Genomic DNA, 60,948 nt, shown 5'->3' on the forward strand with positions numbered 1-60,948 from the left:
CAAGCGAAAGCTGAATTTGGTCCATTTGATCAATAAATTGAAAACTGTTTCAAACTGAAAGCTAGAAGCTTAAAAAATCAGAACGTTAAATAAATTAGCTAGTCTAAAATTTCCCTGACAAGTTCAGTTATTCAAAATACGTAGTTGAAAAAAATGATTTCTATCAGATTTAATGATTTATATCGATTGCTTTGAAGTGATACCTGATTCAAAATTGATCTGCACGAAAACTGTGTATCGCATTTAAATAGCTCATTTATTCCTAAACTGCACAGAAACTTTTAGCGAATGAAATGTGTAGCAATAAACAATACCAAAAAACTATTCTTCATAGCAAAACTGTTTTATTATAAAAGAAAGTCATACACTATAGTACAAAAATTCTATTTACAGCATAATTTCTGCTTTTAAAGCACGATTCGTGTTTCATAAACATAATTTGAATTCAAAAAAATTAGTTAACGCTGCTTTACAAGATCCCAAATTCTCATTGGAGCACATTAGAGTGACTCATAGCAGTTTCTCTTGCTGCGATATAATTCCCAGAGGTATATTTAGAAAATTTCTCAAAAAAACTGGTGTTGTTTCTAGAACTGCTGCAAAAAAATCAGTTTGAAGAAAAACGCAATTGTTTTCGTTCCGAATAGTAAATTTATTTTCTCAAGAAGCTTCTTACTATATAGCAGAAAGTTTGTTTCACTGATTGAACTAGAGTGCGCATCTCCAATAATGGAATTGTTTGATTTTTCGAAGAAATGGTACGATATCTCTTAAAAAAACACAAAACATTTGAATTCGGACAAGCAACCACTCATGTTTTGGGGTGCAATACGATCAGTTGGACGGCAAATTCGAGTTATTTATCCGAGCAAGCTAAACTTAGTCGATTATTTAGAAGTTTTTGAATAATTACGAAGAAAAAAATGCATTTTCAATTTCTCACTTTTCAACATGATAGTTCTGTTCATAAATCGAAGATTATCGACAATTTTCCCCAGAAAAGGTCTGGAAGTCACTGGAATGGCCAGCATCAGTCCAGATCTAATTACAACTGTGAACTTAGGTGCCATTTTGAAGCAGCGATTATGAAAACGTTTTTTTTTGGGAAAGTTTAGAAGAAAAAGTCACAAAATTGGAGCGAAATTGACGCAGATGTCGTTAGAATACTTAGTGAAACTATACAAACCGTCTGTTAGACCTTTAAAAGCTGAAGGTGTAATGACGCGTCATTAGAAAACAAATTTGAGCTCAAAATGTAGTATTATTTGTTGCTTGTAATGCTTTTTTAAATCTTTAGGTGTACGTAGCTTTTTGGTACCATAGTACATGGACGTTCTTTAATATTGCCTACAAACTACTTTTTGTTTTAGTTTATTAATTTCATCAAATCAATTCTAGCTGTTGAAAAAGTTTCTGGTTTTTTCGTTAAAGCAAAGTAATTCGAAATTTTAAAGTATATTTGGAGTTACCCAAACTGCTACAGAAAGGCTGAAAATTTTATACTTTTTGCAAAACGCTGTCAAATTTCTACTTTACATTCCCATGTTTAACCAGCATGTATTTATCTTATTGATACCTTTAAAGTACCGTTATAGCGATATAAAAACAATGTCGAGAAAACAGTAATAACCGTTAAACTTGGGAAACATCAAGAAATTGTGTGAAAAACGCGTTGGAATAACTCGAGATCAATACAAGACCTGTCGTTTCGTTCTTCTCCGAGAATTATTTCCTGAATTCTAAATGAACAGATCAATGAAATATCTGCGCCATTTAACAAGAGACTTGAAGTTAGACCATTAATCAAAGCCATTAATTTCTCTCCAGTGTGATAATTAATCGAGTTGCAAGTTCAAGGAAAGACTATCGCAGCGCATTCTTTACTTACATGAGAAATTCTTTTGTCCCCCAACCACATTTGCAAATATTTCCAAACTACTGGTGAAGCATATATTATCCGTGAAGCAATACTGAGCGAGTTTTCCCCGCCCACTATTTATGACAATTTTTCAGCCTAATATTATATCCGCTCATCCCAAAAGCGCATGTTTTGTAGAGCAATAAATCTGGCTCAATTGGAATTGATTTTGAGATGAGGGGTAAATTGGGAGAAACAGAGGGGGGCTGCGGAGATATGCTGTCTGATAGACTTCCCCTTCATGCCTCCAGATGAATTACCCCTCCACCACTCCCCCTCCCCTCGAACTGTACCCATCACCCACCCGCTGACTTTGCTCGCTCTAAGTGGTAAAGTGTCTCCTCAGTTAGACAAACAATACCTGGTATCAATTCGACTAATCCGCGGGGGGAGTGGATTCACTTGATTAAGTCAACTGCGCCTCACTGCCTGCTGATGAAGGGAAAGAAAAAGAAAGAAATTTGAGACTCCGAACTTCGTTGGAGTTGTAGTTTAACCTACCAGTTATAAACCAGTTAGTAAATGTCGCCCAAGTTCAATTCACTTATCCCATCTACCCGCCCTGCCCGAAATTCTTGGTTCTATTGATTTGATTAGTTGGCCAGCAGCGATTGCAATGACCTTCCCACATAATAGTCACAAATTTGGTGCTTCCCGGCTCAAACAAATAGTCAATTAGGTGAACGAAAATAGAATGGGTTAACAAGTGTAAATATGATAGTAGAGAAGGCAGCGTAATGTAATCACTTTTACAATGCACGTGTTTGACCAATATCAGGATAGGAGAAAGAGGTCGTTTCCATATGGCTTAACAGTCAAGTACATCATATCGTTAGAGTACCCTAAACTTTGGCTGAATTTTAAAACCCTACGTAAAAACTTAAGTACACCTCTAAGCACCGCTGGGGTGGGGGTATGACAAAATAACCAATGCCAAAATACCCAATGTACCAAAACGCAGAATGCCATGATACCCAACTTTTTACCTTTGATTTTTAGGAGTTATTGTTAATATGACCAATTTAGCGGCGTACTGCATAATTTTAGAAATTGAACTTGGTTTCAACGTCAAAAGATTACACATGAGCATTAATAAAAATCCTCCCAGCTCTGCCACACCTTAAAAAACTTATTGATGAAACCTCAAGTAAAAATTAGACAAATTGTTAACTGCAAATCATCATGATCAAACTTTTGAATCTGAATATCCGTTCCTATTTATCTTTCAATTGTACAAGGAGGAGCCGGAAAGCATGAAAGAAAAGGCCCGATGTACAGTAAAAGCCGCCAATGCTTGACAAACCAAGCAAATCAGTATGCATTGTAGTTTTTTACTCCCTCCTAACTTTGATGGCAATTGTTTTTGATAGGCACCTAGACCGATCAAAGAACATGATAAAAACATCTGAAGAGAATCTTTTAACGCTCTAGTAAACTTGTTCAGTTCCTATCAATAAAACAAAGTCCTGCCCACGAAAAGCTCAATCATTTTTAATTGATTCAACCAACTGAACTACACCATCGTACCAAAACAGCTGCGTGCACCTGGAGATTTTTTTTGAAAATCGTCAAATCGGCAAATAAAGCAACAATTTAATGCTAATTCAACTATCTAAATTTTGTTTTAATTTTCTTAGACGGTTTATGTGGTTTTTATATAAGTATATGGAGATGTTTTTGTCAATTGCACCGGAAATTTCCAAAATTTTCTGAATTTCTGCAAAAAAATTATGTTTTCAAAACCCTCGCTTCAAAATTGTCCATATTTTTTTCTGTATTCGGAGCACAAGCTGGGAATTTCAGGGCCCCCACTTATTTTCTATTACTTTTGGCTCATGTCCAGGTTTCTTATGTCGCAAATTCGTCTTAGTTTGCCTCTAGAAGGAAAAATTATGGTTCACCCTGATGCTCTCCACAGAAGTTTTTGCATATTTCAACTTGTTGGGATTTTCAACGTCTATTTATTGAGTTTTAATTTTTCATTAACAACTAGCACTTCGTGCTTAACGACTTGGCAAGCACTAAATGAACAAAGCTGTTTAACTATTTTTTCTGTCTGTGCGAAGAAACGAAAATGACATTGCTTTTACAACTTCAAAATAACAATCCTTCTGTTATTCCTAATGAGCAGAAATGATGCTTGAAATAGAAAATGGTGCTGTTGCATGATACCATAGATAAACCGGAAAAGGCAAAAAAGGTTGACAACAGTAAACTCGTTAAAATCAATGAGCTATTTACGAGCAATAAAGAGCATCAAATATCTGACAATTTTAAGCAGTTCTATTAAATTACCTTCCCTGACAATATTTTTAATGACCGTTTGGGACACTGAAATGACAAAAAATTTCATAAATAATACGCAGACGACAAAAAAAATTAGTAGCTACCAGAGGGTAAACAAAATGAGTTACCAGGCATTTTATTGAAAAATAATAGAAAATTAATATATGTCAATGCTGCACATGTCTATACAGCATTTGATGCCCTGGCAAGAGTTTATTTTCAAAAACAACAAGAAATATTACGATGTTATCACATTTTTTTTTATTTTTCCATAATCGCAATTTCCGCGAGTATGTTTCATAAGAGTGCAATATTGATCAATTTAATTGTTTAATTAAAGTTAATGATTCCGATGGTTTTTATTTCACAGATTTCTCATGGACGGTACTGATATTTTTCATCCTGCCAATTTGCCAGGTGATTTTGATTTTCAAGAAATGATGAAATGAAGTTGATTGTTGTCTCTAATTTTGCCGAGTACTAATTTTTGACGCTTCGTTTTTAGTTTTTTAATGACAATGACAGCACTGAGTTCTATCCGTGGCTTCTAAAAATAGTTTTTCTATCCGAAACGATTGTTGCTTTTTGCAATATTTTTTTTATTCTAATGCTTCTGTTATCAACAAGAAATCGAATTAGAATAGAGTGGTGAAATTGGCCAAGTGAAACACAATAAAAGGACAGAAAAAGTGAACAGTTCTGAGTACTGACCTGACAGTTTTCACATCACTTTGAAACTTGGAGTGAGAAAACAGATTTCGATTTCTCAAGGGCGATGTGCACTCTTTTTGCACGCTTTGTCCCGATAAAATCTCGATAAATAATGTTGCGATTGATTTTCAAAATCTTTATTTTCTTGGTAATTAGAAGCCTTATTTTTGCGTCCTCTCAATGAGACGTCTTCTCAATAAAATATCGAGCTTTCTGTATGACTGCTATGAGCTAACAGTTCAATCGTGTGAAACATATATGTTTCTGATCATATATGGTTCATATAAGGGAAAAATTTACGGTTTCATCTTATGGATATTGAAGATGACAACCTCTAATTTTAAGGTGAAAAGATGTCGACCACACTCTCCGATATCGTTAGATCGTGTCCGGATTGATTTTAATGTTATTTACATGAATTTGAAATTAAGATTTGAAGTCGAAATTCAATTTCCGCTTTTGGCGTTGCAGTTATTGTTCCGACCCTCTTGAGGGGGGAGGAACTATATACTCAAATGGGGTTTTTTTTGTTCCGTGAATTTTCGCCGATCGATATATTCATCGTAGAGAGTTGAGACTGGTATCATTAGAAAGCTCGTCCAGCGTAGAATATGGAATCAAAAAGATTTTTTAATTTTCGTTTTCTATAGGGAGTTATCGAGGTTTAAACTTCTGAGAAAAGTAGAGTGAATTCACGTTGTTTTTATTCACATTTTCCGGAATTTTTGCCTAAATTTTCGTCAGTTTTGCTAAAATTTGCTATAATTTTTAAGAATAGTGTCGTTTATTTTATTTTTGAAGATGAACAAGCATTGTTGATTGTTTTAATTTAATTTTTTTGGTCAAAAAATCTGGAAAAACATTTCAAAATTTAGCCTTTTTCATCAAAAACAGCACGAAATAAGTTACTTTAGTCCACCTTGATTAAATTTGCCGACAGTACACCCCCAAACCACACTCATACAATCTTTGTAGACTCAGGGGAGGCTATTTCTACTTCAGAGTCCGCTGGGAGTGCTCTGTAGTCAAAACTTTGCCTTTTTTGCTAACTTTAATCGTTGATTCTCAAAAATGCAGAATTTATTTTGAGTTTTCAACTAACAAATTATCTATATCTACAACATTCAAAAAATCAATTGTTCCTAACGGACAAAAAGCATTAGCAGGGATAGTTTTGGGCCATTCTTGGACTGTTACAATCCAAAAAAATCGGGTTGTAATCAGTCGGTTTTTTTTTAAAAAAAGACCTTTTTTTTAATAATAAAGAACAAAACATATCAAATCAAAGCTCAGGAAAGATAGGTCCAACCAATTCGCTCACTAAGCAGCTAGAAGCTAATGCATTTAGCTTTTTACTTTAAAGTTTATGGTCGTTTCTTTTTTTAAAAAATAATTGACTTTTCAATTAATAATGGCTTAACTTTTCCTCTATTTTTTTCTTAAATCGTTCAACTTCCAGCTTAGTTTCAGCAAATAAAGAATGCTTCTTCTTTCTACTGATTTAACATTTATTCTCGGTTGCAGTTTTAAGCCTGAAGTTATTGTTTTCTGGCTTTGATACTACAAGATTTCAGATTTTTGTTTGTTTTGATATTTGCCAGTTTTTCACGTTTTCTAATTTTGTCACATTATCACAGTTCTCATGTCACATTATTAGCGTTCAGAATAAGGCACATATTAAAATCGTGAAAGAGATGCATCATCGTTTTAACGGCCTCGACGCCTCTTTCTTGAAGAAATCAATTGAATTTTTCAAATTTTGTCTAACTGTCATTTATACTTGGTCGTTTCGGTCGTATGAAATTTCCTGTATAGTGATAGCTTTCATTGGCTTTTCATGGAAAAATAGAAGAACCGATATTCTGATATTAGTAGATAGCTGATGGCTTTCATGACTTTGAAAACAATCGTTTTCCAAAATTAAAAAAAAAAACTTTTCAATTTCGCAATTTTGTTCTTTTTATGTTTCTTTTTGTTACCTAATCTCGTTAGTTAATTACAGGTCAAATATGACATTATGGGTGTCAAGGGAATAAAAGGGATTGGTGTCCCAAAATCTTTTTTTTAAAGAATTCGTTATGACCTTACTGGCTTCGACACCGGTTTTTCACAAAAAAAAGTAAATTAATTTGATTTGTCATATTTGACGTTCTTTTTGTAGATGCAAGAAATATTCTGGATAATTGCAGGTTTCGAGGGCTTCTTTTTCATGAATAAACGACCCTATTTAAATAGCTCTTTGTAATTAATGCCTTTCATTACATTGAATATAATTTTGTTTCGCAAAAAAAAATTAAAAGTATTACTTTAGCACTTCCCTTTTTTGTCTACTTGTTACTTAGTCTTACTAATGAATGGCCACGTAATACATTATAACTGTTTGAAGAAGGCGCAATCGAATATATTTTGAGGGCCAAAATATGGCTTGACGGTTTTGACAGCGTTTTCTGGCAAGTATCAATTGAAATTTTGTTTGTTTTTTGTTGTTCTTTTTAGCCGCTTTAAAAAATGAATAAGGACAGGTCCTAATGCCCTTCTAAAGAAACAGTGGTAATCGTAAATTTGCGGTAATATTAATTGATTCATAATGGTATTTATTACTTTGTAGTTAACTGTTTCAAAAAATAAGTTAATTTTTTTACTTTACTGTTTTTGTTCTTTTTTGTATAATTGTTACCAAACCTTTTTATGGACTAAGCGATGCAATTTCAGAAGGAAACTAAAACAGCTGAAAGCAATGCAGACGTGCCCTTGAATGCTATTTTCTGCTCTTGACAATTTTTGGCAGAAACTATCAACTATCGTGTCATTAATCATCAGGATCATAAGACCATCCAAATATTATGGAAAATTTAATTATGGAGAATAATTAAATTCTAAGAAATTATGATTTCCAACATTAAAATAAAGTTACTATTTCAGCCGCTTTAAAAAATGAATAAGGACAGGTCCTAATGCCCTTCTATAGAAACAGTGGTAAATTTGTGGTAATATTAATTGATTCATAATGGTATTTATTACTTTGTAGTTAAATGTTTCAAAAAAATAAGTTAATTTTTTTACTTTACTGTTTTTGTTCTTTTTTGTATAATTTTTACCAAACCTTTTATGGACTGGTCGCATATGTTTTCTGGTGATTTATAAGTTATTTTTGTTTAGTTTTAGGTTTATCTGACGGTATGTTGACTTTTTAATTAAATTTAGTTTTTAAGAGGGTCATAAATTTTTTGATGTAATTAATGTTTGTTGTTGTTTGATTTTGTTGTTCGTCTTGACTCGCTTTCTTAATATTGCCATATTACAGCAATCTAATGCATCAATTTTTACTCCACTGAGTTATTTGCTTTGGAGGCTATCTTATCGTTCATACAGAATTTTTTGAAAAAGACTTGGACTTTTTTGGGATTCGCAAAAATTATTTTTTGGGTTTTTCTATCTGTTCCTCATTTGGTAGACAATTATGCCAACATTGTGGATGGGCGGGGTCGGAACCTTATGTGCCATCGCACATTACCGAGCCGCCTTGTTTGTGTTTTACTGTCAATTGTCTTAACTAAGTATGAAGCCTTCAAACTAGCTGTACGAAGCCTTCAAATCTTCATACAGCTACCATATCACCAGAACATGTTAGAGTCCTTTGGGGTCTCACGATATGCTGCGGTGATGGCTAACACTCATATCAGCAATTCGTACTCATAACGAAAAATTGAGAAAACAAAGTTTTCAAAGCATTAATTTTTATGAAATCCTGTTAGTTATGCAGGATCGGAACTCATGATTCTTATGGGGATTATTTACTATATTCATGAAATCTGTTAATTTCTTGTATCACTTGAAACGGTGAAATTTTAAGTTTTTGCACTCACAGATCTAACAGTAACATTTTACCGTAGCAATGTTGCGTTTAATAATTCTGTTTATGTATGTTTTGACCAAAATGTGGTGATCAAGATGAATTTCAAACAATTTTGACGCACTGGTTTCAGTATTATCTCCGCTAAAAAAATCTAAAAAGTAAAGATGACTTAGACAGGAACATAGCTGAGTGAATACAACACAAGCCACTCTACGTTTTTCTTATTGCCTTTGAAAGTATCAACATTTGCCTCTTCAGTAACAGACTAAGATCTTCAAAGTAAGATTAACATTTGCTGAGCACTCTAAAATTGAGAGGTAAATCTGCATATCCGAAGCGATACAATTTCAGAAGGAAACTAAAACAGCTGAAAGCAATGCAGACGGGCCCTTGAATGCTATTTTCTGCTCTTGACAATTTCTGGCAGAAACTATCAACTATCGTGTCATTAATCATCAGGATCATAAGATCATCCAGATATTATGGAAAATTTAATTATGGAGAATAATTAAATTCTAAGAAATTATGATTTCAAACATTAAAATAAAGTTACTATTACAAAACAAAAAAGACCTTCCTATAAAATCGACACAGTTGATATTATTCAATTTGCAAGCTCACATTTTCTGATTTACACAAAAGCAATTGCAAAATTTAAAACCGAAATTTAAGGAATTTCTTCAAATTGCGAGTTTTGTTAACATAGCAAAACCACATAAATCTACGTTGGCTTAGTTGAAGAAACCTGTTATTACCTAAGAAAAGAAAATGTAGAACTTTGCCACTAAACACAAAGAGCGGAGCGGACAGTTTTAAAGCGCTTTTCTTTTTATCGGAAACAGTCACAGATATCTTGAATATTTTCATGGCCGTAACTCAGTCAACCAGCAGTTTTAGCACCTGTTAATGAGAAAAGAAACAAATGATAATTGTTTGTCAGATAATTTTTCAAAGGTAGCGAGGTGACAAAAAGCGCTCTTACTGTAATGAAGTGGCTCTATGTACTAGGGACAAGACAAAAGTTATTAAGACTCTGAATCAAAATTATTCTCCAAAGCAAAAATCCAAAAATAATCATTGGCATCAAAGATTTACTTTCCAAAAACGCTGGGCTTTGGAATTGTTGCACAGAGGTAAATTTTTTTTTCATTTGGACAGTTAGATTTGAAGAGATGAATTATGATTCTCATGATGTCCAATATCGAGTTTAAACATGTAAAATGCAGAAAAACGAATTTCCGGGGCGGAGTTTTTAGATTTTTGCTGCTAAGTTAATTTACAGGAATTCTTCTTATAATAACTTCTCGAATTATCTTGAGTTGAAAAATTTTTCTTTCAATTTATTTTTCAAAAAATGACCACAGAGAGTGAAAATGATTTTGCATTTTTACGTGTGAGCATTTCAAGTTTTCAGCTGAAATAGCTAAGCATGTACAAGAAAAATCAATTTGCGGACCAATTTTCGTGTTTTCTTCTTACGACTCGAAGAGGAGTCATAGTTATCTATTTCTACTTGAAGCACCGTTATGTTTTTGTTCTTTTTATATAGAAATGAACAGACAAACAACCAAGTTCTGTGAATGAGTAAAACTAGAAAAAGTTGCTTAGGTGAACATATTCGAAAAGCGGAGAAAAGATAGAATCGTTAATTTGGAGCTTTCTCAATTTTTTCCCAGATTTTGTGGCCATTTTGCGATTGCATTTTTTCCTAATTCAATTGAAGCAACAGGCTTCCAGGAATCTTCTATTGCCAATAGAAGTTTTTGAGTGGAAAACCGTTTTTTCTATAACATTGGACCAAGAAATAAGAAACTTGGTACGATTTTTCTCCATTTCTTAGTTGTTTCTTTTTTTTAAAAAAAAAGTTAGATATATCTGAGCTAATTATAGCTTGCAAAAGAATTGTGAGAACTCTCACAGCCTCTAATGAACGAAACAAAAAACTGTTGTTTGTGTGTGCTTGAACCAAATATAACGTAATTGCACGTTCGTATTTTGCAGGTAAATTTACTGTTTGGCCTATTTTTTTGTTATTTGACTTAGATTGCAATTTCAATGTCTTGACGCGTTTTACAAGTACATAGTCGTATTGGATTACACTAGTTTTCTCCTCGACTGGCTTTAACATTTCTCTTGGCTATCTTTGTCTAATCGGTCGAGTTGTTTTTAAACAGTATGTAAAAGTCACGCTTCTTGTTGAACAAAATGGAAGAGCCGAGAGAAATGAGCGGTGGTTGTCTTCATACCAATTTTCGAAAGATAAGAGATAAAGCTGTGAATGAGAAATTTAGCTCTAAACCAGCTAAATTTTATTACATCAAGCTATTTAAAAACAATTTGGAAGCTTTAAAACTTATTTTTTGTAGCCCATCATTTTACATTTGGAAGCGTTTTTGACCATCGACACAAATTTTTAGACTTCGATGTAACTTTGATTGTTGGATATGTTTTCGTCATTTTTTCTGTTTTTATATCTTTTCTAAATTTGTTTCTTTTATTTGGGACATTATTATAAAGAATCCAGTTTTTTTAGTTACATTGGCATCCTTTATTTATTCGATATCAATTATAAATTTTTGTGGAAAAAAATCACATTTTGACAATGTTTGGCTGATTTTGTTGAATACTTTTTACCTATTTTTACAGTAGCTATTTGAGTTCAAATATATCCTCTTTGTTTGTTTAGAAGTGTAATATGAGCTCAGTTACTTCAGTGGACATTTGGAAGTTTGATAGGCCAGTTTTCAGTAAAATAATTGAAGTTTTAATCTTTTTTGCTTTTTGATGAGCATGGGTGTTTTTGTTGTTTAGTGGGTTGTTCTGATGGTCCATGATTAAACAGAAGCTCTACATTTGCTCTAGAAAAAAATTTGTGAAGCCGGTTGTTGAGAAGAACTTTCAGGAAATAGTTTTCAGATTACGTTCTTCACTTTTCAATTTCTAATCTTTCAGTTTTTCTATAATAATTGATTCATGAAAAATGACTTTCTCTTTTTTTGGTGAGCAACGTTTTTCTGGGGGCGAAGTGAATTTTTACTTCGAAACGATCCGCGTTTTCCGGCTATATTTTGAGTTCAAAGTACACAAAAATACTAACCATTATGAACTAAAAAGACTTCGAAATACAAAGTGCGGCTGATTAGAGAACACAATTTTTCCACGAGATGTCGGCTGATCTTTGAAATAAAAAGCAGCATGTGCGTGCCGTTAACACAAAAATCGGAAAATGCCGCACTAAAAGTAAGAAATTTGTACCATCTGTCTTCCCATCATCACGAAGAGAGCTTGCACGGTTGCAAAAAAATCGGTGGTCGTTTTCTAATTGCAGCTCGGATAGAAATGATTCTCGCTCTCGAAAAATCCTGAATTTATTGCACTTTAAAACTGAAACCTTGCTCGTCGGTTACATGGAAGGTAGAAACATGTAAATTTTAACAACGTAAAACCAAATGTTTGTACAATTAATCTTGCCTCACATTCCTTCTGTTTTGAAAGTACATATTTCGAGATCAATGCCGTGAAACATTTTGCCAAAGGACAAATAGTTTTGTATTTCAATTTCAGGAGGGAACGAAAACATATGTAATGAATAATTATAGAAGCAGCTAAGATCACAACCCTATTTTGCAACCTTTACTCCTTAAATAAATATAAAAATCGAATCAAGGAGTAAAGGTTGCAAAATAGGGTTTTGATCTTGTGTACTGACTAACAAATTAGCCTTCTCAACTGACAAACAAGATTGGGAGCAACATTCTTTATGTTTACAAGCTTTAAATCCCCGCAAAAAGTGCGTGTTCAGCAATTCTAGGATGAAACAACTAGGTTGGACCCGTTACATGTCATCTCTGCGTCTGTAATAAAATATAAATTTTGTTAACTGTTCGTTAATTAATAACTTCGGTTCCGGATTTTCTCTTTCTCTGTAGGTTAAAAAAAATGCGTATATTTACGATTCCAAGCATTCTTCTTGTAGATGGTACATTTGCAAACCTTCTCATTGGGTCTATAAAACCATAAAATTGTACCTCATTTTATTAGGTGATCCAAATGAAACAGAGGCAATTTCGTGAAAAATTATGACCTAATTATAGTGTTGATTGCATTTAAATTGAAAAATTTAATAGTCACTTCGATCGCTATTTGGTTGCCTATACTAAAATTGGCAATTCATACCTTGATGTGTCTTAGTCACAGATTGAATTCATGGTACAAAGACGGATATGAATAGTTTTATTCTTCCCAAGGGACGCCAAACAGCCAGCATTTTTTCTTCATTCAATTTTACATTTTAGAACTGTTTCCAGCCATTTATTATTTGGAGGATTAGTCTCAAAAGGCAAACACGGTTGGTGGAAAGCCGGGCGGAATTTCAGCATTGAAAAGTGAGTGAGAGCGAAAGCGCAGCAGACTAATTTAGTATAAACAAAAGAAGTTTAGGAAATGAATTGAATCGCCTTGAAAGTATGAGGGGCAGCCTAGCGGTTAGAGAGATGAAAAGGTGGCTTCAAAGCCAATAGAAGCAACCCCGTAGAAGCGGCCCTTTTCACAGGCGAGGCGGCTGTGCGCTGATCAAAAGTATTAATCTGATTACCTGTTAAACAATTTGCAATTAATAAGAGCCCTCTGTCCACAAACGCACACAATGAGTGTTCATTTCAAAACAGATCTCTCTAAGGCCGTTCTAATCAAACACAGTTGCTCTCTTCCTATCAATTCAACCGTATCTATCCTATCCTCTGACTAAAATAACCATCATCTCAACCAAATTCTCTCTTGGCAATCCCCCTCTTTTTCATCATCCTAATCACGCTATAGGTCGTTCCACGCGCACTTAATCTTCCCATTTTTCCCATCACAAAACCTGCAGCTGAAAAATTATATTGAGAAGCTATCGAAGATATGAAAACATTAAACAAATCCCTTACAGTATATAAGAATAAAAAGTCCTTTGAAGCAAATAAAGAGCAATTATACCATGATAGGAAACAAGTTACAGCACAATATTTGGGGCCGGTGTCACCGAAACATGAACATGTAAAATGACAAGCAAGATAGAAATAACGAGTCATCTAGAATATTCCTGGTACAGTACCAGAACGATGCCTTGTGCTTAGTTTGCCAGAAGTTGATATTCCAAGAGACTAGGTAGTAGGGAATAAGGAAGGAGAGGGTCACTATGGATAGTAGTTTGGAGGGGTGACCCGAGAGGTAGAAGGCGGCCGCTGCTCCCAAGAATAGACCAAGTACAGTACTGAACACATCGCCGTGTTCTAAACAAAACAGCTAAAATTATTTTATCGAGCAAATGGGTAGAAAAATAGAACTCAATGCCCGTTAATCAGTCCTAACTCAAATTAAGTCTCTACACACTTGAAAATCTGACCAATAAATTAGTAGTCCAATTTTTGAAACAAGGTGGAGAAGACGAGAAGCTGCTCTACAATTAATATCGGATCAATTCAATATTTTTTGGGAGATATGAAATCAGTTAAATTATATATTACTTAGAAATATGTATACGTCAGCCCAATATATTTCGGCGAAAAGCCAAGCCATAATTTTAAATGCACGACGTAAATCTTTATTGGAGCTTTTCGCTGCACAAAAAGAAAACAATCAACGTCAAAACAGTTCCATGCAAAATAGTCCCACCCAGCCATCTGGTTACGCGCCAACGCATCAATTAACAAACACAATCTGTAAGTTATGTACCTGATCAGAAATCTATTTTGATGGCGCTTTTGGCGACAGAAGTCCTCTGATTATATTTTTATAAGGCACAGATGACTTCAATCAATAGTAGAGAAGTAAAAACACGATTGATTCAGACAAAACGGATTTTAAGAGAGATCCAAAAATACATTCAGAGATGAAAAATAAAAAATCACAAAGTCAGAAGAACTGGAATACTATAACAAAGTAGAAAATTTGTTTAAAAAACAATCAATAAATTGTAAAGTGGTCTAACCTTTTCCGAAGAGATGCAATAAACCACTCCTCATGGTGGGATCATTGAAGACAAGGAATGTTAAGGCCACCAGGTATATTCCATGGCAGGAGACGGCTACGTGTCTGACAGTGGGATGGATACTCCGTCTTTGAGGATAGTTTGCATAGCCAGACGAAAGTAAGAGAAAGGAGGCAAACTGCAACATGAGCCGACTACTGTAGTGCACCTAGAGCATCAAAAGCTCAAATTTTCTCTTAAGAACATTATGCTAGTTGCAACAATCGGCTGCATTTTTTAATAATCTTCATATCCAGACCCTAGGTTTACTGCTAATGCTTGACATCAAAAAGTTCTAGACAGCAGCCATAATTCCCATTACAGATGTTTACAAAAATGGAACTCAAGTTCAACTTGGATTGTTGTCTAGTTCAAATTACTGAAACTTCAAAGGGATCGAAGTCTGCATCTCTAATCAAAGTCCGCACTTTTCTCCCCGCCAATTGGAGTTCAGCAGCTTCAAATCATGACACGCAAAATGCTCAAGCAGAAATTCTGCATATAAAAGGCGCACACGACGACAATAATTCCTTCCTTCATTCGAGAGCAATTTACAAGAATGCGCATTCTACCTTCTGCCATTCTGGAGGGTTAGCCGATACTGAGAAGAAAAAGTAGTTTGCAAGTGGTTGCTCAACTGCCAGAATGAGGGAGAACAGACGGGGTTTGTACTGGAATATCAGGAACGTCGTGCATGTGATCACCACTCCTAGATGGACGTACACCACGCCATTGGACACATCGTAATTGTTCCTGAAAGCAAAAAAGACTTGACAGTAATAGCTCATCACCATAGATCGATAAGGGATGTCAGGAGACATCTTTTTGACAAGTCTCTCCATGCAAATACATAATTGTAATTGACTTACTTACAAACTTTACGTTGACTGTTCTGTTATATGTATTTGGAAAAATTCATCATTATAGATCTCTTAGAATATTGTACTTTAGTTACGGTCACTGTAGTTGTACCCATACGAAACAAAGTTTAATCGATCCAAAATTTCCTTAAGAAAACGGCATCATATTTATGCGAGACTGGGATATTTTTCGTCAGACCAACTAGGAAAATTTTCAAAACGTCCTAGGAAAGAATGGATGGTATCGTATTAAATCTCTTGAAAGGCAGAGATTAACGTTAACTATGTATCTTTTCCAGCCATTTGAAAATCTAGTTTTCAGATTTTTTCTGGAATTCCTGATAGTCTCCTGTAGAATTTATGTGCGCATATTAGCGTCTTTGTGAATGACACATTCAAAACTAGCGTTTCCTCCATTTTATTCAATGTTTACCCACAATTATCGGCAACATTCATAACAACTTGTACATTATTTTTGCAATAAATCAAATTTGTGCTCATGTTTCATTAATATACATTCTATTCAGATCTCAATGTCACCATCTCAAGTCACCATGTGCATTTCTTTTGTATATCTTTTCTCATTCCCCTTAAGTTGTCTCACTATTCTGCATATTATGTCCTTTGATGTTTCACTAATGTCAGAATTTATTCATGTATGAGTTGACTTGACGCCCCCCGAAATGACTGACTACCCTTTTAGGGGAGGCGCTTTCTTTTAATTGACGTTTTTGTTTTTTCATTAAATAATTCCCCTTTACCTCATGCATTATTCAGCTCCTCTGTTCATTATCATCATTATGTTAAATAAAACCTAAATGAAACGCTATTGTTACTGCTAGTAAAAAGCCAGTTTTCTAATCACTATAATTATCTTCAAATCCATAACATAAGACTTTCTAAGAATTCTTTTCAGCTCTTTCGTTCGTTAAATATACCACTATACTTTGAAAGCTATTTCTTTTCATAATACTCATTCACGAGTAAACAATAACTATAAAATGTAGATTTAATGATTCCGCTCAATCAAAGGGGCGCCAAACAATATACAAAGACGAAAAATTAGTCACAGGAAAGAATCGCGTCATCTAATTTAGGTACAAAATCGGTTCTACTCACCTTTTATCTTCAGAATACTCTGCCAAAAACATGAGCAGCGACAGAGCATAGAGGAAAGGATATCGGGTAAGGTAAAGCCAGGGTAAATATACACGTAGCTTCACACATGCCCCCCGCAGGCGCTCCATCAGCGATGCCATATTGCTACACTATTTTGTCCTAATAGTCAAATTGAAATCAAGATATCAGCAAACACAATGACGTCATCTGACATCTAAAATTACAATCTTAACTTATCTTCTAAACTAAAAGTTGACTCTAAACACAACTAAATAATTAGCAGTTAACGAGTCAAACAGCACACTGATCTTTCAAAAGCTACAAACTCGAAATCAAACGTAAGTTGTAGTGTTGTAAAATTACTACAGATGATGAGAGCGCAATTGATGATTTCGAACCTTAGCCAACGAATGAAAACAACTCGCTTAACAGTCAAGTATGCTTAAATAAAATGAACAGAACCAAATCATTCATAAAAAGATATATACGCCACAATAGAAGGCCAATAAGAACTTATTGTTATTGTTGAATAAGCGATAAGACTACAAGAAAGACAAAAAAACATTGTCAAAACATAACAGACTAAACGTCGGAAGAATTGCTCTCGAACGACCTGAGGGAGCTCTAATCAATTGCAGCCTGCTTCAGTCGGGGTGGGGGGGGGGCGAAAAGGGACTAAGAAGTTCAATAGCGGGCTTCAAATAACCACATTAAGTGTTAATATATACCACTATTAAGATTTAAAGTGAAAAATGGCACCAGTTTCGGCGCATTTTTCATTTGCCTTTGAGTATTAAATTGCCGCCAACTGAATTCAGCTGCTTGAAATTGTGATTGAGAGGAAATTTTAGATCACGCAAAACGCAAAAAGTCAAGGGCGTAAAAGTCCCTCGAAAAGTCAAAATTGTCAAGCAAAATTTTGCATAAAAATACACGTTTACAATAATAGCTTCTCTACGAGAGCAATTAAAAATCAACATCTATTTTTTTGAAAAGAAGATGAAACTCAAAGTCATAGAAAGAATTGACTGTGAACTGAAACAATTAAATCAGTTAAAATAATTCATAATAGCAGCCTGCCCCTAATGCGATGAACGATAAGACAACAAAAAGTAAAATAAATACTATCAAAACCACAAAATCGTGACAATATTTTGAAAACAAAGAGTGTCAATTTCATGACAATCACAAGCCCTAAACTTAAACACCAAATTAGGGATATTTAAGCCTCAATAAAACCAAGAATACTGTCATTAATGATATTAGCTGAAATAACAAAAAAGGCAAAATCAAATTTTCAGTAATATTTTATGATAACAAATAGTGAGAAAGTAGAAAAAGCATTAGCTGCCCGTCAATGAGATCAATCCTTTGCAAATAGGCCCAATTAGAACACCAACTTCTCATTCCACTTTAAAGGTACTTGAGAAAAAACACGCTTCAGACCTACTCACTTTTTCGAATGCTATTCCAATGTGATTAAAATCAACTCTTATTTGACCACTCTATTTTGACTCGAAAAAAAAATGGGAAGCGATCTTAAAAAAGAGCACACCGATACAGTTCAAATACTTTGGATTGTTAAGAAACTTACAATAACCTCATAAATTTCGGCGAAAAATTAAGAGAGTATCAATTGTAAACTTCCTATCAAAATTTTCAATTTGAATTTAAGCAAACTCCCAAAAATGATTTAACGCAAAAATGCGTCAAAAAAAATTTCCATAGCATCTAAACTCCAAAAAAACACGCATTGGGAACAAAAGAATCCTATTATAGCCTTATTAGAACGAAGCGCTGACCTCAATGTCAAGCAAGCGACGTTTTAATCGCAAAGAGTAACAAGATCAGACTTCATTAAAATTCAAATAAGGAAAAAACAGACGTGAATTAGCGAAATTAGTCCTCCTAGATTTTACGAATATATGCGGTTGTAAAAAAGACGGCCTATTTGGCTGAAAGGGCGTAATATTTTATGATAACAAATAGTGAGAAAGTAGAAAAAGCAATCCAATATCCAACAGAACAGGAAGGATATTGGATTAAAAAGAAAGTCAACTAAAACTACTCCAAATTAGGCCATAAAAACTTAATAACACGCGCCTTTCCACTAACTGAACTACCTATTGGATACAATCAATTCAATATAAAATTTGTGAAAACTTTAATTTTTAGGTGCCATTTTGCTATCGATGTTCTATAATGAGCCCTTATGATACAGGAGCGAACAATAAATCACTATCAACGGAGAATAGAGAAATCTCAAAGGACCTTAATATTTGTGCTTAATGACGAGAACGAGGTAAGCCATTAATCATCAAAAATTAATCCGAATCAATTAAAAATAAATTAACAAGACATGACTCAAAAAGGGGGTTCAGAGAAACCTTAAAAACCTTAACATTTGCGCTCAAAACCAATCCGAGTGAAAAGTCACCCATGATCAAAATCCAATCAAATCATTTCGAGATTTACTGAGCCAGAAAGTAAATCACATGACTTCACGCACATGAAAACAATAAAAGAGTAGCGACAGAGCGGTATAAAATTGGACCATTGGAGGCTTTCAAGCAAAAAATGAGTTTGAGACAATGAAGCCAAAAAATAGAACGGCAGGTCCTGAGTTACAATTCAAAAGAGTTTCAATCACTGAGCAAAAAACTAGACGCAAAAACACTCGCGATGGCTTTGGAAAACCATTTAGAAAAACCCTAAAAAATTTAAACGTAATAATAATGGAAGCCAAACTTCGCATGTGAACAATTAACCACCATTGACAAATTTTTGTTCGAACATCATCTTATCACTTAAGTTAAATATAAAAGAAAACAACTAAAGCCCCAAAACGACTCACTATTTCATTTCACTTCATTGCTCTTTGAGGTCAAAAACTGTTGAAGAGAATCGAACCAATGCAAAATCTTTGTTTGAACACCATCTTCTCACTTTACTTAAATATAAAAGAAAACAAATTACGCCGTAAAAGCACTCACTTTTTAATTTTACTTCCTGTTTCTAAAATGTGAAAAACTGCTAACGGACCAAATTTCCGCATAATTCAAATGAGAAATCTCTTTTCTATCGTATCATTTACTTTTTAATTAATCTTATCCAAAAGAAATACAATCGAAACTCATATCAAATTAAAGACTATTTTAAACTTTCAACAATTGCAAAAAATCGATAATAAATACAAAATTTTCTAATAGCTAATGCAAAACAATTCAACTCAATAGAAAAGGATAATTCAAATAATAAAAATGAAGAGTAATTTGAGGACTAAAATCCAGTTAGACACAAATAACGATTTAAAATCTACAAAAACTTTTTAAAACCATAAAACAGCTTTGAGGTAAAGCAAGAAGATCAATTTTTGCTTTAAAAGGTGAGAAAAAAATCCTTGCCTAGCAATACAAACAATGAAAACCAATTGAACTTAACTTCGCGAGTGACATTTCTAATTTGAGATGCACACAAACACAATTGTCGATCAATCAATTGTGTTTAGTGCTTCACCACTTCAGTCACAATACTCTTAATCGGATCAGAAAAGAAAAGCACGATCAACTAATTTCAGGCGAATTGCTCTCAAACTATTGGCTGGCTTTGGTAGTAGCCAGCTGGTGCTTAGTGATGCTAGCATGGGGGAGTCAAGCGATGGGGGGGGGGGTTAGAGTTGGGAAGGCTGGACGAGGAGGAAGGTGGACAGGGGAGTGCTGGGAAGCGGGGGGATGACTGAGACGGTTAAACTTAAAAGAATAAGAACCACTCTTCACACCATTAAATTGTCTCCTCAAAACATTTTTGGAGAATCGCATACTTAGAGACTACTAAGGCGTAAGGCTCTTAGAAAGCTACTAAGCCTCCTTAATTCCATCCTGGCTTTACCTAATTATCCCGTTTTTGAGGACACAAAGTTAAAAAAAAAGTCAGACGAAAAATTGGTCTAGCGAAAAGCGCATAAAAAAGACCACAGGAATAATATAATTGTTAGAAACTTCGTTTGAGACCAATTATACAACTCAATACAATTCAGTTTTTTGTAAGTAACGCAATATAGCTAGGCTCAGCTTAGAGATTCGCAGCTATAAACATAACCGACTAAACGTAGGAAGAATTGCTCTCGAACGACTAGTGGGAGCTCTAATCAATTGCAGCCTGCTTCAGTCGGGGGGGAGGGGAGCCTAAATGAGACTGAGAAGTTCAATAGTGGGCTTCAAATAGCCACATTAGAGGTTAAAATATACCACTATTGAGATTTAAAGTAAAAACTGGCAAAGTAAAAACTGGCACCATTTTCGGCGCTTTTTTATTTGACTTTTAGTATTAAATTGCCGCCAATTGAACTCAGCTGCTTGAAATTGTGATTGAGAAAGAATTTTAGATAACGCGAAACGCAAAAAGTCAAGGGCGTAAAAGTCACTCGAAAAGTCAAAATTGTCAAGCAAAACTTTTGCATAAAAAAGACACACACGTTTACAATAGTTGCTATGAACTTCGTTCAAGAGCAATTCAAAATGTCTCCAGGTTTTCTCAATAAAACAATTTTATGCCACAGCCTCATTATGGAGCCGTTGTAGCAGCCATTCAATATTGTTATTGACAGAAAATCCGAATAAGCATATAATAAAAAATTTTCTGAGCTAACACAACGGCTATATCAGCCGGTTCCAATTTTCCTTCATTTAGACTGTGCTGCCATAATTCTGAGAATCAGAAGTAACAGCAAAACTCAATTAAATCATAGGGGTAGCCATTTGCCCCTCATCGCTCGCTTTCGCTAAATATATGATAAAAATGTATTTAGAGAAATTAGCTTTCGTTCTTTTCCTCGTCTGACTACGTCAGAACTCAAAAGATAAGCGCAAAAAAATAAATTGAATTTAATTCTCAATTTTTAACAAAAAAGCGATTTTATACCACTTTGGTTGCAATTTTTAACGATTTTAAAAATTGATTGGCGCGCAGCATGAATCAAATATCATACATAACTATACATACATAAATAGCTATCAATCGTAGCTTAGTTTAATTTACAAAAACGACAATTGGTATCAACTTTCAGAACACTGCTGCACTATGCTATCTTAATGTCGAACACTATATTGCTCTTCTAAATTTTCGAACCTTGGCCATGCTGTTTTATTTCATAACTTCAACGTGATCATGTGCACAATCAAAAGCGTTCACAATTGGTTCCTCGGCAGAAGGATAGGGCGAAGCAAACTCCGATGCTTTCAACGTGAACAAGTCCAGCATAAATGGGGTATGTTCACAATTTAAGAAGCCATCCAATGATTCCACATGCTCACAGACTTCAGCAAATACATTGAGATTTTGGTCTTTCCCGGCACTAATTTGGAACAACTGCTTGGTTGACGTAGTTAAGTTATGACCTGCAATAGCACCGAATACTTCTCTGAAGTCAATTTGATTGGCTAACAGCACCAGACTACACAACCAATTACACAGACAATCTTGCAGCTCAGCTTGATGTTTGTACTCGTCAAAATTACTCAGGGTCTCACTATTGACTAAAGCGGTTACAGCCACGTCGATGCACCTCATGTATAAGGGCTCAAACTGAATGCGAGCTTTCATCGACTGGAAAGCTGTGACAGCATTTATTTTGACCTTGAAATTGGGACACGTATCTATTGAGGTAATCAATGACTCCTGGAGAGTTTTGATGTGCTTATCTTTTAACCGCTCAATAAGAAGTGAATTTTGAAGCACCAATCCTGCAGCGTAACATGCATTCCATCGCACTTTAGCTAAACACGGTCCACTGACTAAACTATTGAGGGCATCGAATGCTGAATTGAGAAATCGGTCAAAGCCCGGATGATTGTCAAGCAGTTCTTCATTGACACAGTATAAGATACTTCCGATTCCTCTAACTGCATTATACTTGCACCGGTCTTGGTCCTGACTGCTTCTGATGCAAGCCTGCAGACATTCACAGAACACTTTAGGAGTGAGTTCCAAAAGGAAATTCGGATCTGTATCTGACAGGGAAATGAAATTGTCTGACAAATTCGCAAGTGTCCACGAGGCTCTCGATCTCACATACCTAAAGCGCATTTATCAATTTTAGGCTCTTTACCGTCTGCGACCCCCCGTACGCTATGTGCTCCCCAAGTTACAGAGCAAGTTTCATTACACGATAAATCATTGTAAAAATTTGGCACGTGCGTCTGGGGGTGTAAATGATATGCACCCACTAAGCTGAGAGGGGGGGAACAAACGGAAAAAATCCGATTTTCACTTCCAGGAGCAACTAACCGGTTGTGGGTATACAAGCACTTAAAGACGTCACTGAAAACGATGAAAATAATTTGAAGGAAGTCAAGAATGACTTCCGATAATTTCCGATTTTTGATTTAAAAGTTGCAGTTCGAGTTCAGAATGTCACAGCCATTAAGCTATGATTGCGGGAACATAATGCTATATAAACAGACTGATTTGTAACAAATCTTGCCACCAATTGAAACATTGATTAATACTTCTCTCTCTCACATCAATACACAGCTTATCAGGTTACTGTGCCCAGCTAAACGCACAGCTGCACACACAAAAATTTTTCTGCAAGGCGGCCAAACAAAAATAGAGACAAAACAGCAAAGGGACAAGACACTGCCAAAGAGACAAGAAAGGGCCAAAGAGACGAAAAGCCAGAAAGAGAGAGCAAAGGAGAGTCCCGAAAAAGAGTAGCTAGCAAGGATCAACAGGGTGAAGTTCCAGGCCCTAGTTTTGAAGGAGTCTGTTTGAGTGCCGGCAAAGTGCCAAACCAAGATTGAAAACATTAATTGTTCTAAATTTGTAAAAAGTTACTTTCCTAAAAGGTAGCTTATTGGTTGTGACGCGCGTGCATTTCCGGATACCGTTCGGACATTTTTTTTGAAAAAGCGCAACCTAATCTAAGACCGTTCAATTTTTGAAAAAGCGCTGATTTGCTGAACAACGTTCAGATTTTGATTTTAAAACATTGTAATAAACCTGTAGAGCAGCGCAAAACATAAACTCTAGAAATATGGTTGAACTTGATTGAAAAATGATATAACTTTGGAGAAATAATCATGCTAATAAGGGGCGATACATGTAGAGACTGCCCTTGAGTCTTTGAAGTTATCGCAACCTGGGTTCCGCTAAGGATAACACCCGACCTAGAGGATCCTTTTACAGTTGAACCATGTAAGGACGTGGCCTGGCCGTTTCTGAGTGACCAGTAATGACATAGACAAGAGGGTAGTGTGTGCATGTAGGACCTTTTTGTTTGCCGACCTTTTAATCCTAGTTCTCCAAACAGTTGGTTTTTGTATGAAAGTAACGAGTGAAAAAATTTTGAATTGATAAATTGATTAGAGACTAATTATTGCTTTGAATTGATAGACTGGTTAGACAAGAGATGAGTGATAAGAACGAACGTGTCCAATTCAGTGGGAAAGAGCAAGATTTTTTGTACTTTTCTGAGCAATTTGAAGCTCGCATTTTTGTCCTTAAGTTGTACAAGGTACTTGATGGTAGTAGCACTTTTGAAGATTATGTCCCTTCTACACGCCCTAACGCTTCACGAGCCGAAAAAGACGCAGCTGTAGATAAAGGGAGAGAAATTTTTAAAGAAAAACAAATGCAAATATGGTATGAGCTTGTTTCGGCGCTGGACAAACAGTCAGTTCTTTATCTTAGGCCATATAAAGGAGAAGTGGCTCAAGCATGGGATGTGTTAACTAAGAGATTCCGTAGCTTTGAGAGACCTAGATTACAAAAGTTAGTGAGCGAACTCACTAGCCTTGTTAAAAGAGACGACGAAAGTCTAATCGAGTATATAACAAGAGCAGAGGAACTACAATTTAACCTTAACCAAGTCAACCAGGGTTTGAGTGAAAAAATGTTCACATCAATTCTACTGAAAGGTCTGCCGAACGAAATTGATAATTTTGTCACACTTATTAAGTACGGTAGTGAGGATAAGTCACTTGATGAGTTGAAGCGAGATCTGATCAACTTCGACACTGAGCGAAATATAGAGAGTGATAGGAAATTCGCAAGTGAAAGTGTCTTCCTAACAAAGCAGAAGAGGTGCCATAACTGTAACAAGTTTGGACATATTGCAAGGTTCTGTCGCTCAAATAATAACCGGAAGCCTCATAAGCCACAGCCTAATACCAGCAAAGTAATTCAATGCTACAATTGCAACAAGTTTGGACACATAGCTACAGAGCGTACGAATAAAAAGTTTGAGTCATGCCAGGCGAAGCGTTAGAAATGAGAAACAGAATTTAGCAAAAGATGAAGAATACTTCAGTTCCTTTTTATGCCCAGTTGATGATGAGGGAGTAGGACTAGTGCTAGATTCGGGGGAAAACAAGTCACATGATAAACAACAAGGAAAAGTTTATCGATATCGATGATAGTTTCTCGGGCAAAGTACTGAACGCAAACAAAACAGAGTCTGAGATTTGTGGCCGAGGTACAGTTGCATTTTTAGTTAAGGATAGTAATCAGGTTAACAGAAAAATTATCTTAGAGAACGCCTTGTTTATACCTGAAAACTCACACAGTCTAGTGTCAATTAGTAAAACTTAGAGAAGCAGGAGCTGAAGTTTTGATAGGACCAGAACTAAGCATAATCGACAAAAGCGGTCTCGAGTACCCATTTAGGCAGGAGAAAAATTTGTTCATTTGAGACTTTAGTGAGATTGATAAAACTTGCAAGGAAATTGCTTACTGTCCAGTAGCTTAAAAATGTGGCACAAAAGATTGGGTCATAACAATTTTACGGACCTTAGCAAACTAGTTGAACACGTTGAAGGAATGCGTATCAGCGATAGTTCGGTAGATGTATGTGAGATTTGTGAGTTGAATAAGGCTAAGAAACAACCAATAGCAAAAGATTGCACAACAAGAGCACAAGCAGTGTTGGACATTGTGCACACAGACATCTTAGGGCCTATTACCCCCCGAGGCTGTAGATGGCCACAAGTACGCGATAGGATTTGTTGAAAGCTTCAGTAGATATTGTAGGGTTTACTTTATGAAGTCAGGGGACGAGACTCTAGAGAAATTTCAACAATTTTGTGCAGATGTAGGCCAACCTTTAACTTTAGTATCAGACGGTGCAAAAGAGTACATATCTAACTACTTTAAAAAGTTTGCCCGGCTAAAAGGAATCAGGCTTGAGAATTCTGCGGCATACACGCCACAAGAAAATGGTAAAATTGAAAAACTTTGGGACGTCACTGTTGGAACTGCTAGATGTTTAGGAGATCAGGCTTCTTTAGAGAAAAAGTATTGGACTTATTCGCTCAACATGGCGTTCTATTTGAAAAATTTTTGCTATCATTCGGCAATAAAGAAAACCCGTCATGAAGCCATGTATGGTGAGAAACCAAATCTTAGTTTCATGAAAGTGTTCGGTTGTGTTGCTTACCCTTTCATAGAGAAACAGTTCAGAAACAAAATAGACAGAAAAGCGAAAAAGGGAATTTTCTTAGGTCATGCACTCGATAGTAGATCTTTTCTGATAGGAATAGAAAACGATCGCGGTGAGCTTAAGGTTCAGAAAACAAGGAAAGCAAGGTTCGACGAGAACAACTATTACTTCGGAGTGAAAGAACAGGCAAATCTAGAACATGAGGTAACTAAAGAGATGAGTGAAATAGTTTTTTTAAGTGAAATTTTTGATCAAAATTTGTTACCTAAAAACGCAAAAGAGGCGCTCAAGAATTAAAACTGGAGGAAGGCAATGCAGGACGAATATAACTCACTGAACGAAAATAAAGTTTGGGATCTAGTTCAGAATAATGGAGCAAAAGTAGTGAGTAGTAGATGGCATTTTGGAGTTAAATATGGTCCGACGGGGGAGATAAGTAGGTTCAAAGCAAGGTTCGTGGCCAAAGGTTACAGTCAAGTTTTAGGTAACGATTTTCATGAGACATACTCACCAACAACTAGGTTGTCAACAATTCATTTAATTGTGAGCTTGTCTGTTCAAAAATGGTCGAAAAAAAGACAAATGGATATAAAAACTGCATATCTTAATGCACCTATAGCTGAAGAAATTTACATGAAACAACCAGAAGGTTTTGAGCAATTAGACAACAAAGGAAAACCTCTTATTTGTTTAATGAAGAAAAGTCTTTACGGTCTTAAGCAGTCAGGAAGGAATTGGTATCAGACATTTAGGAACTTTTTGGCAGCTAAAGGTTTTGAATCTTCGGTTCATGATAATTGTTTGTTCATAAAGAAAAGGGAAAGACAACTTCAAGGCGCAGTGTTTTTTGGTAGATGATATAATAAGCTGTGAATTTCAGGAAAACTTCTCGTCTTGGTTCGAGAGTGAGCTGTCTAAGAATTTCAAAATAAGTGATTGTAGGGATCTTTGTTGGTTTCTTGGAATGAAAATTGTAAAAAAGGAAAATTCCATTGAAATCAACCAAGAACAGTATATTGAAAAGCTGTTAGAGAGATTTGGACTAGAAAGTTGCAAATTAGTAGAGAAACCCCTTGCAGAAATAAAACACAAGAGAAGACTGCCCTCAGGAGGGGAGTGAAGAACAAGAGCGCATGAAAAATTTGGATTTTAGAAATTTAGTGGGTTGCTTGAATTATTTAGCTTGCTCAAGTAGACCAGACATTGCTTTTGCAGCAAATTTCTTAAGTTCTTTTGTTGAGAATCCAGGGGAAAAGCACTGGAAAGCCGGAAAAAGAGTTTTGAGATACCTCAAAGGTTCTAAGTCAAAGAGTTTAGTTTTTAGGAGGGGAGACAAGTTAACCTTAGAGTGTTACGCCGATGCCGATTGGGCGGGAAATTTAGACCATAGGAAAAGCACTTCAGGATATTGTTTCAATCTTAGTAGTAGCTCAGCCGTTGTCAGTTGGTCAACAAAGGTTCAAAGATGTGTTGCTACATCAACGGCAGAAGCCGAAATGAATTCCTTAGTAGAGGCAACAAAGGAGGCCATTCAATTGAGAGATCTGCTTCAGGATTTAAGCGTTGAGGTACAAAAACCTATTGAGATTTTCGTTGACAACCAGGCATGCATAGCGCTCAGCAAGCAGTCCACTCACTATGGAAAAACAAAACACTTTGCACTTAAACTTCATTTCATATGGGAGCTTGTAGAAAGGGGAGAGCTAGAATTGAAATACTTGCAAACTAACCTGATGATTGCAGATGTCCTCACCAAGGGGTTAGGGAAAAAACACGCTAGGTTTTGCGCGGCTCTCTTAGGTGACACCCAACCCGAAAGGAGGGGTGAAGGAAGTCAAGAATGACTTCCGATAATTTCCGATTTTTGATTTAAAAGTTACAGTTCGAGTTGAGAATGTCACAACCATTAAGCTATGATTGAGGGAACATAATGCTATATAAACCGACTGATTTGTAACAAATCTTGCCGCCAATTGAAACATTGATTAATACTTCTCTCTCTCACATCAATACACAGCTTATCACAACTCATGTAGTTTAAACATAACTATATCATAACTATATCAGAAGGATTACACGCAAACGACTGACGCCGGATTATCTTGCAGCCTGCTTAAGCGGGTCGGGGTGGTACCGGGTTAGTATGTACAAAAGGGCTTCAGATTACGGTTCTAGTGCCCATATAGGCCGCTAGTAAGATTTCAGCTTGATCATGATTTGACATGAACTGCCACCACTAGAGTTCAACAAACTAATTGTGGAATCTTTTCCGTTTGTGCCCCACAAGCTTAGTGGGTGCAAATTATTTGCAATAATACGTGAAGTCAGCAAAGAAATAGAGGAAAGCAAGAAGAAGACTGACAATAAATTAGAAAAAATCAAATTGATTTAAGCAACAATGTCCCTAATAAAAGAGAACATATAAAACGCAATAAATAAAGAAAATTTGATATCCGAAAATTCTCGACTACCAGAACCGTTCTCATACCCTCTCTCCTCATCTCAGACAAATATTTTGCAAAAAAAATGCAAAAAACAAAGCAAATACAATGCAAAAAACTACGCTTTTGGTTAAATTTTAAATTTTTTGAGAAACCAATAGCACTAAAAAACCAACCAATAGCAATCAAAAACCTAAAACAGGGCAACTAACACTTCTTTCATTTCCAATTAGCAGACGTTAAACTCGGGAAACTAACAGATTAACTCTAAACAACCATTATTGTCTACCGAAAGAAAATTTAATCACCATTTACGAAATACAAACCTTTATAGTTGAACATAAACCGACTAGCCTCGGAAAAATTGCTCCTGAATGACAGGTGGCGCAATTTAATTCAGCTGCTGTAGCCTAGATAAAATTTTCTTTATGAGTGCCAAAACATCAGCCGAAGGTAGGAGTCGAAAGCCGACATACTGAGACCCATTCCGTCACCTCGACGGCGGTATTAACCAGTCGTCTATCAGGGCCTTGTCATCTACTCTTTTAACAATCGGTTTTGTTCGAACAACAAACTTCATTTGGAAAGAGAGCAATTGAAACCGCTCAAAAATCAAGAAAAGCGTAAAAAAAGTCTCTTGAGAATTCAAAGATTATTCAAGAAGAAATGCGCAAAACGGGCGAGCAAAAAATTTGCATTAAAAAACACACGTGTACAATAAGTGCTTCTCATTCGAGAGGAATAAATAAAAAACAACCGATAAAAGTCGAGCTAATTGATCTCAAATGACTGGCAAGCGGTTGTCTTAGTCACCACCCAGCTGTGGCTTAGAGGCAGGCTTTAGCGTAGCTGAGGGGGTAGGATGGAGCGGGGGTCGATATTGCGGGTCAACTGGTGGAATGAGTTGGAGGGTGAGGAAGCGGGGAGTGAAGTTGGGAGGTGAACTGGGGGGAGGGCCTGAACAACGGAGGGGGACCACCCTTAATACCATTAAATGTCTCCAAAACAGTTTCGCTGAATCACAGAGACTAGTAAACATTACTTAGAGACTAGTAAACATTAAGGTGCAAAGAGAAATTTAATGCTATCCGGGTTTTACCTGTTTATCCCAGCTTTGAGGACCAAAGTCAAATGGTCAGATAAAAAAGCAATTAAACATTTTCTACAAAAAAAAACTTATCACAAAACGTGGGGAAAAAAAGACCCATACTGTTGAAAGCTTCATGTTGCTTAAATTTGGCATGAGCAACAAAATTAAATCTAAATTGGAATTAAACACATCATTTAAATGAACAAAGCATAAATGAACATAAATAATTTCAAGCAGAGGCAACTATATAATGTTCAAAAGAAAAATTGTACCACCACTCAAAGCACTTGGGCATTACCAGTTTTCCCCCTTTTCCCCCTTTCAGAGATGGAAGTTATCTCAAAATATCATAGCACTAGTTTTCGTCACAAGCTTGGATAGTATTAAAACATCAGTATAAATAAAAGAATTGAGTCGGATTGCTTCTCCAATGAACTGATATGGTGCTGATTTCTTCATATTTGCAACAATATATAGATAGCAAGATCTAAGTAGATTAACTGACAATGGTCACTTTTGAATGGTATGCCACTATAACGCCTCATTAGAAATCCAAAATCTTGCATTAAAGAGACAAAATCACCCCACAAAAAACGAGAAAAACGGGCAAATAAAAAACATTTGTTTTATTAAAACAAACAGGGTCGAAGAAATAAGATCAAATTCGTTAGAACGTTTGATATGAACCTAACCAGTTACCACTAATTATAAAGCTAGTAGAACCTGTCATTAATTAGACTAAGAAACCAGGCGAACAGAAATAACTAAGTAACAAAGAGAAAAAAAGATAGAAAAAACGCTGAAAATTTGGAAGTAAGTTGCGACACCGTAGTCAAATTTATTGATTTCAATTAAAATTAATAATAAAAAATGAATCACGTACCATTAAATAGCCAATGGGGCCTTCATTAATGCGACTAGAAAGGACAGCAAAAAACAAAATTCTATTTATCTAAGAGTGTTTATCCAAGACAAAAAACCATTAACAGCTCTTTGATCAATTTCCTGCATCAAAAATCATGCAATAAAAGTGATTAACAATAACCTAGAATAATACAAGACAACTAAAATTAATTTCAAGCCAAATATCATTAGAAAAATACAGCGAAAATTCTTCAGAAAAATGAAATTGAAAATAGATATCAAATTGCGGCACGTGAAAACAAAGTACGTTTCAAATACTCAAAATCTGTTCAAACACCAATTTCATACTCTGCATTAACGTAGTTTCAAAAATTTCACGCCTTAAACTAATTGCTCTTTCTCGCCCTCTGAAACTCCAGTGTGACTAGGTCGTAACTTTTGACTTCTCATTGACAAAAAAAAAACAGTTTTACCCGGTCTTTGAAAATTATCCAAATGATTCCGGAAACGACTCGGAGAGTCGTCTCGGTCAAAAAAGCTCTCCTTTCAATTAACTGGTACCGACTTGAGCGACTAAAAACGCTAAGAAAAAAGCTTAAAAAATTAGCCCAAAAAACCAACAAATAAAAAAAATTCAACTAGTTTTTTTAAAAAGTACCAGAATACATAACAACACAAATTTTTTCAGTGCAGCTTTGAATATCAAACTGCTCACACAGAATTAGGTAAGCCATTTCAGGATCACAACCATTCCAAATTCTGATCGGCAACAAAACAAAACAAAATGTACCAATTTTACGTCATTTTTCTCAAAACTAAGTTTTACCTCATTTTTCATAATGGCGTCAGTAACTTCACGATTTTCGAAAACAGAGATTTGTAAGAAAATGAGAAAAATTAGTCCAAATTCTGAAGTTTGTGTCAAATATTTTTGTACCAAAAAAACTGGTATTAATATGTAGAAAACAAGGCCAGAAACATAAGGCTTAAGTTCAGTTATGAATAACTTCAATAAAACCATATAATGAGCCAAAATGCAAACATAGCTGGTAGAATCCCAGAAAAAGCCGCAATAGCTTCGTAGATCTGCAGTCTAAAAAAAACAGTAAAAAAGACAGACCAAAAAAATTCGTCTTTTCATTGAAGGCTCATACGTTATATTTTGATTAAAAAATGTGTATAAGTTTTTGCTGCCTCCATTAGCTCCTCCCAAATAACCTTCATTTAGAGTGATACACAACCATTTGACCTTAGCTCTTTGAATTAAAGCAAATAAAATTCAATTTCAAAGTGAGGAAGTCATTTTTGAGAGTGAGGTAAGTCATGAGTGACCAAAAATTTAATCACGCGAATAAACAACTCGCTCCACTAAGAGCAAAAAATGACGTCACGCAAGAACAAATGCACAAAAAGCAGATTTGAAGTGGTTGTGACGTCATATGGTCGTAACAAAAATCTTGACGAAATAAAAAACATAGCAGGACAAGTCCTGACGTACAATTCAAAGAATTTTCATTGACTATATATCAAACTAGACCTAAAACGGACTAAGCGTGAATTGGAAAAACAGTTTCCACAAAAGATTTAAAAAATTAAAAAAAAACGAAAATCAATGTCAAAAAGCCGCATGTGAACAAAAAACTACAAGCGAGAAAAAGAAATTGGGTTCAAACAAAAAAAACTAGGCCTAGAATGAACTATGAATAGATTGGGAAAACCATTTAGAAAAAAAATCCAATCCAAAAACATAGCTGGCAGATTGCCAGAAAATAGCCGCAATTGATTCGTAGATCGGCAGTCTAAAAAAACAGTAAAAAAGACAGACCAAAAAATTTCGTCTTTTCATTGAAGGCTGATCTGTTATATTTTGGTTAAAAATCTGTATAATTTATTGCTGCCTCTATTAGCTGATCTCGAATAACCTTCATTTAGAGTGACACACACCCATCTGACCTTATCTCTTTGAATTAAAGTAAATAAAAATCAATTTCAAATTGAGGAAGTCATTTTTGAGAGTGAGGTAAGTCAAGTGTGACCAAAAATTTAATCACGCGCATGAACAAAAAAACTCGCTCCACTAAGAGCGAAAAATGACGTCACACATGCAATTCAGTTAAAATTGCATGAACGAATGAACAAAAAGTGGCTGTGACGTCAAATGGTCGTAACAAAAATCATGACGATGAAATAAAAAAAACCAAGAGAAGGCCAATAATAGCCTCAGCTATCGCTGTGCGGCTATTAAAAAATCAAAAAACAGTGAAAATGAAATTGCCGCATGTGAACAAAAAAAAACTAGCGAGAAAGCGAATTTTTGTTCAAACACAGTTTTCTCACTCTGCTTTATAATTAGAGCAAAAAAAATTTCACGCCGCAAAACCACTCGCCTTTTCGCTCCATTTCCTGTTTCGGCTCGACCAAAATCACTACTCCAATTTGACTTCGAAAATCATGAAAATGGGTAAACAGATCTTAAAAAACCTTGCCAGAAGAATTCCGGAAACGACTCGAAGGAGAAAATTGCCCAAACTTATGACTAAACAACTAGAACAACTATTGTGAACCCCGAAACTCCACAAATGCCATAAAATTAACGAAGAATACAAATGGCATTCAACGAAGAATACAAATGGCATTTAACGAAGAATACAAATGGCATTCAAAAACAAATTGAACAAAAAACTAGAAAAACTTAATGACTTTTTTTAAATAGTACAAGGAAACATAAAGCCGAAAAAAGTTCCTTTGCAATTAGAGCAATGCAAGCTCGCAAAACAATGGTCAAGTCGTAATAGGCTAAGAAACTTGCCTAAGATCAAAAAAAGAAAAACGAGCGTGGTTATTTTGCTCATACCTTCTTATGAAACAGAGCGAGAAGTGCCGGTGTCAAAAAAATTTCGAATTTGATCACCGAAACAACTTTTTCAAAATTTATTTAGGTCCCTGAACTTCAGATTTCGTTTCTCGCTCAGTCCATAGAAAAGCAAGTTATTCATGGCCAAATAAATTAATCACTCCATTAAGCAAAAACTAACAGCTAAAGGGTATCGGCAATGACGTCACTCACATAAAAGCAGTTAAGAGCGGCATGCAAATTACTGCTTCGGGGTTTGCGGCGCACAAAATGGGCATCATACGACGAATCAAAATTAAAAACCACAACAACCTCTATCAGAGCCTGCGGCTATAAACAGACTAAAACTACCCAAAAAATTTGCTACAACCGCTCTGAAAATACAATAAATTTGTAAATTTATAAGAGGTCATCATTGCATTATAAAACTACTTATATTGACTTATAAAACTACTTAATTCGAGTGTGCAAAAATCTATACTTCAAATCAATGGATGACCAGGATTGTGGCAATATATCGTCCCAGTTCTAATAGGGAAGGAAAAGTGCCCAGGAGAGGAATATTGCCAGTACAAACTACATTCTTTTGCTCAAATTTAGTCAAAGCATTTCGTTCGTTAAAAGGCAAAGACAATATCTGTGAGCTCAATAACTGACCTATTTGTGTGCGAAATAAGTGAGAATATGGCTTTGCACACATCGGCTATAAAGGTGTAATCTGTCTTCAAAGATGGCAAGAACTGGATGTAACTCCCAAGCGCTCTCAGAGCAGCACCTGCCACATTATGGTCACTCTCCACTGAGTAACCTATCATAAGAGAGACGCAGTACATCTTCCTCGAATGAGGCAGACTCTCGTATACTGAAGGTGGAATCACAGCCAAACAGTCGCAAGCAACAGATCTGATCTGGCTCCTATTTTTAGGCTTTAGCAATTGCGTTAAGGGACCCTCCAACACCTGAAAAAAAATCCGACTTGAGAACTACAGGTAGATGAATAAACTGACAAAAGTATACTAGGCCAATTCAGGAAGCCGTCGAGGGATAAAAGTTTCATTTACATAGGACGGGATTAAAAAACATTAGGGCTATTAGTGAATCGTTACTTGTCCCTGAAAATCAATCACCAGTTCAGAAAGTGTTGCAATTGGAATTGGATGATGTAAGCTTAGCTTTAACCACTAACATGTTGCCAAAACTGGAACAGCTTCTCTTCAGACATCAGCCGACACTTGGCCATCGCCCTAGCAACTTTCTCTAACATAGCCAATACAGCAGTTGTCATCTCGGGTGACTTTTGCTCCTCGAGACCAATGTCAACCAAAGCCAAGATGGCGTCTACGCTCGTTAACATTACTTGGAAGTAGTGTTGCGAAAGTGATGCAATGAAATTGAACGCTGTGATTTTCAGGCTCTCTAGAAAAAAATGAATTTATTGGACGTACATGGACCGGTTTTGCCCTCGTGATGCCAAATTAAGCCTCACACCAGACCGCGAGGCATACTATGTAAATAGGAGTAATGGGTAGATGGTAGCTCCAGCAGTGAAGCAGGAAGGTTGTAAGTACGTAGGTATGTATTTTGTATGTCTGTAGGTAGGTAGGTACAAACTCCTGCTGGTGCTACCATCTACCCATTACTAAAAGGGTTCAAGAAATGCATGAACACAATTAAAACTCTCAAAAGCTCGTATCAAAATTATATACGATTCGACGGCAAAAAAGCGTACGTTGGTTACCTTGATCTGGGTTGTTGCTCTCTTTTGTAATCGGATGACCGTTGTGGATTATGTCCTCCATGATTAACATGGCCCAGCACGCATTCGGGTCTTTCTCAATTTTTCTCCCCGTTGGCTTCTGCTTAATACTGAAATCCCTCGAGTCCCCCGCTCCTGCGCATTGCTGCCGAACAATTTCAGTTTTTGGAGCCGAATTATTAACACCGGGACTAAGCGAAGTAAAACTAGAACCCAAACTTGTTTTGGAGCCCCCAAGAGAGCTGTCCGACAATCCCGTTCCATACAACCCGTAAGAGGTCAGAGGAGTGTGCGCTCCACTACGTATGAAACCTGATGCACTTCCTCTACCAATTCCAGACTCTTCAGATTCATTCAAAAGTTTGGCTCTAGCTGGAGCCTCCGTGTGTTTGAAAATCTCGTACACTTCAGCTAGGGGAGGATCAATGAGAGTTATGGCGGAGAGACATTTGATGGACTCTAGCCTTGTAGCACAGTGGCTTGAATTGAGGAAATTGACCAGATGACGTACTATTCTAGTGAGAAGACCGAAGCGTAGCTTGTGGTAGGGCGTGGACGAGATAAGTTCCGAGAGCGCCTAAAACAGATAGCCAACTTTGCATGTTACCAGTTAGATTACTTTTTGTCAGTGGACGCTATACCATTGTCATTACATTTAAGGATAGCAAATTACAACACACTTTCTTAGCCCGTTCCCGCGGTGGAAAAAATGCGAGACAGTTTTCCACCAAGTGCAAACGAAAACAGTATATCATTAAGCGCTACAGGTCTTGATAGATGAGTCAGTTCAAAGTGATGCTTAATTTAATACGTCCTGACACATTCTCAGACAAGCTAAGAATGAAATTTACTCCTAGGGCCATTATATTGCTATAAAACGTTTGAAAATAGATCTAGGCTCCAGCGGCACAATCCTCTCTAAAAAATAAGTTTTTCCAAGGTCTAATAGGCTCGGGTTTATCGCGATTTTTTACAATACACCACCAAATAGCAAACCTCGGAAAATGTAAAAATTCACCAACACATTTTTTTTTCAAAAATTAATGTTCCGTTTAATGCGACGTTAATGTTATGTAGCACTCAGGACACTTGAGACACTCTTAAACTCAAATAGACAAACTGTATTTCTTTCTCAAGACAGCTGAGGGCCAACAGCATGTGCATGAGCACGTTCATTTAACAACAAAGCTGCTTCAAAACTTGTCATTACCATTCAAAAAGTCCTACCAGACTCTCTTTCATTCACCTGTCTTAATTGCAGTTAATCATTTGCGTTCATTCAATTGCAATCTCGACAGAAGAATGCTTTCAATTACGTGACGAATCGTAAAAAAACTTGCTAATTAATGTAATTGTCCTCACATTTCTCTCAAATATTTGTTCTGCTTTAAAAGCATCGAGTATAAATGACGCGGCTTAAAACCAGATCAAAGGGGTGAAAAGACATCTCATTATGATGAATAACCACATTGCGGTTTCCTCATTAGGCACGTTTGATTATAGCTTGATTATATTATAGTTTTTCCTTTTTGTCAATATTGGCAAAATTTGAGAGAACATTTTTCGAATTCTAAGTTTGCTTAACCGCTAAAATATCCAAAGGCAGCTTTTTATTAAGATAGGAAATACTTCAAACACTTGATTTTTAGACAGCAGAACATCAAGAAAAAGAGGAGCTCGGGTCTTAGAGTACTCCACATACTAGTACAAGCTATTTAAACAGAACAGTTGGCTTGCTTTTCATCAATATTCACAGCCAGCCCATCGCATGGAAAGCATTCAAAACTCAGACAATAAAGCTTTCTTTCTCGGTTCAAAATTCTAAACAGCAGCGCCATAGCCTTCTTTCACTGTGCTGTGAAAAGACGGGGAGGGAGAGAGAGCGGAGACTTATATAGAAAGGCAATTGTATCTTAGATGGAAAACAAAGCTATTTACTCTGCACAAACAACACAGCCTAGCGGGGAGAAAGAGACCCAAGTGTTATTAGAGCAAACATCTCTCACCAAACTGACAACAAAGCTCCCAGTCGCCTAATTCCATAATTCCAAATACTCCGTCAAATAGTCAAGAAACAATTAACTCTTATTCCAAAATGATTGGCAATACCTACTTTCGCTCTATCAAGCCAACAGTGATCGCCTTAATCTGAACTTGTGTCAACTACATATATAAAGACTTCCAGATTTCACAACTTTTCAGCCAACTATCAAAAATGACATTTTGCTCTCAAGGCTGGTTGCTATATTACACCTCAAATGTTGAGATCAGACTTAAGCATATCACAACTTTTATAGCATTCAAGGTAGTAATATATTAGCGAATGTTTGACCACCTACTAAGCCAAATTAGCTGTTGATAGAGTGAAGCTGGCTGGTATTGAAAGTTGATAATTTGGAACAAGGTGACTACTGGCAGCATACAACCAAATTATTGGAGCGAAAACTTTAGACAAAACAAGCAGCAAAGTGGTCTCCAAACAACACAGGGCTCCTCTCAGGAGGCAGAACTGAGTGTACTTTGTTTAAACACAACACTTCATGATACAGGGGAGGAGGGGGCAGAGTGGGTGGGGGTTGGTTGAGGTTGTAACGATTCTTTGACGTCACACTAGGCCGCATTTAACAACAACCAATTCAAAAACAAGGCGATCAATGCAGGAGGCTGTCTTGTTCTCACACACTACAATAGGTGTTCTTAGAACCAGAAATAATCAATGTGAGACCAAAAATAAACAGGACATAAAGACACTTAGCAGACATTTTAATAACAACTAAAACTGTTACTTGCGCGCAAGATTTATTATAAGAAAAGTTCCATTTATTTGGCGGGCAGCTTTTCAGCCCTCAAGGGTAAACCCTGGCTTAAAAAACAAGCACCACTGCGGAATGGTTTATTCTATTAGGACAAAAGTAGAGTGAGTGTAACGATTTTTAATAGAAGCACATTATTTTCTTTCCAGATCCTGAGGTAGCCATAATTTGAAACGGCTATTAAGTTTTATATCTTGCGGCGCAACACAGACTGGAACATCAGTACCGGAGGGGTATCACTAAGGATATCAGAGGACATATTTTAGTAAAGGTCAATTCCAAACAAAAGTCTGCAGTCAAAAGTCGCCATTTTACGGCAAGTGCCATATTTTAACAAAAACTAGTACCAGATCTTAGCTGTCAGACAACTGCATGTCTGGAGTTTGACGCCGTCACTCCAACTTAGAATCAATACATGCGCAACACGTGCCTTTAACTGTAAACAAAGAAACCAAAAAGTGACTATATCGATTGCACGGATGGCTGGCTTCAACGTGATATTCACAAATCATTTCCAGTCACATATCTTCCTTTCAATAGGCAGGTCATATATTAACAATGCACATGCAATAGTACCAGTCTGCACATTTGTAGGTCCAATTAAGCGCTACAGCGTAAAATTTAGACTCAATGCACAATTGAAGAATTGCCAATTTTATGGCTTCTGAACCTGCATCAGTTGAGTGGACTATAAATATATAGGAACATTTATTTTCATCAGAAAAAAAACAAGATAAAACGTTATGAATCAAGTGATAAGACGCATTTTTCCAAATTTGTGTGAATACTTAGGCTAGCCTCGGAAACCACGTACTTTTCGTATTAAAACTGATTTCCCACAGTTTTAAAGATCTGAGCAAATATGAGATACTTCAGACAAAAAAAATCAGGGAAAATATTTTCTTGAAAGGCAATGAAAAGTATTGTTACATTTTTTTAAATTCTGTTATTTTACTGATATAATAAAACTTACAATATATTATCTTTATATAACTTACAATATATAAAACTTACAATATTTTATGCTATCACAAATTAGCCTCCAATTAAAGTCAATGGAGTACAAAATTCATCAGTATGTTGTCACTTTATATGAAAAGAAAATCAATTTTTTGTGAGCCAGAAATTTTCGTTTTCTTTTGCAATCAAGATCTTACGAAGAAACCAAGAACTTCAAGAACCCCAAAATGATGTCTTTCAGTTAGTAAGGGGTTTAATATGACAGAGTTGAGTAAATTTAACAGAGTTGAGTAAATCTTGGATACGGACAACAGGGCGATTCGAAGGAACAATTATTCGTGAAAGGAAATAATTTTTTCTGTGCTATCTTTTGATTTAGTTTTTAACTTCTCCGTTCTTTTGTATTAGATTTTAACGGACGTTAAATTTATGTTTTTCCTATTGATCACGAAGATGGCACATGTCAGAAGATACTGTGATTCGTACCATGATACAAAAAAATTCGGTTATGAGAATAGTTAGAATCTTTTACAGAATGAAATTAAAAACATAAACCGAAAAATGTCGGAAGAATTGCTCTTGCACGACAGGCGAGGCAATTTAATTCAGGGGCTGTAGCCTAGATAAATTTTTCTTCAAGGGTACAAAAACCTTTCCCCCGCCGTGATTCGAACAACTGACCTCCCGAACCGTGACTTCAATCACTTCCGATTGCGCCATCAGAACCTTATTTTTGCTGTGCTGCAATAAGCTTTATTAGCAACTAATATATTAGCAACAAGCTTTACTTCGGAGTGAGAGCAATAGAGATTACTCAAAGATGAAGCACGAAAGCGTGAAAAAGTCAAAAAAGTCAAAAAATGTTCTAGAAGAAAAGCGCGAAATTGTCAAGCGAAAAATTTGCATAAAAAAGACACACGTTTACAAAAATTGCTATGAAATTCATTCAAGAGCAATTAATCATTGGAGTACAATTTGACTGAAACTATTATAAAAGCTCATCACCAGAAGGGCAAAACCTTGAGATACTCTTCAACTAATTTTTGTTTATTTCTCTTTTCGTCAACGATTTTTTTTCCTTCAAAATAATTAAATTTATCGCTTAGTTTCTTTGAAGTAGCAAACTTGTTGTGCTTGCTTCTTTTAAATAAAACTTTTCGATGATCAATTTTTCTCGAAAAGCAGTTTAATATTGCAAAACAAATGACCATGTATATGATTTACAGCTTAAAATTATCAAAATGACACTTAGAATTTCAACAATTCCTAGATCAGAGAAAATCGTACTGAAAATAACTTCAAAGAATTATACTGATTCAAACTCAAATTGTTCGTGAACAATGAAGAGTTTGTCCTCTCAGAATAAAAAGTTTTTGGTGAGCTTGAGACCTATGACGGAACATTCTGTGCTGCGCACAGACTCGCTCGTGCCGTCTTATTTAGCAAAGCAGCAGCAAAATAATTGCTCAAATTGAAACGTGCACATTAGACGCCTTAAGTTAACTGTTTCGATAAACATTATGGGGGAACCATTTGATCCACCAATCCATATATTTGACGCCAAAATATACGATATTGCAGGGTATTTAATTGATTTCTAAGTGTTTCTCATTCAAATTTCGTTCAATTTTGATTTAGAAAATTCCATAACTTTATCGAGATTATTGCAAACAAATTAGGAGGTTTACATTTAGTTCAACTATATACGTTTCGAAAACGATGAGTAGATAAAAATAAAAAAGCGAAAATCGAGGCCAAAATTTGCTATAAGACCAATAGATACCAACATTGATAATCTAGCCGTGATATTGTTATTTAGACAATTTAGAGAACGTTAAGCAAGGAGGCTCAGTAATGTGCGTTTTCAAGTAATGCTCTGCCATCGCTCATCCACATTGTTGGCGTAATTACCTACAAAATGAAGTCGAGAGAAAACTTTCAATATAAAACTGTGTACCGGAACCTCAATGATACTTGATTCTAAAATACAGGCAGACTTGTAAACCAGTGCGGTCATTTTATAATTTCACTAGCATGGACAAAAAGTTGAACTAACGAAAAATTTGGGTGATCGAATGAAACAAAGCTAATACACCTTCTCAAGTAGAAAACCATTTTATCAAGTGTACACCAACTTCTGCTTTGATATATCTTAATCAAAAGTCTTTCGAGTAACCTTGCTCTATAAGTGTCTAGCTTGGGCGAGCTTGCATTTAAATTGAAACTTTCATTTTCATCTAAGATTTAAAAGGTGATTGAAGAAACCATTTCACTGAGCGAGTAAAGTAATGAATGCCTAAAAATATTAACCTTAAAAAAATCGCACTTTGAAATCCTGCTGAGATGGGTTTTAAAGTGAATCAAGGACGACTTCGAATTACGAAAACTAAAGAAACGCAGGAGGGGTCCTGAATCGCAAAACAAGGAAATTAATCAAATAATAACATGACCAGTAAAACTTTTTTAAAAAAACTACTATTGACACCGAGCAACGCATACGACCATACAAAAAGAAAGAAACTCTTCCTTTCATTGGTGTTAAAATTGAGAAAAACAATCACAACCTGATTTACAACTGATATAAAAAATGGAACTAATAAAGTGAGTCACTTACGCCTCGCATGACAGGAGATGACATCTGCCATTGATAGCACAGACACAAATCGAAAAAGGAACAACACAAAATCCAATATCAAAAACTCGCCAAGTTTTACAAGAAATGTAGTGTTATAGTCCTAAAATCAGAACTATCATCTGAAAAACTCCAATAAAAATAGCTTGAGGCCTTAATAAAAACGAAGCAACTTGTAATTATTGATAGTAAGAGACAAAACTTTTATGGTGCAGAAAATCGGAACAGGGGAAGTCTTGCATGTGCAACCTCCCAATTAAGAGTTGGTGACAATAACCACTACGCTATACGGGCTATGTACTGTCTTCGCTCACAACCGTTATAATTTTAGCAACAGACTTAGTTTCTGAATGCGCTCACTTCAAATCAGTAAAAAAAAATTGAAAAGTCAAGTTTGAAACAGCCACTCGATAAAGAAATGTTCTAGAAAAAAACGGCCTAGCAAAACTTTCAAATGAAGAACACAGACTTTAACAAAAATTGATTGAAACTTCGTTCGAGAGCACAAACACTGAACAATTCATTTGAACTTTTATTTAAAAACACATGATGGTACACTAACTTGACATCTAATGAGAACATAAAAATATAACAATAAGATGAGAATATAAAAATAAGTACTTAAAAACATTGCAAATGCACATAGTCAAGGCTGTGAAAACCATAAGCTGCCAGAAAATAATGCAAAAAAATCCATTCTTAAAAGCCTAAGTTTAAAACCAAAATGATCTCTCATTAGGCAGATTTAACAAAATCATAAACAAAAATACACAAAATAAAACAAAACTACACATTTTATGAAAACAGTTTCAAAGTCATAAAATCATTAGCCGCCCATTAGTAGATTCACAAAATAAAAACTATGAACCACTACAGCACGTCTTTCATATTTGGGATAGCAAATCAAGAAAAAACAAATCACAAACAGCAGTTAAATTGCCGCATGCTAAAACATAGTCGGCAGGTTGCCGGTTAATAGCCGCCGTTGACGCACTTGATGCACATCGGAGTTAAAACAGAGAAAAAAGAGAAATTGACCATTTTTTTCTATTTTTCAGTGTCATAGTGCTCTAATTCGGCGTGCAGTTTCGGTTGGATTCTAAAACTATACTTCATTCAGCTTCTAAACTGAAAGCTAATGAGCTTATTACCAATGTCAGCTAGCAAACACTCTAATGAACTTTGGAAACCTAATTCTCAATAACTTAATGATCGGGCTTTATCGGTTTCGGCAATAAGTTCCGAAAAACAAACAGTTCAAATGAGCCGATGTTCAAAAAAAAATAAACCGCGATAACTCCGTGAAAAAATTGGGAAAACTAAAATGTAATTAATTATTGTACGCTTGACGGGCTTTCTATTGAGACCACTCACAACTCTCTACAAAAAAACATCGATCCGCCAAAATTTACTGAGCCAAAAACAAACCCAGTTGAGAATAAAGTCCCCCCCCCCCCCCAAGTGGGGTCGGAACAAAAAGGCACGTTAAATAATGGGACAATCAGGGCGAAATTAAAAATTTTATCAATGTAATTTAGTCTTTGGTTTTTGCTGCTTTTTCCTATGATTTTGAGTTTAATTCTTACCATGGATTGGAAAGGTCATTGAAATTGTGGGCAATTATTGAAAATAAACAGAAAACATAGCGCCTGGAAAACTGTTCGGTAGAACAAAATTAGATTATCGAAAGCAGAAGAACCTTAGCATAGGCTATTTGCTTGCACTTTAAAAGCAACTCGAACCCCTAGAGATCCCAAATAGACGCTCCAATTTCATGCAAAAAATGAAATTGTAGATACCGTCTATGTGCTACCAAAGAATCCGTCTTAGTAAAGAAACCGTCCGAATATGCTCTATAATATCTAACCACTTTGAAAAATTAGCAATATTTCAAAACCAGTGCCATTGAATCAGTACGCTTTACCCAGCTGGTGAACGCAACGGCGACTTCCACTTTAAGATGCCAATTACTTGAACATCGTATCATCTTGCTTTAAAAGCACACAGTATTGTCCTTCACTTGATTTGCAAAAATATCAACTAAAAACATTTACCTGCAAAGCAACTGGCAAAGTGACGAATCCGAAGTCGGTACTCGTAGTTTGTACCATAACCCGGTGCAGCTCTTTCACAGAGGCTGCCAACGTATACGAGTAAGAAGTATATGCCTTTGGATCGTGACGATCATCAGCAGCCGCCAAGATATAGGGTCTAGCGAGAATTAGAAATTGAGAAAGACAGTTCAAGGCTTGAATTTTTGACTTCACAAATCTGTCTTTAAGTAGGAGGTAGAAAAAGGGATGCTCACTGGGAACAAAATCCGTAATACTTTCGTCAGGAATGAAGTGCCACCAGTAACCGAATGTGAGCTTATTGGGAGAGAATTTCAAAACGTCTAAGATGCAGGTGAGAGCCACAGTTCTGACCTTCTTGCAAACACCTCCTAATTTAGAAGTTTCGCTCTCGGTTGACATTGAATACGCTTTGTTAGAAGAACGAAAACTTTGTATTTTGGACTCAGATATCAATGAGAACTCAGATTTATGATTTCCAATTAAGTCGCGAATGTCGACTAAATCTGGCTGAGCTATTTCAGTTTCTGCTTTGGGCGAATCATGTTCCACTGTTACAAACTTCTTATCACCCTCGTCGTCACTCTCAAAATCCGAGTCATTTGCCTCGTCATCGTCGTTATGTTGCTTGTTATGCTTCATTTTCAGCTTGAGTAGATCTCGGTTGAATGCCGTTTGCTGTGATGAGGTGGCTCCTAGCTTGTTCATTATACTTGTGTTCTTGATAGGCTCAAGTGGGCGTTGAGGCAAGTCATAAAATCCTGGAAGACCAAGAACCATATAATATCTGACAGCCGCAAAAATTGAGCCCAAGCTCTTTGTGACGTCACTTCTATTGTACTGGGCCAACGCGGAGAGACCGTCAAAAGCTATGACTATCAACCGCAGATGAGATACTTCGTCAAGGTTAGAGGGTTTTGGGTTCGTTAGGTAGGAGAGCATAACGTTGTGAATTGCACTTTGAGTTTCTTCGTGGATGACGCCTCTGTCACATCTTATTGAGAGATTAGATAAGCATTGGTAGGCCAGCCGCTGGATGTTGAAATCAGAAGAGCTGCTCCCTCTTAGGTGCTAAAACAGGAAACCTCGTATTAAACTAAGCATGGCACTATTTTCCCAAAAAACCCTTTCAAAGCACTGCTCATTTGTTTCAAAAATACAACCGAAAATTCAGCTGAAAACCACTTTAACCTTTTCCGACAGTTTCAAAAACAATAAAAATTAAGAAATACAAAAAGTACATTTCGCGGTAGCACTTATTTCGAGTCTCAATTTCACTGATTTCTATAGAAAAGTAACTACCCACATTAAATATCACGCAAAAGTGAAGTCTCAAAAACGATTAAGGTTTAAATTATTTTCAATACGAAATTCGCATCTCGTGATAGCCATATTGTAAAACTTTCAGCAAAATAATTGAGAAGAAATAATGAATTGTCGCCGAGCTGTCTGATGGTTACATGTCAATATACCCAATGCCATTAAATCCCATTAACTTTGATACTTTTGCTCAAAAATCCAACTAAAAATTAGCCATCACTATTACGCTTATGTTTTAACATATTCAGGCGGATAATTTTATCCCATGTTTGGTCGTGATGGTTTCACATCAAGTCCACGAGTTAATGAGGCATGGCCAATAAGTACTTTAAAACAAACGTGTAATAGCGACTGCTAATATTTAGTCGAATTAATGAACGAAAATATCAAAATGAATTGCATTTTTGGCATTGGATATACTGGCATTGGGTATATTTGCATTGAGTATATTGGCATTGGATATATAGGCATTGGGTATATAGGCATTGGGTATAATGGCATCGGGTATAATGGCATCGGGTATAATGACATTGGGTATAATGGCATTGGGTATATTGTCCTGACACCCTGTCCGATAATATTTTAAATTAATTTTGTCCAATGTTAGAATATATAAGTCAAATTCTAGAAAGGCATAAAATGCGCTCCGCGCTGCTAAAAGATTATCTTCACGCAATATGAAGGCTTTTGAGTTTCTTTTGATTGTTTGTTTCTCGTTTCTTCTGCGGTAACTTCGAAATCATTCACTTCAAAAAATTTTCCTACTAAATTAGCAAATTTTAAGTTTCGACTAAATTTGGGGTTTAAACGAAACTCAAAAATTATGATTTCCCATAGCAGCTGATAAACAAACTATTACATAACTATTAATAAAGAAAACGTTTACATAACAATATCGTTAAAAATTTTTCATCGCCTTACGTTATAAAAAGCTATGCTCATAGGAATTAGCTCTATTGAAGTGTTTAACCAAAATAGTGATTTTTCGGCTGCTTAAAAAAATTTTTCTAAGCATTGAGGAATTGACGTTTTCCACGAGTGCCATCAGTATCGAATGCAGATATTAGAAAACTTGGGACAAATTCTTGGAGATGTTTGAGAAATTAAGGTCTCAGTTTGTTCATTCTTCAAGAAATTCTTTCAGCAGTTGAATTATTTCGGGGACTTTTCTTAAAATTATTATTTTATTTATCTCTAAGGACGCCTCATTCCAAGAAATTGGTGGTTTTGAATTGACTGAAAAATTTTGGTAACAGAGCAATCACACATTATTTTTGGTTACTTCCATGACTGATTTTTAAAAAACTTGAAGAAACTTGTCTAATCTCAAACAAATGATTACATTGTATTCTTTTTAGGTCACGCTGTTGATAGCAAATTCGGTTAAGATCCCTCAGTGAGTTCAAATGATACACATAGAACATAATATGCATATCACAACAGTGGTTGTAGCTTTTAAAACATAGCCGGCAGATTGCCGGAATAGCTGCGAAATAGACTTGCGTGCCGTAAAATAAAGATGGAAAAAGATACAGAAGTGAGTTGATAATAGTTATCGCCGCCGCCTATAAAACTTACAAGTTTATTTCAAAGGCGGTTGTTTTTGGGTGCAAAAAACTTTTCCCTGTCGCGTCTCGAACCGGCGATCTCCGGATTAACAGCCAGTCGCCTTAACCACTCGGCTGTCGGACCATACAATCTGTTTTCTTACAATCAAATTTGTTTTAGGAACAGATTCTGTTTCTGAATAACCGCAATTTATGTCACGCAGAAAGCGTCAAATCAAGCGCGAAAAAGGCATTTAAGCAGTGACGAGACAGAATGTTCTAGAACAAATGTAAAACGAAAATGAAGCGTCAGACGACGAAACAAAAAAAACCAAGAGCACCGCAATATAGCTACGCTCAGCTTACAGCTTCGCAGCTATAAAAAGAACAAATTTTATTGCATTTTTGACGTTTACTAGTCAACTGCCGCCGATATATGTAATCTTCAATATATAAGAATTCAAAAAAAGAACTCAATCCAAAAGTCCAATTGTCAGCACTAAGATTTGGAATAAAAGAAGAGACTAGTACAAAATTTAACTTCCTTTGAAAAAAATCGGAAACCAAAAGTTTATGCTTTGAGCTGGACAATCTAATGTTTGTTCGATAATTTCAGGACTAATTATATGTGACAAAACAAAATTTTATTCAAAAAACAAAACTGCTCTCACTCATCCACTTTATTTAACGTTTCACAAGAGTTAATTCAATATCTCTTTCTTAGAAAATTTTAGCAAATAATGCAGATGAGCAAGATTAAGCATGTTACCAACGCACGTTACCAAGACTCTTGGTTATATATAAAACTATAAAACAAGAAGTAAATTGCCAAAAAATGAATTTAAGGTGCAGCACAATAGTAGTTGATGTTCTGCTGAGGATTCTATTTCTTTTCACCCCGATTCATTTAACCCCGTATCTTTAAATCCCTCCATCATTTAACCCCTAAGTCATTTCACCCCTATATCATTTCACCCCTATATCATTTCACCCCTCTATCATTTCATACCACCAATTAGGAGTCGACATTAAAGGCATGTTTTATCATAACTAATTGGATAAATTAATCCCACGTCTGGTTGTGATAATTTCATATCAATTCCCACGGGCCGCTGAGGCATGGCCATGGCCCGCCAGGCATGGCCAAATGATTATATTGCTAATTTAATAACCCTGATTTTATAGAAAGATTAAAATCGGGGTGAACTGATAGAGGGGTTAAAAGATAGAGTCTTTTAACCCTTAGTGTCTTTAAAAATTAGTGTTTGCCATGCATAAAAAACCAGACATATAAAGACCTTAATTTTCGTTTTGAAAGACTGATTTGACCCACATTCTGACACTGCCGTCTAATGTTTTGATTTTTGGTGGGTAAAAATTTTTGCAAACTAGGTTTTTTTAAAAGCAAATAACAAATCTTCTTAAGCGTCGAAGTAAGTTTCACTATAGATGACAGAATTTTGAACTCGTTTTATATTAGGTTGTTACAGTACATCGATCAGGCGAAACTATTTGTTACCCATAGCAACTTCGACTCCAGTATTACTAGTACGCTGTAACCTCTTAAAACTTTACCTCTCATTCCGCAGAATTAAGCATTGAAAAAATCAGAAAGGAGTTGATCAAAATAATCTCAGTGAATCGAAAGATTATTACTCTCTTTAATGCAAAACCAAAACTTTGAAATAACCCAAAGTAAATGCAAAATAATTGGCAGATTCTTGATTTTCGAGTTAATTTTCGCAGATTCTTAACAGAAACTATCAGATGAGAAGAGAAACCGAATTTGCACACCTGCTTAAGCATGCTTAAGCAGGTGTGCAAATTCGGTGTGCAAATGGGAGCTTCACCTAAAATTAGTGCCTCTTTGTGTGGGTCACTCATCGTCCCAGCGCCGTACAAAATAGCTCCGAGTGCTCTGAATAAATCATTCAGAAGATTTTCAGGACAAATTTTGGTCCACTTCATAATTTGACAAAATATGAAATCGAAGGCCTTGCGTGATAGCCGAATCTGTACCTCATTCAAAGATGTCTAAACAAATTTGCAGAACTTCTGAATGCTACCTATCATCTCTGGATCACGAATAGTTGAAAATCTGGAATCGAGAGATTTCTTGCTCTCGGCGCTGAACTCCCGGATCATGCGTAGCACCATGTTTGACAGGGCCTCGTAAGTGGTGTCCGATGGGAGCGAGCTCTGCAAGCATCGGTCCAGCAGCTGCGAGAGGGAGTCTCCATGACGCCACTCGAAGGGCGAATCGAACACGTCTCCGCGACTCATTCTCACAACAAAAACAAGCCTAACTGAAAGTCAAATACATATATTGAGTAATGCCAGTTAATGTAGTTTTACGGATGACTTTTTAAACATTTCGGATTTGTTTCGTTTTAACCACAGATAATGAAATCTATAATTGATATAAATATACTGATTAAAGCGGTTTCTTTTCAATTCAATAACTAATCTCGCCTCTTACAGCTTCGCAGCTATAAAAAGAACAAATTTTATTGCATTTTTGACGTTTACTAGTAAACTGCCGCCGATATATGTAATCTTCAATATATAAGAATTCAAAAAAAGAACTCAATCCAAAAGTCCAATTGTCAGCACTAAGATTTGGAATAAAAGAAGAGACTAGTACAAAATTTAACTTCCTTTGAAAAAAATCGGAAACCAAAAGTTTATGCTTTGAGCTGGACAATCTAATGTTTGTTCGATAATTCCAGGACTAAATATATGTGACAAAACAAAATTTTATTCAAAAAACAAAACTGCTCTCACTCGTCCACTTTATTTAACGTTTCAAAAGAGTTAATTCAATATCTCTTTCTTAGAAAATTTTAGCAAAAAATGCAGATGAGCAAGATTAAGCATGTTACCAACGCACGTTACCAAGACTCTTGGTTATATATAAAACTATAAAACAAGAAGTAAATTGCCAAAAAATGAATTTAAGGTGCAGCACAATAGTAGTCGATGTTTTGCTGAGGGTTCTACTTCTTTTCACCCCGATTCATTTAACCCCGTATCTTTAAATCCCTCCATCATTTAACCCCTATGTCATTTCACCCCTATATCATTTCACCCCTCTATCATTTCATACCACCAATTAGGAGTCGACATTAAAGGCATGTTTTATCATAACTAATTGGATAAATTAATCCCACGTCTGGTTGTGATAATTTCATATCAATTCCCACGGGCCGCTGAGGCATGGCCATGGCCCGCCAGGCATGGCCAAATGATTATATTGCTAATTTAATAACCCTGATTTTATAGAAAGATTAAAATCGGGGTGAACTGATAGAGGGGTTAAAAGATAGAGTCTTTTAACCCTTAGTGTCTTTAAAAATTAGTGTTTGCCATGCATAAAAAACCAGACATATAAAGACCTTAATTTTCGTTTTGAAAGACTGGTTTGACCCACATTCTGACACTGCCGTCTAATGTTTTGATTTTTGGTGGGTAAAAATTTTTGCAAACTAGGTTTTTTTAAAAGCAAATAACAAATCTTCTTAAGCGTCGAAGTAAGTTTCACTATAGATGACAGAATTTTGAACTCGTTTTATATTAGGTTGTTACAGTACATCGATCAGGCGAAACTATTTGTTACCCATAGCAACTTCGACTCCAGTATTACTAGTACGCTGTAACCTCTTAAAACTTTACCTCTCATTCCGCAGAATTAAGCATTGAAAAAATCAGAAAGGAGTTGATCAAAATAATCTCAGTGAATCGAAAGATTATTACTCTCTTTAATGCAAAACCAAAACTTTGAAATAACCCAAAGTAAATGCAAAATAATTGGCAGATTCTTGATTTTCGAGTTAATTTTCGCAGATTCTTAACAGAAACTATCAGATGAGAAGAGAAACCGAATTTGCACACCTGCTTAAGCATGGGAGCTTCACCTAAAATTAGTGCCTCTTTGTGTGGGTCACTCATCGTCCCAGCGCCGTACAAAATAGCTCCGAGTGCTCTGAATAAATCATTGAGAAGATTTTCAGGACAAATTTTGGTCCACTTCATAATTTGACAAAATGTGAAATCGAAGGCCTTGCGTGATAGCCGAATCTGTAACTCATTCAAAGATGTCTCAACAAATTTGCAGAACTTCTGAATGCTACCTATCATCTCTGGATCACGAATAGTTGAAAATCTGGAATCGAGAGATTTCTTGCTCTCGGCGCTGAACTCCCGGATCATGCGTAGCACCATGTTTGACAGGGCCTCGTAAGTGGTGTCCGATGGGAGCGAGCTATGCAAGCATCGGTCCAGCAGCTGCGAGAGGGAGTCTCCATGACGCCACTCGAAGGGCGAATCGAACACGTCTCCGCGACTCATTCTCACAACAAAAACAAGCCTAACTGAAAGTCAAATACATATATTGAGTAATGCCAGTTAATGTAGTTTTACGGATGACTTTTTAAACATTTCGGATTTGTTTCGTTTTAACCACAGATAATGAAATCTATAATTGATATAAATATACTGATTAAAGCGGTTTCTTTTCAATTCAATAACTAATCTCGCCTCTTATTAAGTTACACGATCATTTTTTTACTCGAATGCTTATGAAAACAAATAATTTGTTCACTGGGTAGAAAACAAATTTTCATTTTCCATAATCAGTATTTCTTTTGTACTTCTATTATCTATCGCATGAATTCAAACTCAAATATGTCATGGTCCAAGTTCTAATTACTAGAGCCCAAAACATTGAAAAAACCAAAATCAATGGACTTGGACAAACAAAGCAGAAACAGATAAAACTAAATTCGGATTAAGCAAAATCACAAATTAATAAAGATTGATGGATTCAAACTCATGTATTTATTTATTGAGAAAACACTTCAACAAATCATAAAGCCATAAAGAGATTTCCTCTTTATTTGGGACCATTAAGTTTATTATAGATCATTCGGGCAATTCGCACCCTAAAAAGTTTAGGGGACATAGGTTAATATTTATAAAGTCATTAACGAGATCTATAAACGCAGTCTGAGCTGAAAGGCTCGAAGTCATTAGTTTGATGTCAGACCCCTTCAGAAGATAATCCCACGATTTTAGATGGCAGATAAAGATCGCTGCTTTGAGATTGGATAAGGGCATTGAAACTTGAATGAACTCGATGGCAACAACAGCCAAAACAAATGAGACCAATTACAAAATTTCTCACATTCTATAAAATAAATTACCATTAAAACAAAATTGAGCTGAAACAAACACGGCTGCTTTCCATGAAACAACCAAAAAGACTTTAAAATTAATCAAACTTAAGCAAATAAATTGCCCTAAAAAGACAACCAATAGGGTTGCGATTGTAGACAACCTAGCTGAGCACCAGCCACTCGGTCAAAGAGCTCAATGAGGGCTCAATTTGATTAACTAAAAACTTAACGGTATAACGAATTGCCCTCAAAGTGACAAGCACATTTAAAATGCGCGTTTAAAGCTTTAAACTGCAACATTTATGATTCAATCAATGGTAAAATAAGCTCAAAACTTCTAACACAATGTAGTTCAAAAGTATTAAGGATCGATGGAACAAAACAGTATCCGTACCACTTCTTTCACATTATTTTACATTATTCTCCATAACCTCCCCTGTTCTTCAGCTGTCTCTTTGGGCGACCGTTTGTCATTAAAACGTGAACTGCACCGTCGATAGTTGCGTCAATATTCTCATGCAGACGCGCAACTTCCGCCTGGATATCTTGCATCCCATTGCTCTGACCTAAACAAACAAGTATTAATTACGCAAAATTAAAAGTACTAAAAATGCTAGCCCGATAAAGAATAGCCAAGTTGCACTGATTTTGCGGTTTTTCAATAACACAATAGACAAAAAAAATCAAACCTGTTAAGGTCAGAAAGACCATTAGCTTTACACGAAGCACATTGAATAATTTCATTATTGAAACGAGGTGAAAATAAAACAAAAAAGAACAAATACGGGCAAAACTTTTTTTAGGAAAAAATTAGCTGTTTAAAACAAAAACTATTACAAACAAACAACTATTCAATAGATTCACTTATGTATCATATGAAAGAAAGCAGATGAGAACTGTCATAATTGAGACTATGTGGAAAGAGAAAAAAACGCGACAAAACTCAAACCTAATAGTGTCAAAGTCATAAAATCCATCAGCTGTCTATTGAGGGGTTGAAATAGCGATGCCAACAAACACACGTATCAAAAGGAAAACAAGTCAATTTATGGCATGCCAAAAACATAATCCGACTAAGGAAAAATTGCTCTAGAATGACCCGGGGGGCAACTAAATTCAGGGGCTGTGGCTTAAATAAAATTTTCTTTATGGGTGCAAAAAAAAACAACAGAAAAAGGTCAGGTTCGAACCCCTCCCTCCTGAGTCCAATTCCTTCACCTCGACAGATGCATTAACCACTCGTCTATCAGGGCCTTGTCATCGTCTCTCTAACAATCGGTTTTGTTCGAACAACAACCTTTGAAGAGCAATTGAATCACTCAAAAATTATTCTAGAAAAAAAGCGCAAAAAAGGTCAAGGAAAAGATTTGCATTAAAAAGACATACAGGTTTACAATAATTACTTCTCATTCGAGAGCAATTAAAAATTCTCTCCAAAACCACAAATTTGTTCACCCACTCTTCACTCAACCTAAACAGCAGTTTGAAAAGTTCACGCCTTTTAACTTCTCACATTTCCCTTCACTACAGCAGTGTTCACAAAATCAATAGTTCTATTTGACCACTCATTGACCACAGAAAGTCCAAAATATGAACAGATCCCAAAAAACAGCGTCCCAAAACAATTCAAATCCTATGGATTGTAAAATAATATAAAAGAGGGCAATAATAGGCGCCTGGGAATATGACGAGGACGCTTTGTGAGATTTGGTTAAAAATTCTCGAAAGAATTCGAATGTGAAATGAATCAAATAAAATCAATAAAAAGGAAGATTTCCTCGAAATGTGCTGAATTTTGCGCGAAAAATTTGTGCGAAAATATGACAGCAGGACCGAAGATTTAAGTTTCATATTTTTTTTTTCAAAATGAAGAATTTAAGAATTTTTAGAAGGCAAAGAGAGTTAAAATAATACCACATAAGTTAGTTTGCGATGCAGTTAGTTACTGAGCAAAAGTGGGGCGAAGAACAATTTCTATTTTATTTTCAAAAATGTGGGAATAATTAAAATGAGACTATTCCAGAAGCTGTCGTAAACATAGTCGGATATGAAGACCTGAGACAAGTAGCACCTGTTTCAAAAGGCACTCCTTTTCGCATCACTTAAAGTGTCCTCGGCGATTTACGATTGGTCGTTCATATCGTTATTTCGTATAGTCCTTATGAGTTGAATATAGCGTGATTTGGTCCTTTAATATAACCAAAAATTTGATCAAGTTCTACCATACCAAATTTTGTTGAGTAATTTATGCAACCAGTTGTTTATACTGGCAAACAGACAAAAAATGAGCAACTTGTACACTCACCATCACATTCTGAGACTGCCATGGTCACAGCAAGAGCCTTGGCAGCCCTGACCAAGCTCTCTAAAATTGGATTCTCAGCCATAACCGCAAGTGTAGCATTACACAATGTTTCGTTCGCATGCAGACTCAAAGTGTTATTGTGGGCTTCAACGACCGCATCGGGGAGCAAAATTTCCTCACATTCGTTCTCGGGCTCTTTATAACATTCATTGCCTTCATTATATTGTGGGATATCTTTTGGACTGTCGAGATTTTGGAACCCCTCACTCGAATCATTACTGTTCTCTTCTTCGCTGATTTGATCAGAGTGATACTTTTTATCCAAATATTGCAAAAACTCTTCACGTCTCTGTCTCATAGCCTGAAGACGCTTATGAAAGTCCCAAATTGGAAAATGTGATGTTTCATAGTTTGAATTTATAGATGAGTTCATAGACTGACACTTTGATCGCCTTCTCTGTATTTTGGTTTTTACCATCGTCCTGAAAAGTCACAAAAATGTACTCGACTTTCGACTTTGGCGTTTAAATGCAGAGATTTTTAGGAGTGATTCATTGCTGTCAAATCTCAAGTATTTATACGTGCCCCAAATTTCCATTCAGAGCAAAAAATTATTGTGACAGCGTTTTATGAGCACTAATGCAAATCATTACCGGGAAAAAATTACTCCTTTATTGACAGATTGAACTTTGATAACTGTTAAAAAGTAATATAGCACCAGCATGAAGATACCGCCTGGCGCTTTCATTTTGTTTGGCTTTCTTATTTAAAAGCAAACAATCTGGTGGGGGTAGTCGGAAGCATTAAACAATACAGGCAAGAAATAGTTAGTGGCTATTTTGCATCTTTCTTCATCGTATTCGAGCTATTTCCAGTGAAGCGTGTCTGGTGTGCCACTGAGCAACCAGACAACATAATAAAGTTTTTGTGATTGCCTGAAGTAGCACAAGGCTAAAGCCCTCATCAATTCCTCAAAATATGATGTCCCTCTCATTTTAGCAGCATGGTCATTTGGACAAGACGTCTAATGAGCTGATTTTGCTTTCAAATAGTCAACGAGCCTAGGGAAGGAGAAACAAAAGACTAATCATATGAGAGCGGCCAGTATTCGAGGAAATGCCTGGTTGAACGTGAAGGCCCAGCACAAGACAAGATGAACTAACTAACTGGTGGAGTTAACAAAGTTTAGATCTCCCCAATACAAAATTACCAGCAACAACCTTTTTGTGAATTTAGTCGAAAGGTCAGTTAAAAGAAAGATCAATCTAACTCAGCGTCAAAACTAAGTTAGCACCCGGCATCTTTACGGAAAAACACAAGCGTTACATCGTAGAAATATGAAAACAGCGTGAAAAAATGATTTAACATTAATATTCCATTGTAATTTCTGGAAGAAATTTGATTTTCTAAATTAGGGCAAAGGTTTGTCAAAACTCATTTGGACGAATAGAATGCTTAAGACTCTACAATTCTAGACACAAAACTAAAAACCAAAGAAAACGATCACTTCAGATAAAAGAATTTGAAAACGATTTCAACTTGAAAAGCATTTTTTCCAAACAAAAATTTCTATCCCAAAATTGCGCAAAACCAAACGATTTAATAAAATTGTGAAGCCATATTTTTTGCTTCGGAGCTCATTTTAATCCAAACTAACGTATACTCACGCGCAAAAAATACCTTTGTCAAAAAAATCAACCTTCAAATACTAGCACTCGTGGCGACTTACGTTTAATTGAAAAATATGAAGCTTCAAATTAAAGATTGAGAAAAAACGTAACAAACTACGCTCAATCGAATTGCTTTCAAACAACCGGCTGGGGTAAATTGTGCCTTACTTTAGCACCGGAGGTGTATACGGCCAATAAGGCGCTTAGAATGATGACATAAGAGCTTATTATAGACCAGTACTAAGGTTTAAAATGAAGAATGATACCAGATGTGAAGCACTTTTGATTTTCAATTTAGTACTAAACACTCTAAATTAAATGAGCAACTTGAAGATCGATCGTTGCTCCTTGCGGTGATAATGAATCAGTTTTTAAATGCGTTCACCGTTCCCTGACGTAATGAAGTTATCGTGCTTTTAGGACCAACTAAATGTCACTTGCTACCACCAAAACTATTTGCACAGCTAGGGAAAATATTGGGCCCGTACTGATGGGATTACAGTGCTCAGAGGATAATGCTGTGAGACCAAATTTTCGGGAGGGCGCAAATTATACAGAAATCTAGAAGACTTTTCTTACCACTAGACAATATATTGACCATATATTTTCGATTATGTCAACGGGAAAGACTGAATTACCTGACGTGTTTTCATCTTTTTATATTATATAGGATGAGTAATTAGCACAAAATTATCATTTCTAAAAGACATATGGCACGTTCAGCATAAAGGATAGAGAAATTACAAAGAGGAAACAAAATCTAAAATTATTGATTTATTTATTGCGTTTATGAAATCATGAAAACTTGAAGTCACGCCACAGATCTTTACTAAAGCTTTGATTTTTCTATTCGGCAACAAACTGTTCAAAGTTAAAAGCTTTTAGATTTCTTTTGAAAGTCGCGTAATCACATGTGTAGAAAAACTATTGAGACAAATTGCTTAAAACCTCTCCGGATGAAGCTTCTGTCGCAGTATTTGCTTCTACTAAATAATTACGAAAAACTTTTCCAGATCTTCAAAGTCTAACAGTCAAAAGTAGGGAGCGAGATTCCATTTGATCTATTGAAATCTGGTTTTCGACTAGTATTTAAGACACACAAAAGAGGTTAGTCTGTAGTCGAGCAAGAGGCAAACAAAGTATTTTCTCGTGGAGCTTAATATCCGTAGATGATCCAAACTTCGATCGTTAATAACACGCTTTTACTCCCCGGCTTATTTGTTTTTCAAAGGGAACGATTACTTTGTTACGAATGGTTCTCAATAGTATGGCGGGATATTGCAAATAGCTAATCACAAGCGAATTAACCATATTAGGAAGTCCCTTTTTTGGTAGACAGTCTCTCAATTAGTATAAGCATTTAATACTTTGGACCATTTTCGAGAGCAGATTCTTAAATTCTGATTGATAGCTCAACTCATTATCTATAATTACAAACAGATATTTCACTTCAGTTTTCTTTTCAAAATTTTTCTCAAAAATGTGATTGTGACTGATAAATTTTGAAAAAACAAAAAAACAGTTCGGTGTCATCTGCATTTTGTCTAATTGACGTAAAGTATTCCAGTATAACATCTACTTGAGTATTCAAGTGACTTTTTACAGTTGTCAAGGTGGCGATGGGATGCCAAAAGAACAGTAACGTCAGCGTATTCGATGATTTCATTCGTTTTTAGTTCAAAATCGTTTACATAGAGATTAAACAAGAGCGGTCCCGGGGATCCCTTTATATAAATGTATCCAGTCCGAAGTTTCTTCATTCACAGTTACTCTCATCACGATACCGCTTAACAAACTTGGCATAATTTTCACAGCTTAATCATTGAATCCAAGAGATTTCAATTTATTTAAAAGTACAGGATAATTTACTGAAATTAAAGCTTTAGAGCGACGAAGAAGCGCATATTTGTTCTCGCATGTTTGAACTTGATCTCATTCCGTGCTTTTGGTGCGCGTTTAGTGAAGTAAAGTAATGCGTCTATTGTAGGAAATCTTTTCCAAAAACCAAGTTATCGATGAGTTAGTAGTTTATTGCATGCAAATAGTCTTCCATATGCGCATTGTACAGTTTCTCAAAAAGTTCTGAGAGACCAGATGTGATATAAATTAGTCTATAATTAGTTGGATTATCTGCCTTACCTTTCTGTACAGGGTAATCACATTGGCTAATTTTAATTATCAGGAAAATTTTCCTCATTAAGGTATGTATCAAATAATTCTATGGGTGGTCTTGCTAAAGCTGCTGCGCCATCACTGAAAACTCAGGCTAGCAATGATGTCGGTCCTAAAGGTTTTGATGGGTTTAGCATTTTGAGGACGCGTAATGGCTCCTTGCGTGAAAATTTGCTTTATGGGAGGAGGATGCTGAAAAACGTCGCCTAGTTTGCTGAACTTGTAGCTCAAGATACTTGCTATTTTTTACTATCTGTTATAGTTTCACCGAATGAATTTTTCAAGCATTCAATTCTGTACTCCAAGAAGTATTTTCGTCAACTTAGATTTCGAGCCATTAAAAAGGCAGAGGCTAAATCTAAGTTGGCTATGACAAAATTTGTGGCACTGCGTGTCCGCTCAAAGCCATTCCAGGCAAAATAGTTCAAAAATCCAAAATAGTCCTAGCCAAAACAGTCCGCGACAAAACGAGTCTCAGAAAACAGAGCATGAGAAAACATTCCTATCCCATACGATTAATTAAAGATGACTCAACTAGGGCATTGATCATCCAAATTAAGCTAACCAAAGTCAATCTATCAAAGCATTATAAATGTAAAAAATGAAATGACAGGACCGTTTAGATTTGAATGTTCTGTAGGTTCAGAATGGATTTAACGCTCCTTTTCAGGCTCAATTTTTGCTCTCGAGAACATTGGTTTCCATTTTTACTATACCTTGTCCGCAATACGGGCAGATTTTCGTGTGGACCTTGCGATAAAATGCTAGCATTGCTTTGAAATTGAAGTTTAACTTGCAATCGGTCAGCAATTTGTACTTAATGCATTTTGCCGATGGATTACATGAACCTGATGCTTATATTTCTTTACTGTTTTTAATTCGAAACAACAAACGGTTAAAACGTTGGTAAAAACCAGACATTGAAAGCCGGTGCCCAATTCTCGTCGTTATGTGACTTAATGCAGTGATGGAAAGACAAGGCACGGCGTCTGATCTGGTTAACTGGGGCAGGAACAGATTGAAAGAAGACTTAGAAACAGAGTGATCAATCTGACACCCACTTAAGCGAATCAATCATCGCAGCCGCCTCAGAAAATCATCCTCACAACACTGGACCACTTTTTACACAGGAAACCAAAGTGGCCCAAGACACTGAAGTACACCCAGGGGACCGATACACTATTTGTCCAGTGGGTTTTGTGATATAAATAAATATTAGCTGTCTTGTCTCTCAGAGTACTACAGTTCTTTTCAGAATTCCATCATTTTTTTCAAACATCAAGCCGTGATCTAAACAAGATAGTAAGAACTAAAGTCATTTCTAAAACTGACCCTCCCCCCCCCCCCCCCACAAAAAACCCATTCTCTCGTGTTATCTAGAAATATGATTGTTACCAACTTTGATTTCACAAAATACTAAAAATTTTAAAAAGCAATGCTGACTTGTATTGAGATTTTTAAAATATATCAATCTGGCTAACATCAACGTCAATTTCCTAATTGAAAACTATAAGCTAAAAGCTCCGCAAATTGTTCACTTTGACTCGTCTATAACAGGCTTCAAATCTTAATAGTATTTCAATCAATTTCACTCAACCCATCAATTAACTATTCGAGATAAACTGAGTTTATCAACAGTTAAAAATATCCCAGATTCTTTCACACATATCCATGGAAATGCGCATGAATACATTTTCGCACCTGCCTTAAAACTGATGGCACCTGAAAGGTCCAAAGTTGAAATGGAACGGGCAACGCAGACACTTAAGTGATCACCTAACCAAGAAATACGTCACACTCATTGTTTACTTAAATTGACCTTTTGTTTATCCCTACACACTGTCTTCACGCATTCAGCTCGTAATCTCCACAAGTTATCTCTGCTGCACTTGAAATGAAGAAATAAAAGGACAACAATTTACCACATTAACATAACGCCACAAACACTTCGTTACTAGTATTAAGCAAGTTAGTGGAGCAGCCAAAACTAGCCTTCGCTCAAAAAGGTGACGCAACAATAAAAGGCTCCGATGACTGAAATTTACCTTAAAAAAGCAAACGTTTGGTCCTGGTTCACTCACAAGGAGCTGCGCCTTCAAAGAAGTTGAGTCTGCATGCCTATATCTTTCAAACAAAGCTAACACTGCAAATTTCACGCAGATCACATTCATATCAATATCCCCCCCCCCCGTTTGGGGTCTCAAAGAAGCTTGCATTCAATCGAACAAACAACAAACAGTTTTCACCGCTTGACAACATCAGTTACAAAGGGGAATAATTGAGCAGCAGCAATAACATTTTCTCATAATAGTCAGTGGCTTGAAAGAGCTCGATTAAAATTTAATGGTGAAGATAGAAGTGAACTACATTTTAGCAGAGTGGATTTGTGGAAGGATTTGAAAAGTGAGGATGCGCATTGAGTTTCCAATTAGGAAGCGAAATTACAGCCTTTCCCGTAATAAAACCGTCAATTCATCCGTATCTCATGGCTCTTAATGCAATTAAAAATTGACATTTTGCTCGGCCTGAGAAGAAAGAGATTGAAGTTAAAATTAGGCCGAGATAAAATACTCTGTAAGGATAGGGATACATATATGTTGCGTGGTGGGAGAAAAGATGATTAAAACCTGTACAGGAAAATTAACCTTCAAAACAAATCAACTGGAATAAGTTCACTATTTATTTTTTGCATACAATTTAGAGCAATCCATAGCGTACAAAAATATAAGCAAAGAGTTACAATATCTTTGATCAGTGGATGTTTCGAATCAACGCCAGCTAGAGAACGTCAAACGGTCCAGTGTAGAGCGCCTTGTTGGCATTAAATTTGCATTATGGAATTGAATGTTTCCACATTCAATAATTAACTGCAGACGCCTAGCTCCATTTTATAAAGTCTCGTAAAGCCCCATGCCCTCCTCGTCTGATAGGTGAAATAGCAATTGAATTTTAATTTCAAATTTCCTTTGGTCCACCGAGGCCCTGCTGATTCCCAGCACTTTAAGAGCCAGCCAAATTTATATTTCTATCAATACAGTCTAATTATAACAGCTCTGCTCCGCTAGAGGTCTACAACAGTTTT

General features: G+C 35.9%; 3 protein-coding genes across 3 annotated transcripts; all 3 read right to left on the reverse strand.

The window, feature by feature from the left end:
- Positions 1–13,636: 13,636 nt before the first annotated feature.
- Positions 13,637–17,005, reverse strand: LOC142346418 (transmembrane protein 101-like). The gene is made up of 4 exons (XM_075398863.1): positions 16,761–17,005; positions 15,354–15,534; positions 14,743–14,950; positions 13,637–14,044 (listed from the first exon to the last, which is right to left on the reverse strand). The coding sequence occupies exons 1-4, from the start codon at positions 16,898–16,900 to the stop codon at positions 13,791–13,793; spliced, it is 783 nt and encodes a 260-aa protein (XP_075254978.1). The 5' UTR covers positions 16,901–17,005; the 3' UTR covers positions 13,637–13,790.
- Positions 17,006–21,619: 4,614 nt separating this feature from the next.
- Positions 21,620–50,911, reverse strand: LOC142335981 (HEAT repeat-containing protein 6-like). Its single transcript, XM_075384407.1, has 6 exons — positions 50,437–50,911; positions 43,661–44,749; positions 35,184–35,778; positions 34,632–34,861; positions 34,103–34,404; positions 21,620–22,833 (listed from the first exon to the last, which is right to left on the reverse strand). The coding sequence occupies exons 1-6, from the start codon at positions 50,890–50,892 to the stop codon at positions 21,903–21,905; spliced, it is 3,603 nt and encodes a 1,200-aa protein (XP_075240522.1). The 5' UTR covers positions 50,893–50,911; the 3' UTR covers positions 21,620–21,902.
- Positions 50,912–51,307: 396 nt separating this feature from the next.
- Positions 51,308–54,539, reverse strand: LOC142346434 (uncharacterized). The gene is made up of 2 exons (XM_075398864.1): positions 54,025–54,539; positions 51,308–52,285 (listed from the first exon to the last, which is right to left on the reverse strand). The coding sequence occupies exons 1-2, from the start codon at positions 54,500–54,502 to the stop codon at positions 52,137–52,139; spliced, it is 627 nt and encodes a 208-aa protein (XP_075254979.1). The 5' UTR covers positions 54,503–54,539; the 3' UTR covers positions 51,308–52,136.
- Positions 54,540–60,948: the final 6,409 nt, after the last annotated feature.

Source organism: Convolutriloba macropyga, chromosome 1 (genome assembly GCF_964194025.1).
Source record: "Convolutriloba macropyga chromosome 1, txConMacr16.3, whole genome shotgun sequence".
NCBI lineage: Eukaryota > Metazoa > Xenacoelomorpha > Acoela > Convolutidae > Convolutriloba > Convolutriloba macropyga.

Coding starts and splice junctions, on each gene's coding strand:
- LOC142346418 (XM_075398863.1), bottom strand. CDS start 16,900: ATGGCATCGCTGATGGAGCGCCTGCGGGGGGCATGTGTGAAGCTACGT. Junction 14,951..15,353: donor ACCCTCCAGAATGGCAGAAG/GTAGAATGCGCA, acceptor TTGATGCTCTAG/GTGCACTACAGTAGTCGGCT. Junction 14,045..14,742: donor ATTGCATCTCTTCGGAAAAG/GTTAGACCACTT, acceptor TGTTTTGTTTAG/AACACGGCGATGTGTTCAGT.
- LOC142335981 (XM_075384407.1), bottom strand. CDS start 50,892: ATGAGTCGCGGAGACGTGTTCGATTCGCCCTTCGAGTGGCGTCATGGA. Junction 44,750..50,436: donor AAGCTCCCATGCTTAAGCAG/GTGTGCAAATTC, acceptor TTCCTGTTTTAG/CACCTAAGAGGGAGCAGCTC. Junction 34,405..34,631: donor TGTTCCAGTTTTGGCAACAT/GTTAGTGGTTAA, acceptor ATTTTTTTTCAG/GTGTTGGAGGGTCCCTTAAC.
- LOC142346434 (XM_075398864.1), bottom strand. CDS start 54,502: ATGGTAAAAACCAAAATACAGAGAAGGCGATCAAAGTGTCAGTCTATG. Junction 52,286..54,024: donor GGCAGTCTCAGAATGTGATG/GTGAGTGTACAA, acceptor TTGTTTGTTTAG/GTCAGAGCAATGGGATGCAA.